This window comes from Peromyscus eremicus, chromosome 1 (assembly GCF_949786415.1).
Source record: "Peromyscus eremicus chromosome 1, PerEre_H2_v1, whole genome shotgun sequence".
NCBI classification, from domain to species: Eukaryota; Metazoa; Chordata; class Mammalia; order Rodentia; family Cricetidae; genus Peromyscus; species Peromyscus eremicus.
This window is the reverse complement of record NC_081416.1, coordinates 54,313,932-54,374,879: the sequence shown is the minus strand read 5'-3', so window position 1 is coordinate 54,374,879 and position 60,948 is coordinate 54,313,932. Positions and strand designations below refer to the sequence as shown.

Below are 60,948 nucleotides of genomic sequence, written 5' to 3'. Positions count from 1 at the left end.
AAGGCAAGTCATAACTTTATGGCATTACCTCTGAGGTAGACCTGAGGTGAGAGGTAGGGAGGGGTTGGAACTCGGAGGGGGTGGTGCAGCAGCTGAGGTCACCAAGCATGCACTCAGCTAGATGCCTCTCCCAGTCATCTTTACTCCCTGGGGGAGCAGTCTTCTGCTGGGCCACTTCCCAGCCCTACACAATCACTCCCTGTTGAGGCCATTGTGACCTCTCACAAATTGATAGATGACCTGTCAGCTCCAACCCCTTCTAGTGGGCTCCTCTCCAATTCTTCATTTCAACTCGACCTAGGAGGCATCTGGGCATGGCTGTCAAGCTGTTCCTCCCTGTACCTACTGGAATGTTCCCGGCTGCGGGAGCTAATTCCAGCTCCTCTTTTCTTGTCTTATCTCAGCAACATTTTCCCAGTGTCATCGCGCCTGGCCTCCAGGACCTCTTCTTCCTCACCTTCATCCCCACTGGGATTGCATACTACTCACATTTGGACTGGTATATTCCCACCAGAACACTCCCTGTTCTGTCCTGACGCCTGGCTCCTGCCAGACTCTCAGCAGATGCATATCGACTGAGGAAGCTGAGGGCCAGGGGAACTGCCTTAGGGTCCCCTAGCTGGTGGAGAGTCTCCCCAGGCTGGACACAGATTTGCACCCCCTGCATTCATATTGGGTTTGAGTCCTCTCTGATCCTTGACCAACGCACTTCAGTTCATCAGGTGAGTCTGAAATGGAGGGTAAGGGCTGCTGGCAGACCTCAGAGTGCCCACAAAAATGAGACGAACCGACCAGTCAAAGATAAAGAAAGCTACACGAACCTCTCCATCAAAACAAAATAAAACCCCAGTTCTGCTGTGAGTGTAACAAAAGAACAATAACATGAGCATGTCAAACAACTCAAAAAATGTTTAGGGGCTGGAGAGATGGCTCAGAGGTTAAGAGCAATGGCTGCTCTTCCAGAGGACCTGAATTTAATTCCCAGCAACCACATGGTGGCTCACAACCATCTGCAATAAGATCTGGTGCTCTCTTCTGGCATGCAGGCATACATGCAGGCAGAACATTGTATATATAATAAATAAATACATAAATCTTAAAAAAATGTTTATCTTGAGCCAGGCATGGTGGTTCACATCTATAAGGAACATAACTTAAAAACCATTTTGTGCAACTCAAAAGCCATTGTATGCCAGGCAGTGGTGGCGCACACCTTTAATCCTAGCACTCAGGAGGCAGAGGCAGGCAGATTTCTGAGTTCAGGCCAGCCTGGTCTACAGAGTGAATTCCCAGATAGCCAGAGCCGTTATGAAGCAGATCTGGTCAACATGGAGCCAGCAAGCTCGGAAAAGTCCCTGAACCTGAGTGTGCCACAAGGGTCTACGAGTTCCTAGTCATGGAACCGGGGAGGGAATCGTGTTTGTTGGTCTAGCTTGCTGACCCCTGGAGGTTTGTCATGCAGTCATGGGTCAGATTTCTTGAGATTGCTCAGGGCAGGACAGTCTCTTGAAGTCATATCCTCCATGTCTGGATGACTGCCATATTTTCAGAGATACAAAATCTTTAGAAATATAATAAAAATTTAAAATATAGCCAGGTGAAGTGGCACATACCTTTAATCTCAGCATTTGGGAAGCAGAGGCATGGCAGATCTCTGTGAGTCCAAGGTCAGCCTGATCTACATAGCAAATTTCAGGTCAAGGTTATGGGAGTATGTCCAAAGTCTGGACTGTATGCAGACCTGGGGTCAGAGAGAAGCTGTGAATGGCAGGGACATTCCCTGAGCCTTTTATGACTTTTGGGAAACTGGACCAGATCCCACTTCTGCTAAGTGTTATTGCTTGAAAGCAAACAATAGGCGAATGTCCGTGCATTCCTGACTCTGCCTCACTGTTTGCTCATCAGCTGTTCCACCAACTGCAAGGCCCACTGTAGGCATGAAGACACACACACACACACACACACACACACACACACACACACACACACCACCCCGGCCAGGAAAAACTAGCTTTTCTTCCATAATGTCATGCTTTGTAAAGGAGTGAGTTCTGGAAATTTTTGGGGGGTCAAGAAAACTGACTAGGGAAACCATAGAGTGCTGATGTCACTGTGACCCTGCAAAGACCCAGCATCACTGGTGGACCTGGAAAGTGGTGCTTTTATTGCAGCAGACAGCGTGCTTTCCTTTGGTCCCTGCAGGTTGCTTCTGCTTTCCACTTGGGCTTGGGTATGGCTCTGCAGGAAAGTCCGTGAAGTCCTCCGGCTCTGTGTGGAGTTCTGCACCAGGGTCCCCTGGGTGACTTGGGCACTCTCTCTCACTCCCTGCACAGACTCTTGGGAGCTCAAATGGTTTCTTTGAGGGCAGAAGCCCCCGGCTGCTGAAGAGAAATTTCTTCACTCTTATGTTCTGCGTCTCTTTTGGATTGGCCATCTTTGAATCTGCTCAAAGGCAAAGAGAAACTTCTGTCATCTTCCTGTTTTAGTCATTTCCTGACTTGCCCACTCTTAACAGGTTTTATTTTTGGAAAAAATCTCAATGTTCAAACCATTTTTTCAATTTTTGTTTTGCTTGTTTGAAACAGGGTCTCATTAGGTATCTGTGGTTGACTTGGAATTCACTATGTAGACCAGGCTGGCCTTGAACTCACAGAGGTCCATCTGTCTCTGCCTCCTGAATGCTGGAATTAATGGTGTGTGTTATCACACCTGGTTTGTGTGATCCTAGGGTTTCCTGTGTTCTAGGTAAGCACTCTACCACCGTGTTGCCTCCTGAGCCTCCGTTCCTATGTCTCCTGGTCTACCTCTATCCTTTCTCTGTTTCTTCATTGTTGGACCTGTTCTGGTTGAGAGGAAGCCATAGTAGAGGGAGGCAGAAGTGGGTTTTTATGCACAGCCATGGAAGATCCCTCTGACTTCCAGTTATCTCTGCTTAACTGTAACCATTTGGCCCCACAATCCACAGTGCCAAAGGACACTCACCTTCTCTCCATTGCAGCAATGGTTTCCACCAGGGGCACATTTCGGGTCTCAGTCAAGAAGCAGGCGACAGCCATTCCAGCCAAGACTGAAGTGGCACCAAAGGACACAGGCGGAAGGATGGGGCTGATCTCACCAAGTGTGGTGACCAGGGGTGCCGCCAAGCCTCCGAGGCGGGCATTGACAGAGGCAAAGCCCATTCCCATCTGCCTGTGGGAAGTGCAGATCTATCAGAGCTGGATCCGGGCCCTCAAAGAGTCAGACCCTGTGGGTGCCAGAGAGGGGAGTGGAGCCCTGCCTGGGCGTCCCTCCTCATACCCACCTGATCTCTGTGGGATAGAGTTCTCCGGTGAACAGGTACACGCAGATGAAGGAGCTGGCCAGGCATCCTTTGCCCAGGGCTGCCTGCACTGTCCGCAGGGTCTGAAGATCTAAAGAGGCAAAGAGGGAGGTGGAGCTGTGGGGAGCAGAGGCTGGAGGAAGGCTGTGATGGAAGGCTGGGGGACCTTGGGATTGGGAGGACCAGAGGGTAAAGCTTGGGGCAAAGGCGGAGGTATAAGCGAAAGCCGTGAGCACATGCCTTTAATGCCAGTCCCTGAGGCGGGCAGATCTCTGTTTGAGGTCAGCCTGGTCTACAAAGAGGTTCTAGGCCATCCAGGACCACATAGTAAGACCCTGTCTCAGAAAAAGAGACAGAGACAGAGGGAGGGGGGAGAGAGAGAGAGAGAGAGAGAGAGAGAGAGAGAGAGAGAGAGATGCAGGAAATTCACAGAACCAGAGAAGGGCGAAACCATCACTTCACTCCTGTGTGGGATTCTGAAGTCCCAATTTGCCCCTATCTGACATCTACTTCCTGACTTATTCGTCTGTCACCGTGGTCTGCTGTGGAGACAAGAAGGTTTGGAGTCCGGCTTTGGTTCAGACCTTAGCTTGGACACAGTAGGTGACTTAGCCACAGTGACCTCCCATCTCCGAGCCTCTCTGTCCTGCAGTAAGGGGAACACCAGGACACTTTGCACAGTTGTTCAAAGGTGTCACAAGGTGGGCATATGTCACTGGTGCAGAGCGTTTGGAGCTCACTGAGCATTTCCTACTGTGTCATTACCATGCTTGTCCTGCTGCTTTTATAAACTGCAAACCCTGACTCAAATATCCCATATTAGATATTCAAAGAAATTGTGGTAGATTGGTGTTAGCTGGAGTGCACCCTGAGATCGTATAGGGAGAGTCCTTGAATCATCCACACCCAAACCAGCTCTGCATCAATCATACCAATTCCTCTTTGGCATGGTGGCTTAAGTTTCCTTTTTATTTCTTTTGAGACAGGGTCACACTTTGTAGTCCAGGCTGGCTTAGAACTGATGGTCCTCCTGCCTCTGCCTTCCAAAGGCTAGAATAATAGATGTGCTGCTGGTCGGGCTCCAGGGGTGCTCCCATTGCTTCTGGAATCCACGTCTGTGTGGCTACCACAGGGCACCAAAGATACTCACCCTCAGGCACAAACATGTTGGCGATGACCATGAGTCCGGCTAAGATGAGGAAGGAGGCCACTGTGGCCCGTCGTCCCACGTAAATCATGGTGGTAGTGGCGACCAGCATGGCTGGGATGTCGATGATCCCAAATAGAGCCTGTACCAGGTAGATGCTGAGCCCGAACTTCTGTAGGTCCATGGCCAGGCCATAGTAAGCCACGGAGTTAGAGAACCTGGGGAAGGCAGCAGAGTGGCCCACTACTCTGGGGCTTGGGGCAAGGGATACAGGATGTGTGGCCTGGGGATCCTCCCCTTGGGGAGTTCAAATCCTCTGACCTCCAGCAGCATCTTCTGGTCCCCTAAGCCTCTGACTTTGGAGCACTTTCTCACTACATCTCTTTCTCACCACCCACTCCCCTGAGCTTAGGCTCTGAGCTCTGGGGCATGTTCGGTTTTCACTGTCAGGACAACTTCAGTGCTGGAATTAAAACTGTGCTAAAGAATAAAAATAAAAGAAGAGACATAAGTTAAAGAACATATGAACCATAGTTCATGCCAGTCCGTGCCTGTAGTCCCAACACTTGGAAGGCTGAGGAAGGAAGCTCACAAAACGAAGGTCAGCCTGGGCTACATAGTGAGACTGTCTCAGAAGCTTACGTTTATTTATTTTTGTGTGCAACTGTGTACGTGTGCATATGTATTCCTGCGTGTGGAATGTACACACAAGCATGTGGAGGCCAGATGTTGACAACAGGTGTCTTGCTCAATCACTCTGCATGTTATCTTCCTTCACTTTATTAATTAATTTTTGTTATAGTCCATGCACCTGTGCCCATGTGGAGGCCAGAGGATAGCTTTTGGGGAGTCGGTCCTCTCCTTCTACCTCGGGTTCCAGGGATGGAACTCAGGTTGTTGGGGGTTACGGGACAGTGCTTTTACCTGCTAAGCCATCATTTAGTACTGCCGCCTTATTTCCTGAGACAGGAGTCTGAACTCGATGGAGCCCTCTCCCCTTCCCATTCTCTCTCTGACAGGGTCTGACATCATAGCTCAAGCTGGTCTGGAACTCACTACATAGCCCAAGATGGCTTAAGTATCACAGCAGTCTTCCTGCCTGGGCCTCCCAAGTTTTGGGATTGCAGGCAAGAGCCTAGCACCTAGTTGTGTTCTGTTTCTGGATCAAGCATGAAAATCTGTCAAGCTGAGCTGTGTACACTTTTGTGTGTGCTTTCAATGTGAGGTAAGGGTGGCACACACCTGTGATGTTAGCACTGAAGAGGCCAGGACAGCAAAATCCAAAGCTCAATGCCAACCTGGGCTACAAAGTGAAACCCTGTCTTAACTAACCAAAACACCAAGAAAGACACAAACGGTGACTGGATGGGCATAAATCTGATGCGGCCCTCCTTATTCCTGGCCTGGGTTTACACACACCCTTTCCAAGTTATCCAAACACCAATATTAGGTGGTGTTGTGAAAGGATTTTGCATGTGTAATGAAGGTCTTATGTCAGTTGAGTTGAAGACAGATGGAGGGGGGTGAGGGAAGCTGATCCAATCACATTGGTCCTTTAAACCTAGGCCAATAGGTCAAAGACAGGGTGCTAGAGGTTCAGAGCCTAGGAGACTTTTTTTTTTTTTTTCAGTTTTATGAGATAGGGTTTCCCAGGCTGGACTTGAACTTGTTATTTTTCAGAGGCTAACTTTGAACCCCTGATTCTTCTGTTTCCACTTTCCCACATGCTGAGGCTGCAGGTGTGTGGCACTTCACCCAAACAATCTGATGTGACAGGTCTCCGGAGGTCTCTGGGAACTGAGATTGGCCAGTGGAGGTCCACCCTACAGCTGCAGAGAGCAGAGCCCGGCCAAATGAATCTTCCCCAAAGGCTCTGCCAAGGCGCTGAGCCAGACAGATTCCTTCGACTCAGCCTTGTTAGAGCCGTGCAGGGACCCCAGCTGCCTCAGGCGGACTTCAGCCTGCAGGGTGGAGACGCTTCAGAGGTGTTGCTTGAAGTAAGTAAAACCTGATCACAGTGGCCTTTGACAAAGCCGAAGAACAAACAGGAAAAAGCCATCATGTTCATAGCCCTGAGGGCATGTTGTTGGCTCAGCTAACAGGGAAAATAAGGGAAGGTTTGCTCTTTAAATTGTCTTCCCAGAGAGACTGGACCATGACTGACATGGAGCACCATCCAGGTGGGACTGGTATTGGCAATGTTCTGGAAAAACTTGGTGTTTGAGAATTGGCTACCAAGAACAGAAGAAGCCAAGGGACAGACTAGTCCAGGATTGGCAGGCTTCAGGTTACTATGGACTTGCAGATGGAAACGTGTCTTGGTGCCCAGGGGCAGGAGGAAGGATTTTTTTTATGCTAAGCTATGCCAAGATGGATCAGGGCCAATTGGGATGTACTTGGACGGTCTCTAAAAAACCACTTACATATCAAATGTCAGTTAAGAAGCAGGCCTTGGTTAGTGCTTGGCACTAAATACATGGCTGACTACCCAGTCAAGTTTGTTTACCCTACTAAATTTGGATACTTGCTGGAGGACAGGGAGGGTGGTCGCAAATATGGGTCACATTCAAGATGGCTGCAGTCATGTCAAGCTGGATCCCAGCAACACAGGGAGAACGGACTCGATAAATGTTTTCCACGATTCCTTCCTGTCTGACACCCCTATACCTGACAAAGCTCTCATATTCCTCCCTTCATTCACTCATTATTCTGCGGCTTATCAAATATTTACTTCAAATCGACCATATTTGCCATGGCTTTGCTTAATGATGAAAGGTATTTCAGATATGATTTTTAAAAAGTTACTTAAAAAAACAAGTAGCAGAACAGAGTATTAACCCATTTTTATAGGAACATGTGTGTGTGTGTGTGTGTGTGTGTGTGTGTGTGTGTGTGTGTGTTGTCCTTGGGGTCAATCTCCAGGGAAGAGCGAGAGTGAGGGCACTCTCTTTTTTTTTTTTTTTTTTTTAAGATAGGGTCTTACTATATAGCCCTGGCTTGCCTGGCACTCCCTATGTAGACCAGGCTAGACTTTTTTAAAGATAGGGTCTTACTATGTGACCCTGGCTTGCCTGGCACTCCCTGTGTAGACCAGGCTAGCCTTGAAATCGCAGCGATCCGCCTGCCTCTGATTGCAGCATTGGGATCAAAGGCGTGCACCCCACACGCGCAGCTGAGAACATTGACTTACGTAATTCACTCTTCTGATCTTCACAACAGCACTATTGAAGGGTGGTGTTCTAAAAGTCACGTGACTGATGGGGAGGCTGAGGAACCTGAGGTTAACATGTTCAGGCTCAGACAGTAAATGGTGGTGCTGAGATCAAAACTCCAGCCACCCGTTCCTCAGTCTTTGTTTTTTTTGTGCATTGAGTATGCATTGCTTTTGTAGTTTGTAAATTAGCCACAACAGGAAACAACAGGCTTGAAGACATTTGTGCAAGCTGACTAGTTCTCATCTCCCTTTTCATCTTCCCAGTCCTCCTGGGACCCCAGGAGTCCCCGCCTCCACCCTAGCTGAGCCTAGAGGGCCTCTCTCCACACTCCAGAAATACTAAAATTGGACCCAGATGCGGCCTGGTTAGGCTCCAGGCCTTCAGGAAAGCCTTAAAATGGCCAAGATTTTCTGTATAAACCGAAATTGCACAAGCCAGGAGCTTCAAGGGGGTCGAGATGGTTGGAGAATCCTGCAGCAAGACCCAAGGCCCCACCTCTGCCTGAGCCGTGGATTACAGCCTCTAAACAAAAATGGGTCATTGCCAATTCTTTCTAGAAGGATCCAAAAGAGGTCTTTCAACCTCTGAGTTAGGAGTTGGTGGTTTGTGTCTTTCCAGCAGGAAAAAGAAGGGAAAGAAATGGCTGGATCCTAGAAGGCAGGCTCAGCTGGTGGTAGAGGTTGTTACAGCACACCTCAGTGAGGTATTGGGGTCACCAAGGCTCTCTTGCTGCCCAGAGCCAGATCATCAAAGCTCTCTCCACCTCCAGAGTGGGAGACACCCCTGCATTCCCAGAGCCCAGGGGACACACCCCCAAATCAGGTAACAGAATGTCAGGGGTCACAAATCCTGAAAGCCCTTTGCATGTTTTGACTTTGAGACTCACAAGGACCATACTTCAACAGGAACATTCTGGGGAGGTTTTTTTGTTTTGTTTTGTTTTGTTTTGTTTTTTGTTTGTTTGTTTTGTTTTTTGACACAGGGTTTCTTTGTGCAACAGTCTTGGCTGTCCTGGAACTCCCTTTGTAGACCAGGCTGGCCTTGAACTCATCAGAAATCCACCTGCCTTTGCTTCCCAAGTGCTGAGATTAAAGGTGTGCATCACCACTGCCCAGTAAAAAAACTACATTTTTACGTATGAATGTTTTGCTGGCATGTATGCATGTACACTACATGTGTGTCTGACTGGCAGATCCCCTGGAATTGGATTTATAGATGGTTTTGAGTCACCATGTAGGTGCTGGCAATTGAACCAGGGTCCTCTGCAAGAGGAGCAAGTACTCTAAACTACTGGGCCATCTCTTCAGCCCTGGGGGTGAACTTTTTTATTACGAGGGTGTGTGTGTGTGTGTGTGTGTGTGTGTGTGTGTGTGTGTGTGTGTGTGTATGTATGTCCTTTGCTTATGTATGTCCATGCCAATGTGCTCAAATATAGCGACCAGGGGACATTGGGTGTCCTCCTCTATCTTTTGATGCCTTGTTCTCTTAAACCTGAACCTGAAGCTCAGTTTGGCTAGGCTGACCCGCTCACAAGTTCTCAGGATCTGCTTGTATTCAGTGTTCCAGGCACACGAGGCCATGCTCAGCTTTTCACACAGGTACTGGGGCTTTGAACTCAGGCCCTCATAGAGCAAGTACTCTTAGTCACCGAGCCATCTCCCCATCCCTAAGGCCCAGATGCTGAAAGGGGTGTGACATGAGATTGAATTCACACACTCACTAGCTCATTGTATTAAAACTGTTTCAGGACAAAGTTTGCCAATGGTGGCAGAAAGTGTGTCCCCATCTCAGGACAGTCTTGGGTATGAGCCCATCACCTACCAGACGACCATGAGACAGCATGTGACCTTTCTAATGGCCGGGGTTCGGAAGAGGTCCAAGATGGAGTTGGAGGTACGGACACTTGCAAACTCACTCTGGATGTAGGAGCTCACCACCTGCGTGAGGAATGTCTGGTCAGGGGCACTGAGTCTTCTGGCACCCCATTTCCCTGCTGGGGGCACCTTATCCTCCTCTTCACTGAGAAACTGGTGGTCCTTAGAGGCTGTATGATTTTGAGATGAGGAGGCTGCAATATACACCCCGACAATCCTGAGGTTCTGTGGCATTAGACATACACTCACTCAATTCCTGGTAACTTCATGGTAGTGTCAGACAGTGATTAAAAGCGGCTGGCTGGAGTTAGCTGTTAGAGCACTGAGTTAGATGCGCAAGGCCTAGCTCCAGTCTCCAGTACAACCTACCAAGTGCTCACAGGCAAATTACCGGGCCTATCCAAACCTCAGCGTCTGGTTCTTTCTCTTTGTTACAGTTTTTGTTGCATTTATTTATTTTGTGTGTGAGCACATAGGTGCTACAGCATGTGTGTGTGTGTGTGTGTGTGTGTGTGTGTGTGTGTGTGTGTGAGCACAGAGGTGCTGCAGCGTGTGTGTGTGTGGGGGGGGGTCAGAGGACAGCTTTTAGAGTCAGCTCTCTCCTTCCTGAGTGTGGGTCCTGAGGATTGGATTCAGATCATCAGGCACAGTGGCAAGGACTTAACCCACTGAACCATCTCAGTCGCCCAATCGGTTTCTCTTTGTCTTCTTCCTCTTTCTTTCTCTTCCTCATGTGTGTGTACGAGTGTGTTCATGAGTGTGTGCACTCATATGTGAGAGGAATGTGAAGACAAATGTTGACTATCACTTCTTGCATGTGTTTTGTGTGTGTATTTCTTTTCTTTTCCTTTTTTTCTACCTGAGACAGGGTTTCACTGTGTAACCCTGGCTGTCCTGGAGCTCACTTTGTAGGCCAGGGGAGCTTCGAACTCAAGGATCTGCCTGCCTCTGCCTCCCAAGTGCTGGGACTAAGGGTGAGTATCACCATGCCCAGCTATGTGTATATTTCTTAAAAATTTCTTTTTGAAGTTCCAAGTTGTCACTGAAGCTGCTAGGCTGACTGGCAAGTGAGTCCCTGGGGTCCACCTCTCTAATTCTTCAGTTTTGGGTATACCACCACACCTGGCTTTTTTTCTCCCTGATCATGCTGGGGATTCAACTGGGTTTCTCATGCTTGTACAACAAATACTTTATCCACTAAGTCACCTCTCCAGCCCCCATACTCAACACATCATACACTGTGTCCCTGAGTGTCTCTACCCTCCGCCCCAGGACGACAGGCAGGTAAGTCCTGGGCAGCTGACAAGTCCCAGTGTAACCAGAAGCTGTTACTACCACAAAAACTTACCCCAGCCTTCCACCCACACATCTGCTTACCTCTGTAGTCAGTCTTTCCCCTTCCTCCTTCCTGCCATTTATCATGGCCACCTTCCGAAGGTTCTTCACAGCTTGCTGGGACTTGCCGTGAAGGAGGAGCCATCGGGATGACTCTGGAAGCCACCTAACACAGAAAGATCATTCCCACCCACAGTCCTAACACACCTTCATTGCCTTCTACCAGACCCTTAAGGCAGGTGGCATGGTCCCCTGTGTCACGGCCAGGACATGCTATCAATAGCCCTTTGTTTTATTTTATTTTTGAGACAGGTTACCCTAGATAGACCAAGCTGGCCTCAAACTCTGGTCCTTCAGGCTCTGCCTCCAAAGTGTTGGAAAAACAGGTGTGCACCACCACACCCAATACAATACTCTCTTCCCCTCTTTTTTTTTTTTTTGTGGTCTTTTGAGACAGGGTTTCTCTGTGTAGTTTTGGTGCCTGTCCTGGATCTCGCTCTGTAGAGATCCACCTGGCTCTGCCTCCCGAATGCTGGGATTAAAGGCGTGCGCCACCGCTGCCAGGCTCTATTTTTTTTTAATTCCACTATGTGGGTGGGTTTCAGAAATTGAACTTGAAGTCAAGTGCCTTTACCTGCTGAGCTATCTTGCCCAACGATTTTCCTGTTTTATCTATCTATCTGTCTGTCTGTCTGTCTGTCTGTCTATCTATCTATCTTTTTTTTGTTTTGTTTTGAGACAGGGTTTCTCTGTGTAGCTTTGGAGTCTTTCCTGGAACTCACTCTGTAGTCCAGGCTGGCCTTGAACTCACAGAGATCCACCTGCCTCTGCCTCCCTAGTGCTGGGATTAAAAGCATGGGCCACCGCCACCTGGTTATTTATTTATTTAAGCATATTATACAGAGCATCACTGAAGAGTCCCTCAAAACTAAGTCACACTTGGTATTATTGACTCTGGTTCTTACTCTAGCTGTGTGGCCTTGAAAAAATCATAGTCCCTCTCTGGGCTGTACCTTAGTTCCCTTCTTACAAAACACCATGGGGTTGTTGTGAAGTATAGTGAAATTTATATAGGTAAAATCATTTTGTGTGTTCCAGAGCTCCATGCCAAGGGAAGAGGTTTGCCAAAGAGTCCCTAAAGCTATTCATGAGTACCTGGGCCCCTGTGGTCCTCATGACACCTTCTGTTCTGTGTCCAGCACATAGCAGGCCCCACACTCTGACCTATGTGACGGGGTTCAGTCACATAGATGCACGCCCCCACCCAAGCCCGCTCTGCTGGACATACCAAGAATAGAGGAAAAAGACCAGGAAAGGAGCAGAGACAGCAAACTGCAACCACCGCCAGGGGCGGATCAGGTAGGCCACGCCAGCCAGGATGAGCTGGCCCAGGGTGAAGGAGAAGCCCAGCAAGATGCCCGCCACTGTCCGGCCCCTGGTTGGCATCCACTCAACAACTGTGGAAGAAAGGCAGCCAGTTTAAGGGACTCATTCACCACATAGCTGTTTAGTTCATATGTCCTTCCTCACGACTATGGCAACTTAAAGCCCATGCCAAGATTTACCTAGACAATACTCTTATGTGGTCTACGGCAGGTCATTACAGGGACATCAGTCTCTACAATGGCTTCATGGTAAGGTCAACTGTACTGAGACAGAGTGTGGGGGCTCTGTTGGCATATCCTGTGTGTGTGTGTGTGTGTGTGTGTGTGTGTGTGTGTGTGTGTGTATTCAAGCGCACGTGCCCACGAGCACACAAACATTTGTGTGGTATAGAGGCTGTTCTAGTACAAGATGGACTGATGGACTTCAGGCACCTGCTCTAAGCCATGGCTGGACACCTGCCCTTCTAGAAGGTGAAGGGTGGGACTGGATTACTGAGGTCCCAATAAATGCTTAGCACCTTCCAGTATCCAAATGCTGGACAGAAAGAGACAGAGAAGGGATACTGAGCTGTACACCTGGTTCTCCAGGCCCAAGACCTCCCTCCCACCCTGAAGTCAAAGGCCCATCTGTCTCTGGATGGCTGCAGGTGGTGGCAGTTTCTGAGCCTGATGAGGCCTTCAGAAGCAAACGGTGGTTTAGGAGCAGCACACAGGTGGCAGATGTGTCCAGGGTGGGCTCTCTATTACTTCACAATACCTTCCACCAGAGCCACCTGCAGGCTCCGGTTCATCACTTGTCACTGAAGGGTGAGACTCCTATTTGTTTAGCATCCATGGAGCTAAGAAATGACCAGCCTTTGCAGCTTAGACAACCACCTTCCCTGAAGTCATACAGTCGGCGCTCTGTAGTCTCTGGGACCTCTCTCTCTCTCTCTCTCTCTCTCTCTCTCTCTCTCTCTCTCTCTCTGGTTTTTTGAGACAAGGTTTTTCTGTGTAGCCTTGGCTACCCTGGAACTCCCTCTGTAGACCAGGTTGGCCTTGAACTCACAGAGATTTGCTCGTCTCTGCCTTCCAAGTGCTGGGATTAAAAGCGTGTACCACCATTGCCCAGCTATTTCTTTATTTCTTTGTTATAGACATGGTCTCACCCTCTGTAGTTTTTGGTTAGCCTGGAACTCACTTTGTAGACCACGCTGGCCTCAAATGTGTGATCCTCTTGCCTCTACCTCCTGAGAGCTGGGATTATATTCATGGCACCCTGCCCTAAAGTTTTGGAGTTTGGATTTCAGATTAGAATCATTTGATTGTATGAGCTCCCCCCCCTTACTTATTTACAGACTCATGCAGCTTAGGCAAGCCTCAAATGTGCTATGTAACTGAGGATGACCTTGAACTTCTGATCTTCCTGCTTCCACTTCCTAAGTGCTGGGATTACAAGTGTGAACCACCATACCTGGCTCCCTTGGAGATCATCCTATCTCATGGCCCTGTGTCCCAGTCACCTATGTGACCCCACCTAAGCTTGGCACATTGTAGACAATCAGTGGCTATTGAGTAACTCTGAAATGAAATCAATCTGACCCTTGCAGCTTACAGATTAGTAAACTGAAACTCAGATCCAAGAAAGGCCACCAGGGTCCACTGCCACTGCTACCACGGTCACAATCTGTCACCCCAGGTCTTCCAAATCCAGACCCCTGGGTAGGAAGTTTTGAGTTGAGGTTTCTGGGTGAGAATTACCACAAGACAAAATTTAAAAAGACGTCCTATGATGGCTGCAATTCCCCTTTCTGATGACCCCAGCCCCTCTGGGTCCCACTTGGACTGGACTCACCCAGGGAGAGGGAGTTGAGGATGATGCCAGAGAAGGTCATGCCCATCAAGAACCGGAAGACACAGTAGGCGCTGAAGGAGCCAACATATGCTGTGGCAGCCCCCGAAACTGCCAGCTGCAGGTATGACCAGACCAGTGGGGCCTTGCGACCCAACCTGAACCCAAAGAGTAAGGGGTTAGGGAATCCCAAGGAGGCCAGATAACCTCAGGGGAGCAGAACCTGCGCCTGACCCTTCTGCCTTGGTGGAGACACCAAAGCAGTCAAGGGGAAGATGAGATGCCAGGAAAAGGCACTCCAGTACATAGCACATCCAACTGTCAGGACCCCAGGACTGGTGGCCAAGGCTGCCCAGGGATAGAGGGACATGTGTGGAAGAAAATCAGAGACTGAGTGATTTAGTCCAGGTTGGGAAAAGATAGAGATTTTGAAAAGACCCAGAGGCCCATGCCTGTAATCCTAGCATTGGGAAGTGGAGGCAGAAAGATCAGAAATTCAAAAAATTAAAAGAAAAACACTCACTGGGTGGTGGTAGTGCAGGCCTTTAATCCCAGCACTTAGGAGGCAGAAGCAGGAGGATCTCTATGAGTTCAAGGCCAGCTGGTCTACAGAGTGAGTTCCAGGGCTACACAGAGATACCCTGTCTTGAAAAAAAAGAAAAAAAGAAAAACACTCACAGATACATACACAAACGCATTATGTTATGCACATACAGACACATACACACCAAAAGAAAAAGGAAGAAAGGAAGAAGGGAAAGAAAAGGAACGTAGATAAACGATGCAAGGGTTTTCTCTGGGTGACTAGGATCTCCCCCAAAACACTCACCGGTCTGCTAGGCTACCAAACAAGGCAGCGCCTACCAGCACCCCAGACATGTAGATGGACTGAGCCAGGTCACGGAGGGTACGGGCCTCACACACCAGGTCCCACTGTGAGGGAGAGAGGAATGCTAAGCCTTGTCCTTAGGCAGCAGCCTCCCCCCAGTCCCCCAAACCACCCACCCACCTCTGACCTCCATCACGATGGTGGATGGGAAAATGCTTCGGTCATAGACCCAACCATCCTTACAGTCCTCGGTGGCCACTCCGTGGGAGGAGGTGTTAGATTTCAGAAGGGCCCACTGAGGCTCTGTGTAGCGCTGGCATGGCTCAGGGACTCCATGCTGGTTCAGGGGTATGGTGGCCCTCAGCCAGGCCCCTGAGTCATTGGTGGTAGCCTCTGTGTGGTTGGCAGGAGGCTGGCAGTAGTGGGGGGGTGCCGCCGCGGTGAAGTTCTGCAGGAAGGTGTGGCAGGCCAGCAGCCCACAGGGCAGCAGCAGCAAAGCGGTATAGACAAACTGGAAGCGACCCACACCCCCCAGAGCATCCAGCAGGTCTGTGAAGGCCATGGCCAAGGGCCCTACCCAAGGTCCTGTGTGCCGGGTCTTATGCAAAAAGGCAGGGGAGGGGACTGGGAGGTGGAGATCAGGCCAGGGGTTAGGACCACACAGGCCCTCTACCTGCAGCTCAGAGGGATCCAGTTACACCTCACAGGAGGCCTAAGCCAATCACCACAACAAATTAAAGCCACTCTAGCCAAGGCCAGAGGGCTGAGGAGTCCAGGATACCACCTGCCCCTCCTCCCTCCAGGACCTTCCTCACACAGCAGTCTGCTGCTGGAGAGGAGGCCAGTACAGACTGGGCCTGGGGGCTCCCGGTGAGTAGGCGAACTGCAAGCTGCAAGTTCAGGACACCGTCTCTTTCATTATCAGAAATGTCTCTGGGGCCGGAGAGATGGCTCAGAGGTTAAGAGCACTGGCTGTCTTCCAGGGTTCCTGCATTCAACTCCCTGCAACCACATGGTGGCTCACAACCATCTATAATGAGAACTGATGCCCTCTTCCGGCATGAAGGCATACATGCAGGCGGAATACTATGTACATAATAAATAAATCTTAAAAAAAAAAAAAAAAAATCGGCCGGGCATGGTGGCGCACGCCTTTGATCCCAGCACTCGGGAGGCAGAGGCAGGCGGATCTCTGTGAGTTCGAGGCCAGCCTGGTCTCCAAAGCGAGTTCCAGGAAAGGTGCAAAGCTACACAGAGAAACCCTGTCTCGAAAAACAAAACAAAACAAAACAAAAAATCTCAGTTCCATTTCTACCTGGCAGCCTTGTGGGCAGTCCTCACCTCCTGGTCCCTCAATTTTTCTTTTCTTTTCTTTCTTTCTTTTTTTTCTCTTCTCAAGATAGAGTCTCATATAGCCTAGGCTGACCTGGAACTCCCTATGTAGTTGAGGATGACCTTTGAACTTCTAATCCCCCTACTTCTATCTAGACAAGTCCTCTACCAACCAAACATACCCCACCTAGATCCCTCAGTCTCCACTGCCTGCACCTTTGTCCTGGTGGGTGACTCGTTTTCATCCTCCGGTCCCACAGAGGCAGAAGAGTTTATAGATGCTGTGGGTACTTGGTGTATGAAGTGTGGCCAGAGGAGGGTCTAAGGAGGCCTCTTTGAGTTCCAGTGTGGTCCAGGAGGGAGGTACATGCCTTTCCAAGCTTCCTGGTAGGTCAGATTTGTGCTAAGAAGAGGTTTTGTGTTTCCTTGCTGACATTGGCAAGGAGAGCATGTAAAACCAGAAAAGCCGCCAGGGCTGGACTGTCCATGGAGCCATCCGGTCTACATCTCTGTGCCTGGACCTCTCAACATCTCAGGGGCCGAGGTAGCCACAGCCAGTTGCCCAGTCTTCAGCAAAGGTGGGCATGAGGCTATGACTGTCTCTAGGCCAAGGCTTGCTGGTACAATCATGGTTTGGGAGAATAACACCCAGAGACAGAGTGCAGCTTTCTCTTTTATTTTTCCACTGCACTGAAACATGGGACCTCCCTACCCCACCCCAGTGTCTGGTCCTCCATAACCAGTGCACTAGTCCCTCAAGCATTCCCTTGAAAATTACCAATATAAAAAAAAGGGAGGAGGGGGAGGAAGGGAGGACCTGAGCACCCTCCAGGCCAGGAAGTTCCTGGTGGGCACACGGGGCAGGAGAGGAGTGGTTTGGTTTGCAGAGAGGACCTTGGCTGTCGCATAGGAAGGCACAGGTGATCCTGGCTGTGGGGCTCCGCTGTGGGGAGAGGCCTTCAGTACCCAGATGCAGACTGTGCGAGCTAGCTAGTGGTTATAAAGTCTGCAGGTCTAGGGACAGCAGGGGCTACAGCCTCTACAGGTTAGGGAAGACACACATCCGGACACTAGTAGAGGTGGGGGCAGGGGTGCCCGCTCCGGCCCCAGAGGAAGGGATAAGCAGGGAGCTGCCTTCCTGGTTTTAGCCATGAGCAGGGTCCAGGGTTGTCCATTCTGAGCCTTTGGCCACAGAAGGAGGGAGGGCCCCATGACTCTGCCCAGAGCAGGTGAGTAGAGGTAGTGGGGAAGAGAAAGGACAGGACAAGGGTGGCTTCCTGTTCCAAGGAAGGCACTTGCAGCTGATGTGCTCTGGTGTGGCATGGCAGGAAGGCGAGGCTTGGCACAGGAAGAAAGGAAGAGTCGGGCAGTGGGAGCTGAATCCCCACTTCAGGCAAACATAGTCAGCTGTAACCACTGCAGGGAGAGACGAACAGGTTATCGGGGCGGCAGATGGGCAGCAGATGAGCAGCAGATGGGCAGCATGGCGCCTCAGCCTCCTTCTTCACCCATCCCAAGGCACAGGCTCCAGGCCCAGGGCTCAGCCATCACCATCCACATCTCATCCCCTCTTTGGGGGACCCTCTGGTGATAGGGGTGCTTCCTTTTCTTCCTTCCTTTCTTCTTTCTTTCCTTCCTTCCTTCCCTCCTTTCTTTCTTTTCTTTTTCTTTTTTGTTGTTATTGTTGTTTTTTTAAGACAGGGTTTCTCTGTGTAGCCCTGGCTATCCTGGAATTTATTCTGTAAACCAGGCTGGCCTTGAACTCAGAGCTCTACCTGCCTCCGCCTCCCCGGTGCAGGGATTATAGGTGTGCACCCCATGCCCGGCAGGGAGTGCCTTCTTACTTCTCTGGTCCAGAAGACCAGACTGCTGATTCCCACAGCGTCTAGGGGCCTGGCCTCCCCCTGTTCATCCTTCCCCAGGCCCCAGAAGCCTCTGGCCAAAGCTTCCAGGACTAGGGTCCAGCTTTGAGGGCTGGTTCCAAGGCCATGGACTCCTGCCCTGGAAGGAACAGGGGAACATGGAGGGTCATCTCACCTTAAATAAATCAAAGGTCACAACACCATCCAGGTCTGTGTCCAGAACTTTGAAAAACCCTGTGTTCAAGAAAAGATGAGTTATGTCTGGGACACCAGCCAGTTAATATCCAGCAAGATTGTCTCTCACCCCCATGCACCCCGAGTCATTGTCCCTTAAAACCATGAAGCTTCCTGCCCTAAGAGGCCTCCTTAGACCCTCCTCTGCCCACACTTCATACACCAAGTACCTATGTGTAAGTCCTCTGTCCCCACCTCAACCTCACCCTATTCACCCTCTGTCTCTCCCACTGGCTCATAGGACACAGGATGGCACTGTGGGAAAGTAGTGTCAGTTAGGGACACTCACGGAACATTGTCTCTAGTCGCACGAGGCAACACACAAAGTTGTCGAAGTCCACGGCCAGGTCAGGCTCTGAGTAGCGGGTGATGATGAGTTCATGCAGCTTCTTGTTAAGCTTGAAGCCTGGGCAGAGGAAGAGCACGTGAGGGCCGGAGCAGGGGCAGCCAGATAGGGCGTGGAGGAGCTGGTCTAGGCAGGGTACTTAGGGTCATCCTCTTCTGAAAGAAGGTCTGAAAGATCTCTTATGTAGAGCTGAGAGGGGCTGGCAAAGTGAGGGACAGGCCCAAGGTGGGCATCACACCCAGATCCCCCCAGGGAATCAGGAGCTGGCTGCAGAGGACCTTGGCATCTGGTCACATTTGGGCAAAACACCCTGGCCTTATTTTCACACAGGCAAGTGTGGGAGAGTCCTGCACCTGTCTCACTCGAGCTTGGAGCTGGCACCTGCCCATCCTCTCTCTGCCTGCCCTGGTCATGTGTCCTGAACGCAGTCACACTCCCTCTGAGAATTACTTTCCTCTTCTTCACATCGAGGATAACCAAGAGCTCTATTCAATGGCTCCATGGATAAAACACTTGCCAAGAAGACTCCAGGTCCAGAGTTTGGATCCCAGAACCCATATAAAAACCGGGGGGTGTGGTAGTCTGCCAGTAATCCCAGCACTCACTTGGGAGGCAGATGGGATTCCCCAGGAAAGTTGGATAGCTAAACTAACTTAATCCGTGAGATCCAGGTTCAGTGAGAGACCTTGTCTCAGTAAGGGTAATGGAGGAAGCCAGATGATGTCAACCTCCAGCTTCTATGAATATCAACACACATATGAACATAAATACATACATGCATACCACACACACACATACACATGTACAAATTAATTAAAAGGTCCTTGTTCTTGGTAAGCTACAAGGAGAGGAAAGGGAGGAACAGATAGAGTACTTAGCTCAGTAACCACAGTCCCTATAGCATCACCACCAACATCCCCCAGGGACAAGGGCCAGCCAGGTGGGCCACTGTCCTGGGGAGCTGTTAGGGCCTTGGGCCTCACCTGCAGCCTCGATGGCCATCCTCATCTCGTAAGCGCTCATGCTGCCAGACTTGTCCAGGTCAAACTTCCGGAAAATGGTCTGGGTGGAGAAGAGAGGGTGAGGGACCGGGTGAGTCAGCAGGCTCTTCATGACTGCCGCCCGTCCCCGGGGGAGTGAAGGAACGGCCAGGAAGCGGGTCATTTGCTGAGACGTGTGGGCTTCAGTGGGAAAGGAGGTGCACACAGAAAGGACGTTCTGGAGGAAGGCCTGGCTGCACGGCTAGCCCGGCTCTGCCACCAGGCCTGGCCATGCCATGACTGAGGCCACGGAGGGACAGGAGAACCCAGCCAGGGACCACCTACAAGGTAATTTCGGATGCGGTTCCACAGGATGTTGAATTCCACCAGGCCCAGCTTCCCATTGCCATCACGCTTGACAGATGTTAAGAAGGAAACTGCACAGTTTAGAGCAGATGTGTAAGAGGGGGGCTGGGGAGAAGGGAGCCTGGCTGTGGAGGGGAGAGACAGAGCAGTCACCCACAGCCATGGCCAGAGTTCTGTGTTAGATACAGTGAAGTGGGGTGGGGAGAGGTGTAGAAACAGTACCAGCCTGGGCCAATTGGGGACCAAGGTCTTTCTCCGTTTTCCAGAAGACCCGTGCCTCAGTTTCCCTTCCTGGCCAACTGGAAGATATCCAGAAAGGTGTTTGAGCACGAGGCCACATGGCACCCACACCCTCCCAGCTCTGTCCAAGCTTCTCAGCTGCTCCTAGGACAGTTAGCCTCTTCCCCAACCTCAGACTCCACTAGCGACAAAAGCAGATGGAAGGATACGTCCATGAGGTTCACCATGCTGCGGCAGGACTCCAGGCTGAAGCCATCGGTCCGCAGGTCTTTGTCTGAAACAGACAGACAGTTCTAGGGTCTGAGAATGTCACTCAGTCGGTAGTGTGCTTGCCTGGCACACATGAAGCCCTGGGTTTGATCCCCATCACTGTATAAACCAAGCGTGGTGGTGCATGCCTGTAGCCATGGCAGTTGGAAGGAGGAGCAAGGAGGATCAGGAGTTTGAGGCCAGCCTCAGATATATAGACCCTGTCTAAAAAAAGAAACGAAGAGAAAAGAAGAAGATGGCGGGAAAGATGGCTCAGTAGTTAAGAGCATTGGCTGCTCTTGCAGAAGACCTGGGTTTGATTCCCAGCACCCACATGATGGCTCACCACCACTCATAACTCCAGACCAGGGCATGTGATTCATGCAATTCATGCATATGGTACATTTACATGTATTCAGGTAAAACATTTATACACATAAAATAAAAAATATAATAAAAAATTAAAAATCCACAGCCTCCATATAAAAAGGTATGAGTAGGTATCCCCCTGCCCCTGCACACACACAGTCTGTAAACCCAGAGCCGTTGGAGGACAGGGGGAGGAAGACTGCTGGAGCATGCTGACTGCCAGCCTGGTCCTAGGCTGTAAGAGATCCTGTCTCAGGGCAGATATGGAGAGGGATAGAGCAGGACACCTGATGTCCATATCTGCTGAGAAATGACAGAGATAGAGAAGGAACCAGTCCCAGGACTCAACTTAGAGGTCTTGCAGAACCAGCCATGCTGGGAGCCCTGAAGTGACCAGTGATAGGGAGGCTCCAGTCCTGGGTACCGAGCCCAGCAGAGCATGAGGTGGAACGCTGTTATCATGAGAAACAGCAGAGCATTTCCGAAGCCAGGTCCGAATCCAGCAGAAAGGAAGAAAGTACTGAACACAAGAAACTAGATAGAAGAGGAGCCCGCAAGTGTTGGCTGTGGGCTGGGGAGGGTAAACAAAGCTTTGCCAGCAGGGTAGGGCCAGGGAGATCTTGGGCAGAGGGGGATGAGTAAACAGAGGTCAGGCACAGCGAACCACAGACAACTAGAGCAGACTCATGCCCGCATGCGGCAGCGGAGGCCGGAAGGGAAGGGAAAGAGCTGCTCTTGTCCCCACACCTCAGGGCCTGGAATTCAGTCTTACTCTACTTTCCAAGACCTATGGGTGGCCTGGGGGTTGCAGCCTTGCCTTCATCGGCACTGAGCACCTGTGGCTGGCTCCGCTCTGGGCTCCCTAAGGTCACAGAGCTCCCGAGAGTGGAGGGGGTAGAGCAGGGCTAGTGAGGAGTCTGGGATAGGAACAGTGGTGAGCGAGGCCAGAGAATGGAGGGCTCGTCTGCTGCCTGGACCAAGGTGTGGGGTTCAGTTCCACAAAGAACAAGAACACGGCGATTGGAATGAGTTGGGAACAGGACGGGGTGGGGACAGCCATTCGGGGACCCTCACGTTTGCTAATGATCCTGTTCAGGATGGTCTGCAACTCCTTGACGCTGATCTCCATGTCCTAGGGGAAGAGGAAGTATGGCATCTACTGGGTTCCCCTACTTCACACAGGGCTTCCCCACCCCACCACCCGCTGCCGGGTCCTGGCATACCTCCCCTGCCAGCTTGCTGAACAAGGTTTTGAAGGTGTCATCGATCTCCTCTTCGGAGAGTACTTTCTGCACCCAGAATGGAGAGAATAGGTCAGGATGCTATGGCCTGGCCTTTGCCTGTAGGAACAGCCACTGGAGGTGGGGTGGGACACTCACATTTACAAGTCACTCCATCTCTCTGAGCCCCACTTTTCTAGCCTGTAAAATGGGATCTGCACTCTTGTAGCTTAAATGATGGACACAAGTCAGTTAGGTGTTGAAAAGTTTGGGTCAGGGTCCCTGCTGTGTGAACTTAGGCAAACTCATCAGCCTCTCTGAACTTGTGTTTCCCATTTAGAGGGTGATATCACGAAGGACCTAGGTGAAGTAGCTATGAGGAAGAAACAAGATACACAGACCTAGCATAGGAACTGCCTACCATCATTGCAGATCCTTCTCGAACTTTAAAGTGCTGGGCAACAGGGCACTAGAGTTGTTCTGAAGGGTTCCTATCAGGAGGGAGTCTGCCCTGCCAGCTGGAGCCCATATCCTATCACATACCTGGGGGACGTGAGGGGACCACATACCTCGGGGACGTGAGGGGACCACATACCTCATCAGGGAGGTTGGCCTGGATCTGGTCATCTAGCTCCCTGCAGAGAGGAAACCATCAGTCAGAGGGCCTGGGGAAGCCACAGTGGAGAGACAGGGTTGGTGGGAGGGCGCGGGAATCCACTACTCACTGGGTCCCAGCCTTCTTCTCTGAGAAGAAACGCAGGACAAAGTCGCCCTCCTTGTTGGGCTCGAAGGTGGAGGGCACTACCACGTACTCCCCTGGCGGCAGGCGGATGCGGTTGCTGACTTCTCGCAGGTTGATGAAGGTCTCCGAGCGTGCCCGAGAAGAGTTGGCCAGGAAGAAGTCACGCTTCAGGTGCACAGGCTGACCCACCATCTGGCAGGAGAGAGAAGCAAGCAGGGGGGCTGCAGAGCTCACTCAGTCTCCCCTCAGATACTCGTCCAGGCCCAGAGCCCAGACTGTGAGTCCTGGCTTACTAAGTCACAGTACACAGCCTGCGAGACCCCGATAAGTTACTTACCCTCTGTAAAACCTGAGTGCCTGGGCTGGACTGCGGCTCAGTGGTACAGGGCACATTACCTCCCCACCACCCTTACGTTTATTTATTGCAGCTGGGGAAGGGATGTCTGAATGCCAGCGTGTGAGTTTGCTCAGAGGAAAACTTGTGGGGGTCTGTCCTTTCCTCTCACCATGTGGATTCTGGGGATCAAGTTCAGCTCATCAGGATTGGGGACAAGTGCCTTTTACCTACTGAGACATTCCAGGCCCTGGTTTTGATCCCCAGGATTGCATTAAATCAGATATGTGCCTGCAATCCCAGCACTCAGGAAGTAGAGGCAAGAGGATCAGGAATTCAAGGTCACCCGCAGCTACACAGTGAGTTTAAGGCTGGCCTAGACTACATAAAAACCCTATCTCAAAAATAAACAAATAAGAAATTAAATGAGACAAAAGAAAATATGGGTGCCCAATCTGACTGCAGATAAGAGACTCTAAAACTATGACGCAGGGGTTGTCAAGACGGCACAACAGGTCAGCATACTTGCTGCACGAGCCTGGGGGCCTGAGTCCCATCTCCAGAAGCTAGGGAAAGGCGGAAAGAGAGAGCCAACTCCACAATGTGGTCCTCTTACCTCTACACTCATGATGTGGCACATGCACCTCTCTCTCTCTCTCTCTCTCTCTCTCTCTCTCTCTCATGCACACACAAATAATAAATAAAAATTTAAAAACTGTGATGCAGCTGGGGTGTGTAGCCCAGTGGTTCGGTGCTTCCCTAGCATGTATGAGGTCCTAGGATCAATATTCAGTACTGATAAATAAACCTATGAGACCATGTAAGTTTTGCCCCTATTATCAGTCATTAGCGCTTTCCCTGTGTTGTGCCTTGCATGAAACCTGACCAGTGGCACTTTTCTGACCATCTTAATGGCCCCAGAGGAAATGCTATCTACTTTTCCCCCACTAAAATAGGGCCTCATGTAGCCTAGGCTGGCCCTGACCTCTTTATCATCAAGGATGACCTTGAACTCTTTTTTTTTTTTTTTTTTTTTTGGTTTTTCGAGACAGGGTTTCTCTGTGTAGCTTTGCGCCTTTCCTGGAACTCACTTGGTAGCCCAGGCAGGCCTCGAACTCACAGAGATCCGTCTGCCTCTGCCTCCCAAGTGCTGGGATTAAAGGCGTGCACCACCACTGCCTGGCATGACCTTGAACTCTTGAACCTCCTGCCTTTACCTCCCAAGTGCTGGAATTACAGGCATGTGCCACCATGCACTGCTGGGAAGTGCCATGTCTCAATATGAACCCCAAGGCCCAGGACTTCAGCAACTGTTCAAGAATATAGACCGCTCAGCCCAGTGACACATGCTCCCAACCCCTCACCCCCAGGCCTGATTAGCACTTCCTCAGTGTGAACAGCAAGACACAGAGAACTTGGCCTGTGTGCATGCTGAGTGGGGAATGTGAGGATCAGGGTTCAAATCCAACCTTTGCTACCTGCTCTTGCCCTCAGGAGCTGTCCTACTTGAACAGGCACCAGAGGTGGGGAGCGTTTTGCACCGGGGGTGGGGAGCAGCATTTTGCAGGCCGTGACAAGGTGATATCTCCTGATGCCATATGTCAGGTAGGGCTGATTTCGGCCATGCTCCTCCTCTCCAGGCCCCATCAGGACAGTGAGTTCAGGGGCTGATGAACCAGAAAGAGAACCACACCTACCTCCCGTGGGACCTGCAAGAGAGACACAGAGAGAATAATGCACATTTGCCCAGGCAGCGAGGATAAACATACTGGGTAGAGGTCCTGGGTTCTTAGGGAGGGAGCTCAGGGGACAGGAAATGGGCCGGTGATGATCCAGACCTGTCCTCCCAGTGGAAGGACAGGGCGGAAGTCTGTTCCTTAAAACAGCTGCCAGGTGGCCAATCTCAGTGTGAGAAAGCCCAGGAACATCAAGACTTCATTTCATCTGCTGCCAGGAGTTCTGGGTGGAGGCTAAGGCTATGGCTGCCCTCTACCCTGGCAAGGGAGATCTGGAAATTTCCATCTCTATCTTGAGCTGCAGAATAAGAAGCAGGGGAAGGCTGGACGGTGGTTGTGTACATCTTTAATTCCAGCACTCGGGAGGCAGGGGCAGGCGGATCTCAGTGAGTTCAAGGCCAGCCTGGTCTACAAAGCCAGTTCCAAGACAGTCAGAGCTACACAGAAAAATCCTGCCCCCAAAGCAAAATTAAAACAATAACAACAAAAGGAAGCAGGGGAGGCACCAAGCAGGGCCTAGAACAGCCTCTGCCTGTGTAGCAGACCCTCCCCACCTGCTCCATAGGCCTCTGCTCACACCCTTGCTCCACAGAATGCCTCACTTCGTTCCAAAGCTGAGCCCACAGTCTGACCCCAGAAGCTGTGGCACACATAGCAATCAGCCCAGCTCCCTCTTCTCCAGAGCAGCATCCCACATTCTAGAAGGGTGAATTCCAGAGCCTTCCTTTCCTGGAACCAACCACCTCTTTTGCCCTCTCTGCAGCCTTGGGATTCAGCAGCTACATACAGGAGATCCTTCCAGCACCACAGCCTCTCAGGCCCTCAGGATGCACCAGGCATCCCCTAGTGGACGCTTGCTGCAGTGGGAGGAGGTGAGCCCACCCCTCGGGCTAACCTCATACACCGCGAAACCAATGGTCTCCATGTCCCGGCCAAAGCGACGCTCCCGGCGGCGGTTCTTCTGCATGAGGGCCAACAAGAAGCTGCAGCCCGACTCGCGACTCTCATAATCGTTTTCATCATCCGCCTCCTCCAACCGGATCTTGAACTGGGGGTTCACCCAGAAGGTAGCTGCAGGAGGAGAGGAGGATCAGAGGCAGGCGGGGCAGGTGGCTTCCCAAGCCTCTCCCCCACATCCCATGTCTGCTCATTCACAAACTCGTTCACTACTGCGGTTCCATATGCCCCGAGAGTCAGAAGACAAGAAAGCAGATGGGCAGGACAGTGTCTCTGTCTTTCAGGGCTTGTCTTCCAGAAGCTGAAGTGGGTGAGTTATAAGTATTAGTACAAAGAAAAGTAAGCTGGAGGAGCTGCAAGATTTATTCATTTTTTTTTTAATTTGTATTTATTTATTTTTCGGAGCTGAGGACCGAAACCAGGGCCTTGTGCTTGCTAGGCAAGCGCTCTACCACTGAGCTAAATCCCCAACCCCGCAAGATTTATTCTAACTCACTGAGCACAAGGCCCTAGGTGTTAAAAAGAGAAACAAGCTACCATCAGCCTGGGATAGTGATAGCAAGCTGAGCCGTAAAGGAGTAGACAGTGCCTGGTTTTCTCAGTGCCTTTGCAAGAAGCTTTGAGTCTGGTGCCTTAGACCAGTCAGCCATCCAGGCTGGGCATGGTGGTATACACACACACACACACACACACACACACACACACGCACGCACGCACGCAAATATGTATTTTGGTTGTTTTTAATTTTGTATGTATGTTTGTGTGGGTAGGTATGTTGTATGTATGTTTGTGCATGTGAGTGCAGTACCCACAGAGGGCAGAAGAGGGCATTAGATCCCCTGGAGTTGGAGGTACAGGCAGTTGTGAAGCACTGATGTAGATACTGGGAACTAAACTGGAATCTCCTGGAAGAGCAGTGTGCTTTCTTAACAAATGAGCCATCTCTGTAGCCCAACAACAACTCTTTAGAAAGACATTTTAAGTTGAGAATATGAGCTCAGATGACAGGTCTGAGAATGTGATAATCATCATTACAAATAATCCAAATTCATGTGATGATAACATTTAATTTACAGTAAGCAAAAACAATTTACATTTAAAGTAGCATCTCATAAGAAGAAGGGCAAGCCAAGGAAGATGCTCTAAAACTGCTGCATTGTTTAGAAGATCAACTAGCCACGGCATGCGTGGATTGGCCGGGGCTCAGTGGCAGAGCCCTTGTATCGCATATGTGAGGCCCTAGGATTGAGCCACAGCATTGTGAAAAACTAACAACTACAACAAATCAAAAAAGGAAAGCTAGGATTGGTGGCTTGTGCCTGTAATCCCAGTATTAGAGGTAGAGACTGGAAGATATGAAGTCCAAGGCCATCCTCAGCTACACAACCAGCTCAAGGTTGCCCTGGGTTACCGAGACCCTGTATCTTAATGAAACAAAACAAAATGCATTAAGCATGTTCTTCAGACATTCAAATCCACATCAGGAAAAACTTATAGACAGGGGGTCGCTGTGAATTTTGGGCTAACCTGGACTATACAGTAAGGCCCTGTCTAGCTAAGCAGTGGTGGCCCACACTTTTAATCCTAGCACTCAGGAGGCAGAGGCAGGCAGCTCTCTGTGAGTTCACAGCCAGCCTGGTCTACAGAGCTAGTTCTAGGACAGCCAGGGCTACACAAAGAAACCCTGTCTCAAAAACCAAAAACAAATGAAAAAAATAAATAAATAAAAAGAAAGGAGGGGAGAAAGAGAGAAAAGACAAAGTAAATGAACTGAAATACATATTACTATCTTAGGCTGGTGAGACAGGTCAGTGGTAAAGGTGGTTGCTGCCGAGCCTGATGGCCTGAGTGTGATCCCTAGGATTCACGTGGTGGAAGGAGAAAACTGACTCTCTCAAGGTTGTCCTCTGACCACGTGCTCACAGTGACACATCACTTCAAATAAAAATAAATACTTTTTTTTTTTTAAGAAAGAAAAAATTCGAGGGCTGGAGAGATGGCTCAACATTTAAGAGCACTCACTGCTCTTCCAAAGGACCTGGGTTCAATTCCCAGCACCCACATAGCAGTTCACGACTGTAACTCCAGTTCCAGGGGATCTGACACCCTCTTACGGACATACATACAGGCAAAACACCAATGTACATTAAATAAATAAATCTTTAAGAAAGAAAAAAATTGAAATTAGACTATTACAAAAATCACTGTAGGGCGGTGGTGGCACATGCCTTTAATCTCAGCACTGGGAGGCAGAGCCAGGCAGATCTTTGTGAGTTTGAGGCCAGCCTGGGCTACCAAGTGAGTTCCAGGAAAGGCGCAAAGCTACACAGAGAAACCCTGTCTCGAAAAAAAAAAAAAAATCACCTATGGGGCTGGAGAGATGGCTCATTGATTAAGAGCACTGACTGCTCTTCCAGAGGACCCAGGTTCATTTCCCAACATCCATATGAAATTCACAACTGTCTGTAACTCCAGTTCTAGGAGATCTGTTGCCTGATTCTGGCCTCCTGGGCACTAGGCATGCATGTGGTACACACAAATAAATGTAGGCAAAACACTCATACATATCAGATAGGTAGATAAATAGATAGACAGACAGACAGACAGACAGACAGACAGATAGATAGATAGATAGATAGATAGACAGATAGGTTGATTGATGGAAGAAGTGAAAATAAATACATAAACGAACGGGATGGGGACTGCTGGGGACATATCTCAGTGTAGAGCACTTCCTCTGTACCCATGAGGCCGAAGGTGCCATCCCTAGGACTGAAAACAAGAGAAGCTAATCTTCATCACAAGGAAAAAGCAGGTCAACAGCTGAACAAGCAAACCATCTCCCTTGTGCAAACTCTTCTGGAAAACACGAAGGAAGAGGATGTTCTAATAGAACAGTGCGAGCAGAGAACGAACAGGCAAAGCTCACTCACGAAAGTTCAAAGGGCAGGAGAGACGGCTCAGCAGCTAGGAGCACTGGCTGCTCTTCCAGACGACCTGGTTTGATTCTCAGCATCTACATGGTGGCTCACAACTGTCTGTAACTCAAGTTCCAGGGGATCTGTTGCCCAGTTTTGGCCTCTGTGGGCACCAGACATACACGTAGGACACAGATATATATGCAGGCAAAACACCCATGCACATACACATACAAAATATGAAACTAAAAACTTTTATCAGGGTGGGGATGTAGCTTAGCTGGTAGAGTGTTTGCCTCCTAGTAGACCCAGTCACAAAGCTCCGGGTCCCATCCCCAGTACCTTATAAACCATTCATGGCCGTGCACACCTATAATCTCAGCACTTGGGAGGCAGAGGTAGGACAACCATGAATTCCACACCACAGAAACCCTGTCTTTTTTTTTTTTAAAGGGGGGGGGGGAGGCAGGGATGTGGTTCTGTGACAGATCACTTGCTCAGCATGTGTAAGTCCCTGGATGCAGTCTCTAGGACCACAAAGCAACAACAGAACTTCACACAAGCCCTTCACCCCCCAACTCCCTCCCTCCCCAAAGTTTGCAATAATGAAACCAAAACAAATCTGTATTACTGGGGCTGGGGAGACACTCCACAGGTGCCCGCCACCAAGCATGACTATCTGAGTTCCACCCCAAGTCCCACAGGGTGGAAAGAGAACCAACTCCTCTAAGCTGTACTCTGACCTTGTGTGTGAACCCATCCCCGCCAAAGTAAATAAAATATTATGAAATTACAACAACCAAAGACAGGCTGAGTCAGGACCCCTTAGTGGGGCTCCTATTTGCTCTACTCTTCTAGACAGTGTAGTAGGCAAGAAAAAGTCACAAAAGTTGGAAGAATAGGACAAGACAAACCAAATGTGTTGTTATTTGTTGATTGCCAACTAGGAAGCTACAAAGAATCTAGCAAGGCTTGAGTCTGGATACAAAATACATTTAAAAGGGCAACTGTACATTATTGTATCCATAAGTATCATTTGAGAGGCAAGAATTGATTCAGGTATTTATTTTGGTTTTTTGAGACAGGGTTTCTCTTTGACCCTGGCTGTCCTGGAACTCAATCTGTAGACCAGCCTGGCCTCATACTCAGAGATCCACCTGCTTTTGCCTCCCTAGTGCTAGGATTAAAGGCATGTGCCACCATGCCCTGCTCAATAAATTATATATATATATATGTAGGTTTTTCTCAAGACAGGGTTTCTCTATGTAGTTTTGGTGCCTGTCCTGGATCTCAATCTGTAGACCAGGCTGGCCTCGAACTCAGAGATCTACCTGGCTTTGCCTCCCAAGTGCTGGGATTAAGGGAGTGTGCCACCACTGCCTGGCAATAAATGGTATTTTTTTTTCTATTGTCCATCTTCTTTATTCCTCTAGGATAAAATCTTATCTACACAGCTTCAGTTCTGTTCTCATGCCTAGCTCCTTTCTTGCCTGATTTCTCTCTACATTTATCTGCTGTCCCCTCTAAGTTCTACCTTAATTCTCTCATCTCAGTTCTGCCCCATCTTGGTCTTTCTTATCTCATTCGTCCCCATCTGGCTCTTCCTTATCTTCCATCTTATTCTCCTAGTTCTCCATCTAGTTCTCCAGTGGAAATCCTCTCTCAGTCTCTGAGGTTTACAGTTATATACCCATGCAATAGCCGTGTTCTAGCTAAAGCAAGGTCACCAGGCTTGAATTCTTACAGGGTCATAAAGGCAGATAAGAGTTTTCCTCAGGCAGTGACAGTCAGGCTTTCTTTTACAACCCAAAAGGGGAGTGGTTAAGGGAGGAGGTCAACTAAGAGCTAAAATCCATTAATATATCAGAAAAAGGGAATTTATGTGCTCAAACGACATTCCTAGAGGTGGTTAGGTAAATGTTAGGAGTCTATAATGTTAGTATAAATATGACTAAGGCTGTATAAGAAAGGAGGGTCCGAGCTTAATTTGCCTTAATTCAGGAGATTGTTTGGCCTTGGATGCTTGATGGGTATTTCGGATAAAATAGACTGTTAGGGGTTCTAGGAAGCATACATAGCATACAAGGAAATCATTGCAGGAATCAGCCAATATATATACAAAAGCTAAAATATCACCAAGACTTCTTAAGCTATGACTTGACCTTCAGAAAAGCTACCTTTCCAAGTAGTAGCTTTTGTGATAGTAGCTGAATTCCTTTACATTTTCCTGTGGCTTGCAGCAGAGACCCTATTTTTAAACAACATTGAAGGCAAAGACCAGCACCCAAGATTTTCCTCTGACCTCTACACACATGCTGTGGCATGTGTACACAAGTGTACACACAGAATAAGGCAAGAGTTAAAGTAGAAAGAGCATTACACTAGGTGACTGCTACAGCGGCCCACTTGAAAGCTGATGGCCAGGACCGGGCAATAGAAGTGGAGACAGAGAATTTGCAGGGAACCCCAGCAAGGGTGCTGCGGCACTGAGGGTGGAGAGTAAGAGAAAGGATGACTCAAAAGTGTGGAATATCATTTTAACTATGTAAAAATGTGTTACATTTGTTTATGCTGCAGAATATCACTTTAACTATGTAACGATGTATTACATTTGTTTAACAGTGTAAAGATGTGTGGTTTTGCCTGCCTAAGGCACCTGATTGGCAGAGGAGAGATTGGCGGGGCTGGCAGGCAGAGAGAATAAGTAGTAGGAGGAATCTAGGCTCCAGAGGGAGGAGAGGATGATGGAGAAAGAGAGGGAGACACCCAGGGCCAGCCAGCCAGGCAGCTGCCAGCCAGCCAAACACGGAGGAAGCAGAAAAATAGGACAAACAGAATGAAAGAAAAGTTTAAAAAAAAAAAAAAAAAAAGCCCTGAGGCAAAATGTAGATAAAGAGAAACAGGTTAAATTGAGTTACAAGAGTTAGTGGGACAAACATAAGATAAGGCTAAGTATTCATAATTAATAATAAGTTTCCATGTCATGATTTGGGGGCTGGTGGTCCAAGAAAGTCTGCTACACAAAAGTGTCCAATCTAAGAGAGCCATCTGTGAAAGGCCTGTGCGCGCGTGCACAAAAATGCTCCAGGAGCAGTTATACCATATCTTGGCTTTGGATTGCAAGAAATACTCCAAGTTCAAGTTGTCCAAGAGCCTCCTTATGTTTTAAATGGTATTTTTAAAAAAGACTTATTTATTTTATGAATATGAGTGCTCTATCTGCATGTACAACTTTATGCCAGAAGATGGCATCAGATTCCACTACAGATGATTGTGAGCCACCATGTGGTTGCTGGGAATTGAACTTAGAACCTTTGGACACGCGGCCAGTGCTCTTAACCACTGAGCCATCTCTCCAGCTCCCAATAAATGGTATTTTTAAAAGCTATTTTGGGGCTGGAGAACTGGTTCAGTGGTTAAAAATGATGGTTGTTCCTTCAGAAGATCTGGGTTCAATTCCCAGCACCCACATAGCGGCTCACAATTGTCAGTAACTCCAATCCCAGGGGAGCCAATGTCCTCTTCTGGTCTCCACAGACACCAGGCATGCATGTGGTACACAGACATGGATATAGGCAAAACACCCATATGCATAATATAAAAATAAAAACCCTACTATATACATATATGAATATGCTTTGGGATGTCTTTCTGTATGCTGTGAACATGTGTTGCTCCCATTGGCTAATAGATAAAGCTGTTTTGACCTATGGCAAGGCAGCTTAAAGGCAGGCGGAAAATCCAAGCAGAGATAGAGAGAGAAGGGAGGAGTGAGGGAGATTCCTAGGCACTGCCCAAGGAGCAGAAGGTGCCAGCAGACCAATAACACATGGCCACGTGGCAAAACATAGATGAATAGAAATGGGTTAATTTAAGATGAAAGAGCTAGCTAGCAAGAAGCCTGCCACAGGTCATACAGTTTGTAAATAATGTTAAGCCTCTGAGTGATTGTTTTATAAGTGACTGCAGGACCTCAGGACTGGGCGGGACCAGAGAAACATACCATTACACAAATATGTCAAAGTCCAATAATATATAAACTCTGAACCACTTCTGGGACACGTATTTTGGATAAGGCATACACAGTCCATTTGCGCTTATCGGAGGATGGTATACCAAGCACCAAATCTCAAAAGGTGTACAAACCCTCTAAAATATTATATTCTCCTATAAAAAGGCATTAAAGGCCAGAATAAAGGGCTGGAAGGACAGTCCAGTCTGAAACGTTCTTGCCCTGCAAGCACAGAACCTGAGTTCGATTCCCAGAACCCACGTTAAAAAACCCCAGGTGGCTAGGTGGTGATGGCAGCTGTGGTGGTGGCTGTAGCAGTGGCAGCGCACAACTTTAATCCCAGCACTCGAGAGGCAGAGGCAGGTGGATCTCTGAGTTCGAGGCCAGCCTGATCTACAGAGTGAGTTCCAGGACAGCCAGGGCTACACAGAAAAACTTTGTCTTAAAAAACAATAAACAACAACAAAAAAAAAAAATTAAAGAAGCCAAGAGAAGGTGGAGGCAGGAGAGTCAGAAGTTCAATATCATCCTTGGTTGCAAATTGAGTTCTAGTTGACCTTGAGTTCCAGGAGAACTTGGTCTATAGGACTCGGTCTCCCCTGGGGATGGAGGGCCTACGAGGGGCTAAGGAGATGCTTGGCAGTTGAGAGTGCATACTACTCTTGCAGAGGACTGGTGGTAGATTCCCAGCACCCACATGGCAGCTCACCAACTTCTGTAAGTCTAATTCTAGGCCTCTGATGCCCTCTTCTGACTCTTCTGCACATGGGCACCGGACATGCACATGGTGCACAGACATATGTGCGGGCAAAATACTCATAGACATAAAATAAAGCAAATACATCTAAAAGTAAACCTTCAAAGAAATTAGCAAAGAGACTCCTGAAGAAGGAATCCCATCTTGCCTAATAGCAGGACGTCTGATTAATCCATAACAATTACATCAATGAGCAATTGACAGAAGCTTGGAGCAGGACTAGGGCCAGAAATACCCACAAAACACCGGAACTGCACGGTGGTGATAGGGAGGCTGGCCGAGGGAAGCACAGGCCACTCAGCTGTGGCACAGGAAACCAGTGCTTAAAGGTTTGGAGAGAAATGAAGTGGGAGAAGAACGCTTCCAAACAGCACGGGTAACTTCTCGAGGTGACAGCCAGAGGATGCAGGGAGGAGCCCCCACAGGATGAATCTGGCCAAGTCTACAGGCCAGGGAGGAAATGGCAGCGTGGCAACCGGAGCAGAAGCGGGAGGAGGCGGGGGTTGGGAGGCCGGAGGTCAAGAGAGGGCAGCATGCTCTAAGGTGGGGTTTTTCCACAAGGACACAGGGATGAGAGGAGGATGAAGGAGCTTTTGACAGAGAGGGAGAATAGGATCTGGGAAACAGCAGGGTTCCCAGGAGCAGGGACACTCCAAGTGAACCAGCATGGACAAACAGGTGCACACAGGCGCATGGAAGGTAAAGAGGGGAGGCGGAGTGGGACCTGAGGTGACCTGTGTAATGAGGTCTCTTTCTCCTTTCCTCTCCCTCCCTTCACTCCTCTCTCTTTTCTTCTTCCTCTTTTTTTTTTAAAATTCTTTATTGCTTGTATTTTTCAAGACAGGGTTTCTCTTGTTAGCTGTCATGGAACTAGCTCTGTAGACAAGGCTAGCCTCTAACTCACAGAGATCCCCCTGCCTCTGCTTCCTGAGTCGAGCACCAGGATTAAAGGGCTGCACAACTGCCCAGTGCTCTCTTCCTCTCTTTTCTGACTGGGCCTCATGCAGCTCAGGCTGGCCTCAGCCTTGCTCTACAGCCAAAGCTGGTTTTGAACTCCTGATCCTCCTGCCTCTACCTCCCAAGCACTGGAATGGCAAGCATGAGTGGCCACAGGGGACCCAGTCCCTGAAATTCAAGGTCTCTAGAGACAGTAAAAGAGGAAGGAGGTGGAGGAGAAAGTTCCCAGTGAGCTGGTGGGGACCACACGAACGTGCTTATTAGAGGTTTGTGGCTGTAAATTTACAAGGAAAACAGCCTCCCTTGTGTTTTCTTCTCCAGCCACATCCAGTGGTTCTGAGTCAGGAGAAAGCTTGGTTCAGCTGGTTAGGATTGTGGTTATGCTGGTGACAGGAGCAGAGGGCAGGCCAGGCTGGGGACTAGATGTTTGCAAGGTCAAAATGAAAACAAGGGCTGGCAGGATGGCTCAGTGGGTAAATGCAGTTACCACCACGTCTGCCCACCTGACCAGATCTCGGGGACCCCGGTGACAGGAGGTGAGAACCAGCCCTGGAAACTGACCTCCATATGCACACACATCCTCCTTAAATTAAATAAATGTAATATTTTTAAATACATTAAAATGAGCTCCTTAAATTAAATAAATGTAATATTTTTAAATACATTAAAATAATGTATTTTTAAATACATTAAAAATTAAATACATTAAAATGGTTCTTTAGTCCCAGCACTCAGGAGGCAGAGACAAGTGAATCTCTGAATTCAAGGCCAGCCTGGTCTACAGAATTAGTTCCAGGACAGCCAGGGCCACACAGGGAAACCCTGTCTCAGAAAACAAACAAACAAACAAATAAACAAGCAAAACAAAGGGGACTGGACTGTATCTTAATTGGTAGAGGGCTTGTCTAGCATTCACAAAGCCCTGGGTTCCAGCCCTAGTACCACATAAGCCAGGTGGGCACCTATGGAAGCAGAAGGATCAGAAGTTCAAGGTCATCCTTGGCTACATAGCAAGGTCAAGGGTAGCTTGGGTTATATGAAATCCTGACTCAAAAAAATCTAAACAAACCAAAAATGAGAACAAGAAAGAGACAGACAGACCGTGTGTGCAAAATTAGAGATAGAGTAATTCAAATGGGAGTCAGTAACATCAGTCAAATCCAAGAGACTGAGGTCTGGGCACAGGCAGATGTGTTCCCAGATCGAGGTGGGTAGTGAATGGCAAGGCCCAGAATGCTCTGTGGTGGGGCAGGGTGGAACTAGTATAGAAGAAAAGGCTGATGTGGGAGTGGGGGTGGGGGAACAGGACAATGCTACAATAGTTATGACCGTCACTTTTATAAGAGGGAAGGGTTCTGAGAAGGAGGAGGAGAGACCAGCAGATGTTTGGATGACAACAAGGTTTTCTTACCCAGGCCCCAGGCAAGGTCCAACGTGGCCCTTTAGCACCTTAAGGACATTTAAGGATGGACTCCTCAAAGCTAATCGGAGGAACACCCGAACATGACTGTCTGTCTCCCAAGAGACAGAACAGGCTCAGCCAGAGGGCCCTGCCCACTCCTGCCCACCCCTGCCCGGCTCCCACTGGCCTCCAGACTCGGGTCACCTGGGTAGTTCCGGCAGCCTCCAGCCGTGCTCCCCCGGCGCCAGCTGCCCTCATAGAGCGTGGTATTCCAGTTCCGGAGGGTCCTGCTCTTCAGGGCATCAGGCGTGAGGTTGCAGATCTCCAGTCTGTCGAACTCATGTAAGAAGTCTCGGAATGACATCCTGAGGGTCCAAGGGCAGAGGTGAACCACAGTTCCCCATCATGAACTGGGCTTTAGGGGAGCAAGTAGAGAAAAAGTTTGCTTACCAGAACTCCCCATCCTCCATCTTGATCCTCAGCTGCTCTCGGTCATAGGGGTCCACTCTGTTCCACTCTGAGGAGCTGTGGGAGGCAGGCATGGCCAGGGCTGGACACCACTGATACATCTAACTTCTGCCCCTGGCTCCTGTTCAACCTGGCATGTTTTCCAGAGCCCAGATCAGGGGGCTTTCTCTGGGACCAGCCTTCTTGAGGTTCTTATAGGTCCCTCCTCAAGGGTCCCTCTTCTTTCTGAGGCAGGGTCTCACTACGTAACCACCATACTCCTCCCCCGTTAAAGACCATGTAGCCTAGGTTGAGCTGGAACTAACTCACTGTGCAGCCCAGGTTGGTCTCAAATTTGTAGTGATCTTCCTGCCTCAGCTTCCTGAACACTAGAAGTACAAGCATAAACCACCACATCCAGCCAGGGGGGTGCCTTATCAAGGTCAAACAGATACCCTGGGTGTATCCACAGGCTGCCCCAGTTCCCACAACCCGGGTAGGCTCTGCCAGAGCAATATCCTAAAGGAGTACACAAGATGGGATCCCTCTACTCAACCCTGAATCCGCCTCCAGCCAGCCGGGGTCCAGGCAGAAATGTCAGGGATTTCTCCAGACTTCCCCAAACCTCCCCAACCAGTGCCCACTGTCCTGCCCCTTACCTATCACTCCAGGGTCCTTTCCATTCCACTTCGCCCCAGGGGTTCCGCATTCGGATTAGGCTCACCTGCTGGCCCTGGTAATTCACCTGTTCCCCAGAGTGCACATCAGTGCTATGCCATTTGATACCCCTTCCTGGCCCACCTTCTTTACCACCTCACCCTGCTTAGTACCCAGCAGCAGCACACCAGAGCCACATAGTCAATATACCCTAAAGTCAGACCTCTAGGGATTTACAGCCCAGAGAGGCGGCCTTACACACGAACTAGAATCATCTGGGATAAACATCAATGCAAACCACAGGATGGTAATCCCAGGAGGCCAAGAAAGAAGAAATTGCCTCCCACAACCCAGGTCATATGCAGGGGAAGGCATGGGGGCGGGAACCACCCTGCAGGACAGGCCCCGCCCAGGAAATACCTGCTTGGCATCTGTCACAGAGTATGCGTGGCCCCTCACCAGGTTCTTAAAGGTAATAGCTTCCAAATCCCGGATATCGGTTATCTACAGAAGGAAACTGTGGTCAGAAGATGAGGACCCCTGCTAGGGGCATTCACGGGGCTCCTAAGTCCTCCACACACACACAGTCCACACAAAAGCTGCTGGGCACGACTGTCAGGCTCCTATCCCATCCATTCCATTGTTGCACACAAATGCTGTTCCTCCTGGGGAACAGGGCCAATCCCAGACACCTCACTAATGCTGTCACTATGCTGTCACTATGCTGTCACTGGCTAGGGCTGGCAAGATTGTAGATGTGCATATGCACACACTTATAATCAAGCACACCCCCAAGAAGGACTCAGTGCAGGGACAAGCAAGGGGGGAAGAAAAGGACAGATCCAAATGTGGCTAAACTTGCAAAGTCATAATAGCCCTTTAAAAAAGTTTATTTTATAATTAAATAAGTCTCGTGTGTGTGTCTATGGAATGGTATGTCATGTAAGTGAAGACACCCTCAGCAGCCTGAGGCATCGGAGCCCCTGGGATGACAAGGGAGTTGTGAGTTATCTGATGTGGGTACTGGGAACCGAACTTGGGTCTTCTCCAAGAGCAGTCCATTCTGTTAACCACGAAGCTATCTCTCCAGCTCCATACCCAACCTTTTTGACCTTGTAGCGTGGCTTTGTCGTTCACAAAGTTCACACTTGGCAATAGCTCGGTCAAGTCACAGATGTTCAAATCTCAATGTTTTCAGTAAGTTTCCGAGATTTTGTGTTGGGCCACAGAGCAGCATTTGGCCAAGTGTAGCCTGGAAGACTGCCTGATGCTAATGTAGAGTCATCAGTCAGGACTAGGGAGGTCTGGAAATGGCTGTGGGAAAGTGGGGCAGACAAGGGTAGGCAAGGAGAAGGGAGAAGGAGGAGCTAGGGGTGGGTGGAGTCTGGGAGTAGGAAAGAGAAAGCCGAGGCACTGGACTGAGATGGGCTCTGAACATGGGAAGGTGTGAGAATGAGAAAGGGGCCTTGCTAATCTCTGTATTGTTCCAGTGTGCTGCCTGGAGGGATGGCTCAAGGGTTCAGAGCATTGGCTGCTCTTCCAGAGGCCCCGGGTTTAATTCCTAGCAACCACCAGGAGGCTCACACCTGTCTGCAACTCTAATTCCAAGGAATCTAACTCCTCACACAGACACACATACAGGCAAAACACCAATGCAAATAAAATGCAAATAAACAATTCATAAAAAACCCGAGAGGGGAAGGGAGCAGGAGGAAGCAGGGAAGTAAGTCTGGGGCACAGCTGAGGCCAGGAAGATAGGAAGATGATGGGTAGGGTGGGTTTTGCATCTACATCCTACAAAGAGGTGAGGGGGATGTGTCTCAGGCTGAGCCTGGGCTGAGGATGAGGTTAGGGTTGGGCAGAGGAGCTTGCACATCACTCACATTAATGGAGCAGCCCAGCAAGGAGCCTCGCTCCAGGGCCTTCTGAATGATCTGGTAGAGGTCTCTGGGTGCCTTGGGCAGATCGAACCACTCGGTGACCCCACCAGTAAAGTCCTCAAAGGCCTCTGAGGTGCAGCCTCCTGAAAGGGCCTCGTAGCTGCCGTTCACCCTGTGAGCAGTTCCAGGTCAGCGCAGTAGGACCAGGAGAGAGGGCCAGCCCTCCCCCACCCTCACCACTGAAGATGCACCCTGGGGTTCCTACTCACTTGGCATAGGCCTTCTCAAGCAGGGCACTCCAGAATTCGTTGCACTGGGCAGAGTGCACGAACACCAACTTCCCGTCCTTGGTGGGCAGCAAGTCATCCACGACCACGTCTATCCACTCCCCAAACTGCCACAGCTGTGGGGGAGGGGCAAAGTGAGCACCTGCTCTGGGGTCCCCCAGGCCTCAGCTCCAGCTTCAGACCCATATGCCTGGTACATGTGCGACACACCCACATTTACAGAAGCATGCCTTTTGTCTACTAGAATATACAGTCAGCCAGCCCTCCTCAGCCCCAGGTACCGCAACTAGAGACACCTTTAATCTCAGCACTCAGGAGGTGAGCTCTGTGAGTTCAAGGATAACCTGATCTACACAGTAAGTTCCAGGACAGCCAGGGCTACATAGTAAGACTGTATATCTCAAAAACAAAACAACAAGTTCACAAAACCACATTTGGACCATGGAGATAGTTCTGGAAATAAAGGTACTTGCTACTAAGCCTGCGAATTTGAGTTCAATTCCAGGATTCACATGGTGGAATGAGAGAACTGACTTCTGCACATCCAACCTTTACACACCAGACACACACCCACACTGTTAATCCTCATCAACACACACACACAGCCACACGCACATGTGCATGCACACACACAGACACATGCAAATATAATAAATAAATGTAGTTAAAATTTTAAATGGCCGGGTGGTGGGGTGCATGCCTTTATTCCCAGCACTCGGAAGGCAGAGCCAACAGATCTCTGTGAGTTCGAGGCCAGCCTGGTCTAGAGAGTGAGATTCAGGACAGGCTCCAAAGCTACACAGAGAAACCCTGTCCCAAACCCCCTCCCCCTCAAAAAATTTAAATGAACAAGTACAGACTTGTTCCTTGATATTATTCCCTAGAAAAATAGTCTAACTATTGATGGGATGTTTACATCGCCTCGAGTCTGAGCCTCAGTTTTCCTACCCAGGAAGAGGAACAACAACCTCAGTTTCCCAACAGGAAACTAAGACAATGCGGGTGACACCTATAACTCAAGACTAAAGTGGAACAAGGCTCACCTTCAGATATGAGAGCGCGAGGGAAAGAAGGCCTCCAGTCCGCGCGTTCTTCCTCAAGGCAAGCCCTAGGTCCTGCCCCCTCCTACTTCCCTCCCTATTCTAAGCCTGAGTATGGGCATGAGAGAGGTATGGACTGAAAATGTTGTGCCCAGACCTTCCACCGCAAATGCGTGGGGCTGGTTCCCCAAATCACTGGATTTGCACAGGAGATGACAAAGGACCGGCTACCCGGGTAGAAGGGGTGAGGTGCAGGCCCAGGCTGCCTAGGACAGAAGCTTCCAAGAGTGCCAATAACTGTCACAGGGAGAAGCCCACTATAGTGAAGTAAGAAGCAGCCCCTTGAAGGATTTGGGACGTGTACTGAGTGGGCCAATCAGAAGCTGGAAAGGAGTCGATTGGAGAATTGAGGGAAGGAGGCGGGGAAAAGGATGGCGAAGCCCTGCAGATTGAGCCGGGTAGGTGTGGGGATCTGAGCATAGAGTATTACCGCCATTTCTTCGTGGCCAGGGCAGAGGGAGGTAGGGGCTCTGACTAAGCAGAAGGAAGGAACACAGAGACTCCAGGCATGGCAGGAGTCATGGCCGGAAGGCCTCAAGGAAGACTTTTGGGGTATGCCTCTCTCAACACCAGCTCCTGGAGAATTCGTTAATGTAACTTGAAAAGTGGATCATGTTGGAAACATCAGGAGAAGGTGGTTTAAATCCTGAGTCTGTCTTTTCTCCTAGACTCTGTCAGAGCTTGCCAAAGCCAAGAAGTTGGGAAAGGGAGTACTGACGCATGACTTTTCCCCAGCAGAATACTCCATCTTCAGCTGGGGAAACTGAGGCTTGGGTGAAGAAAGATTGCCTTGTGAGGCAAAGCACAGTCTTTCTCCTTCCACACACTTTCTCCTTACCTAGGAGAACTGCCAGCTGAAATACCTGCCCGACCGTTCACACATGACCGCCCAGAGATGGCACTGAGAGGTCAAATACCTTCCAGAGCAGGGGGGGGGGGGGAGCTGCCCCCACAGGGTGTGGCCCTGGCCACCCCAACTTCACAGTGCTGTGGGCCGTCCTTCCAGATCTCCCTAATGCCAGCTATGCCTCCACCCCAGGGGGGTGCAGGGCCCTTCACCTGGAAATGGAAGATGCCAGCATATCCATCCTGGAAGCTCTGGCCATAGGGAACCACTCGGTGCAGAATGGTCTCGTTGAGGGTGAGGGAGGCAATGGCAGCCAGGAGCCAGCAGTCCCCTGGGATAAGAAAGACCCTGATTAGGCTTGCCCTGTGGATCTGCTCAAGGGAGGGAGGTGCTGTGTGCGTGGGGTGCTGGGGACAACCTGGGATTCCCTGGGTGAGGTACCCTTCGTTTCCCTCCGCTTACAGAAAAGACCCAGGAATCTGGGCAAACCAGCCCCTGTGCTGATAGCCAAAGCCTGTCTGGGCCTGCAGGAGGGAGGAGCCGGGGCAGTGCCCAGTGGAACGGGAATGGGGAAAACACCCAGAACCCCACCTCTGGGGGCCTACCCAGTGCTCCCTGGCAGATATCCGTTCGGGTGGCTCCATCCACGATGAATTGGGGGTTTGACAGCAGCTCCTACAAGATCCACAATGCTGTTGCTGGGCCAGTCCCTTCTAGAAACTGGCACCCAGCCACCCCGCCACCACTAATAACGGGGCCCGGATCCCACTCCTCACCCATCATCACAGCCAAGTTCCACCCAGCGTGGCCTTCTTACCGTAGGACGCTTCCATTTGATGCCATAGGTTTTAGAGGAATTGGGACCGAGTTCTTTGAAGCCCAGGCTGTGAGCCACCGGAGGAAAGGCCTCATCTTGGAAGAGGACCCCACTCTGCAGGCATCTTGCCCGCAGCTTTTCATAATCCTGGCCCAGGTACTTGATGGCGTTTTCATGGCGGCCCAGGCCCAGGTCCTTGGCCCGTTGCTTTTGCACTTGGGCGGATACCCCGGTGCAGTACACAGGTGTGATGAATTCCTCTGCCATCCTGGGGGACACACGGGCCTGCTAGAACCCAGGCCTTCCCAGGAACAGAACACAACTCCTGCCTGACAGCGCTTTCCTGGACCTGTCCATTCCTCCCCAAACATGGTTCCTCTGCTTCACTGCCCCCTTTACAGAGCCTGGGACTCTCAGCCACCTTGTTAGGCTCCCTAAATCCAGAAAAGGGTGCCCAGTTTCTAGACACACTGGCCACCACCTCTCCCTTTCTCTATTCCCATTATCCAGGGTTGACAGTTCTGTGTCAGCCATCCAGGCAGGTGGTGTAGGGCAAAGGCCAGCCCACAGCAGTACTTCCAGGTAAGATCTCAGACCCTGTTTGCCTGCCTGTAAGCCCCCTCCACACAGTCGCCAAGCATCTAGCTCACTTGCCCCTTTCCGCGGTTTAGGGACTGAAAACTCCAGGCACGGACGCCCCTCCACAGGCTCCTGAGACAGGCTGAACATCAGAGCACTGGACACTGGCCCAGCTCCTGGCGACAGGGTGAGCGCCTGCGCTGAGCTGCTTCCTGACCCCTATCCCTCACACAGGCACGGAGAGGACCTAGAACAGGGGCCGATCAGCGACAGCACCCTAGTCTCAGAAGCAGTGGCCTGGGCCAGACAATCGCAGTCTGGGCACCCAACTCCTTACCTGGGGGAGGGGAGTTTGGGAGATGGCTGCGGTCCCTGCTGCTGGCTTCCTTGGTGGCAGCTCAGGGCAGGGCCCAACCAGGAAGAGCGCTCCTCCCCGCCCTCCTCCACCGCCCCTCGGCCCTGGTTCCTCCCTCTTTGGTCCTCCACCTACTCCTGGGGCTTTTACCCCGCTCCCTCTAGGCTCTCTCTTATCTCTCCCGCAACGTTTTTTACTATCTCTTACTCAGGGTGTCTCCCGGTCCCTCCCTTCCTCCGAAGGCTCTGAGCCAACTCTGCGAGAGGACAAATTGGTAAAAGGCAGAGTTGTCCCCCGGGAGGAGCCGGGCGCCTGTCCGGGTGAGGAGGGTTGGGTTGGGACAGAAGGGCACAGCAAGCCAGAGAGAGGGCAGGGCAAGGGGTATTTTTAAACTAGGGCCGCAGCTCGAGTTGCAGCGCTACCGGCCCCACCCCACGTCGCCCTCCGGGAAGGTACTGGGGACGATCCGGGCTGTGGCACAGTCCCCGCAGCCCCGATCTGCCTCCTGCGCCCCCGCGCGCCTCTTGGGTCGCAGCTGTCTGTCCTCAGCCCAGCCGGCGCTCCGCGCGAGGCAGAGATTACCTCCGGGCGCCGCAGCTGTTCTCTGGAGCCGCCCGCGCTGGGTGCGAGCGGACCTCTACAGGACGCAAGGCAAGCGGCAGCCCCACCCCAGGCCTGTCCCTAGGCCAGCTCCCCACCCCCGCACCTTAAGACGCAGGCCTGCAGAGCTAACACTCCGCCCTAGCGGTCTTTGCGCATTCCCTGCATGGCCTTAGGTAAATCCGTGCCTTGATTTCCCCAGCCGTGCAGCGGAAAAAGAGGGACAATGGCCGCAGCCAGTCTTTGTGTAGCGTTCTGAGGTTTCTTGAATCCAGAAGCTGCGAGACGTGGGCACTCTGTCCTCTCCCAAGCTCTTGATCTACCCACCTGGGAGCATGGCCTTTGTGTGAGTCGCCTGACCCGGGAGGGGACAGCACAGGCCCCGAGCACCAAGGCAGGCCCACCTGGTACCTGCAGATTCCACCTGGCACCATGCAAGAGGTTGGAGAGCCAAGGACGTGGAGGGACAGGGGCGGTCCCCAGGCTCAGGGCTCTTCCTAGGTATGGAGGTCACAGCATGGCCGGATGCAGGCTACATAAGATGAAAGGACAACCAGGCGGCATGACACTCCAAAAGTTAAGAGCTAACTCATCTGTCTTTCCCTAAATGGGCACTCAGTACCTGGGTATTGTGAAGACTCAGGGCCTCTGCCTTCACAGTTAATGCGGAGGAAGAGTTGGTCCATAACACTTTCCTGACTGTAGCCTGATCTAACACAGGTGTCAGCAGAGGCTCTGATCAGACATGGAGACAATGGCAGGGGTGGGGAGATGCTCACACTCACAGGGTGTGCAAAAAAAGCCTAGGCAGGTAGAGGAACTGAGGTGTACCAGGTGTTGCTTAAGCAGGGAAAAAAGAGGGGAGAGTGGCAGGGCTGGGCAGATCCAGGGGCTTAGATTTTTGTTGTTTTATTTATTGAAAATGTATTTTATTTATGTATGTGTGTGTGTGTGCACATGCATGCAAGTAGCCATAAGAGGACAAAAGAGGGATTCAGACCCTTCGGAGCTGGAGTTACAGGCACTCAAGAGCTGCCTGACATGGATGCTGGGAAATGAACCTAGCACGGCTAGAAGAGCAGCAATTGCTCTTAACTGCTGAGCCACCTCTACACACACACACACACACACACACACACCCCTGCACAAGGTCTCATGTAGCCTAGGCTGGCTTTGCATTCTATATGTAGCTGAGACTGGCCTTGAACTCCTAATCATCCTGCCTCCACCTCTCAATGGCTGTGATGACAGGATTTACCACCAAACTCTGTTAATTTAGATTTCATTCTACTGGAGGTGGCCCAGAGTTGTACAAGCAAAGGAGGCTGAGTAGGAGTGGTTGGAGGGGACAAGAGAAGAGGGACAACCAGATAAAAGGATGCTGCAGATATCCAGGGGCAGCAAAGGATGGTTCAAGCCAAAGAGCTGGTGGGTGTTCTTTCTGGAGGGAGAGAACTTAATTTTTTTATTTTTTATTTTTTTATTTTTTATTTTTTGGTTTTCCGAGACAGGGTTTCTCTGTGTAGCTTTGTGCCTTTCCTGGAACTCACTTGGTAGCCCAGGCTGGCCTCAAACTCACAGAGATCCGCCTGGCTCTGCCTCCCGAGTGCTGGGATTAAAGGTGTGCGCCACCACAGCCTGGCGGGAGAGAACTTTATTAATAATCCAAGTATGTGTAGTAGTATAAGAAGGAGATTTTCTGTGTGTTGGGTGGCTCAGGAGGGGCAGGGATTCTCCAGCAGATAGAGACCTCTCTTTGTTTCCTGAGACTGCTTGACCTGATGATGGTCCAGAGATTCTTAGTCTTTGGAAGTCACATGGACCACAAGTGCCATCACCTCGGTGTGGTGCCCACATTCATTGTCCTACCAGGAAATGAACTTGACAAGATGGTCCTTGAGCCAGGTGGCGGTGGCACACACCTTTAATCCCAGCACTCCGGAGGCAGAGCCAGGCAGATCTCTGTAAGTTCGAGGCCAGCCTGGTCTACAGAGTGAGATCCAGGACAGGCACCAAAACTACATGGAGAAACCCTGTCTCAAAAAAACCAAAAAAAAAAAAAAAAAAAAAAAAATCATTGAAGGTGAATACCAGCCTTAGAATGAAAGGTGGAATAAAGAGTATACTTTTAGCCGGGCGGTGGTGGCGCACGCCTTTAATCCCAGCACTCGGGAGGCAGAGCCAGGAGGATCTCTGTGAGTTTGAGGCCAGCCTGGGCTACCAAGTGAGTTCCAGGAAAAGGCACAAAGCTACACAGAGAAACCCTGTCTCAGGGAAAAAAAAAAAAAAAAAAAAAAAAAAAAAGAGGGCTGGAGAGATGGCTCAGAGGTTAAGAACACTGACTGTTCTTCCAGAGGTCCTGAGTTCAATTCCCAGCAACCACATGGTGGCTCACAACTGTCTGTAATGAGATCTGGCGCCCTCTTCTGGCATGCAGGGATACATGCAAACAGAACACTGTATACATAATAAATAAATCTTTAAAAAAAAAAAAAAAAAAGAGTATACTTTTAAGTTGCAGGAGACAAACTGGTACCCAGGGTAGCACAGAATGCCCTTCGGGGATCTCCAAAGACTGCTTCACCATCTTTTTTTTTTTTTTTTTTTTTTTGAGACAAAGTTTTACTCTACATAGCCCTGGCTGTCCTGGAACTCACTATGTATGCCAGGCTGGCTTCAAACTCAGAGACCCACCTGCTTCTCCTCAGTGCTGGGATTAAAAGCATGTGCCACCACACCCGGCCTTCACCACCTTCCTGATGTCACTGTACTCTATGACTTTTTCTTGACAGCAGGTAAGATCCTAGATATTGTGGTTGGGCTCAGGAAGGTCATTCCAGTGAGCTTCCAATTTATTCAGCTCAGGGCTAACCTTCACTATGACCTTGACTGTAACATGAATCTTAAAAGGTCTTATAATAAAAAATCCAGAGCCAGATATTGGGGTGAAAGCTGAAAGATCAGAGAAGTAGAAGTGCTAGACACTAGCTTACCTCTATGAAATCCTCAGCCTCAAGAAAGCGAGCTCCTGTTTCTTCACGTCTTGTATACCTTTCTGTGTCCTGCCATATTACTTCCCGGGATTAAAGACGTGTGTCACCACTGCCTGGTTTTGTTTCTCTCATGTAGCCCAGTGTGGCCTTGAACTCACAGAAATCCAGACAGATCTCTACCTCCTTAGTGACAGGATTAAAGGTATGTGCCACCACTGCCTGACCTCTATGTCTAATTTAGTGGCAGCTCTGTCCTCTGATCTCCAGGTAAGCTTTATTGGGGTGCACAATATATCACTACACTTGACAGTGTCAGCCAGTGCATGGTGATGTTCTGGCTATCCCCATGGTCATCAGATAACAGTTTCCTAGACATGCTGCCCATAGTCTTCTGGGTGGTAGCGCTGGCATAGACTGTGGTCATGAAGCCCTTCTCAGTGCCAAGTTGGATGACCTTTACAGGGCCGAGGTATTGGTGGTACTTGAGGCATTGCTGTCTGTCTTAAGGAAGCTCCAATTTCAAGATTCATGACTGTCACACACACGGGGAGTCAGGAACAGGAACAGAGATGGTGGCCTTTTGGCTCCACTGCCAGATTTCTTCAGTAGACGCATCAGTGGGCTCCTCGGTTTCGTTAAATTCAGTGATAGAAGGAAAGGAGCTCCAGGCCCGATGTCATCACTTGCCTATACTCCCAGTTAGGGGCCTGAGACTGGAGGATCACAAGTTCATGGGCTACAGAGGGAATTCAGGGCAACCTGAGTAACTTAGATAAGACCCTGCCTTAAAAAGCTCTGGCTGGGCATGGGCATGGTGACACATTCCTTAATTGCCAATACTCATGGGTAGAGGCAGAGTTCAAGACCAGCCTTGTCTACATATCAAGTTCCAGGCTAGCCAGGGCTATAAAGTGAGACTCTATCTAAAAAGAAACCAGGAAGAGTTGTAGCCAAGGCTAGGTCACTTTGCCTAGCATACATGAAGGATTCAATCCTTAGGACTGAAAAGAGAAAGAAAGAAGGGGGGGGAGAGAAAGGAAGAGAGAGAAAGAAAGGAAAAGAAAGACAGAAAGAAGTGAGCTACAAGGATGTTACTGAGTCTTAGATAAAGAAGCAAATGTGAAAGATCTTGTACAATATTAAAAGGACCAGCCTTAATATTATACTTCCCAGGGGCTCAGGAGAGAAAACTACGAATGGTGAGAATTATTTTCAGGAAATGAATCTAAGTACACCAAGCTCTTTGTCCATCTACTTTATTTCTCTGGGATAAAATCCTATCTATACAGCTTCAGTTCTGTTCTCGTGCCTAGCTCCTTTCTTGCCTGATTTCTCTCTATCTTTATCTACGGTTCCCTCTAAGTTCTATCTTAATTCTCCCATCTTAATTCTGCCTCATCTAGTTCCTTCTCATCTCGTTCTTTTTTTTTTTTTTTAAGATTTATTTATTATGTATACAGTGTTCTGCCTACATACATGCTTGCAGGCCAGAAAAGGGCACCAGATCTCATTACAGATGGTTGTGAGCCACCATGTGGTTGCTGGGAATTGAACTCAGGACCTCTGGAAGAACAGCCAGTACTCTTAACCTCTGAGCCATCTCTCCAGCCCCTCATCTCGTTCTTACCCAGCTAGTACTTCCCCATCTGGCTCTTCCTCATCTTCCATCTCATCCACACGTTCTCTATGGTCAAAATCCTCCTTTTCCCTCTCAGTTCTCCATCCTCAAGCTCTTCACTCCTCTCTTCCTCTCTGTCTCCTCATACCTCTAAGTTCCATCTTCTCTCTCTGAAAATAAAACTGCCTTTTTATCCCTTTGACCCTTATCTCTCCAAGCTCTCTCCGCTCCTGCTGGTTTCTGACGAGTGTGCTCTGATTAGGCAACTTCCATCACAGCTAGATGTACCTGTAAGTTGGAACTCTTTAGTTCTGAGTTAATTGTTAAGGGTGGATCTAAAGCTAGAGATAAGACTTTGGAAAAGGGGAAGTTAAGCTTAATTGGCACATCCACCAGGCCTTCTCAAACAGGTAGTCTGGATGCTTAAGTCTGTTCTTAGAGAGTGCAGAGGTATCTCTGATAAGGCACTTTTCTCCATCTGGGGATGGACCTGAGGTTCCGGCTGAGCATAGCTGTCAGCGCAGAAGGTTGTCTAAATATTCCTAGAAGTGGTTAGGTGAGAAGTTAGAGGTCTATAAAGTTAGTAAGGCTGTAATAAAAGGAGGGTCCGAGCTAAATTGTGCGAAGCTATTACTTAAGGTCCACCTGACCTAGTTGGTGCCTCCGGGTGGAATTTACCTTAATTTCAGTAGACTTATTATGTGGTGGTTTGGACTGTTTTTCCTGTTAGTCCTTGAATGTGACTAAGGGAGATATCTGATTCCAGTGCTAAAAGGAGAAGAAACGGATGGGCCTGAGGGAAGGAAGTCTTTCCTGAGGTTGTTCTCCAAATACCTGGAATGTGTATGTCCAAAGAGTGATCAGTCCACACTGTTAGCAATTCTTAGGGAAAAGTCAATTGGGAAAACTATGAAGGCACACGTGATTTTCATAACAGAAGACAGCTGATACGTAACAAGCCAAATAACACCAAAAGCTCCTTGGAATTTGGCTTCCTCTGAAGGAATTCCTTGATCCTTTCAGGCAGTGGCTTTGCCATAACCAGCAGAGTTCCTATAATATATTCCTGCAGCCCGTAGCAGAAGTAATTTTTTCTGTTGTGTGTATGTGTAAGCCACAGTGCTCGTGTTTAGGACAAGTTTGGGAGTCAGTTCTCTCTTCCACCATGTGGGTTCCGAGTCAAACTCAGGTTGTCAAGTTTGGCATTGAGCACCCTTACCCACTGAGCCATCTTGCAGACCACCTTTCGAAAATGGTACCTTGAATGATTCTGGATCTTAGATATCCTGGAAAAGAGGCAAAAAAAAAAAAAAAAAAAAAAAGACAAACTGAAGAAATCGGTGGTTAGCAGAAGGTGGGAATAGAGGGGTGACTGGGTGGATCGCAGGACATTTCAAGGCTGGGAAGTGACTCTGATAGTGTTATGGTGGGTGTATGACACTGTATCTGTAAACCCACAGACCAGCAACACTAAGGAAGACCCTGATAGTGAACTGTGGGTTTCAGTTAATAACATTGTGTCTATATTGCTTCAACAATTGTAACAGTAATGCAAACTGGTGGGTTTTGTTGGTTTTTAAGATACAGTCTTGTTGTTAGCTCAAATGCATCTTGAATTCATGGTCCTCCAGCAAGTGCTGCAAGACTGGTCCAGTTCCCGGTACCCACATGAATACTCGCAACCATCTGTAACTCCAGTTCCGGGGTTCCAAAACCCTCTTCTGGCCTCTGTGGGCACTGCCCCAAATGGTACACATGCATACACATATGCAAACAGTCAGACAGATAAAATGAAAACAAATCTTTAAATAAATGGGGCTGGGGTTGTAGCTCAACGAAGGTATAGCACTTGCCTAGCATACAGGAAGCCCTCCATTCAATGCCCGGAACTGTTTTAAACTGCTTAGTGATATACCTCTTTTGTTCCTACCCCTGGGAGGTGGAGGAAGGAGAATCAGGAATTTAAGTCATCTGCAGCTACATAGCAAGTTTGAAGCTTCAGAATCCCGTCTAAGAGAGAGAGAGAGAGAGAGAGAGAGAGAGAGAGAGAGAGAGAGAGAGAGAGAGAGAGAGAGAGAAATAGCCTACTATAGATGAGGCCTTGGGTTGGATCCCCAGCAGGAAAAGAGGGAGGGAAGACAAGGGACAGATGTCTTAGTTGCTTTTCTATTACATGCTAAGATACCATTGTAGTTCAAATCTTAGATGGTCTTTTAATAAAAAACCCAGAGCTAGATATCAGGGTGAAAACTGAAAGATCAGAGAAGCAGAACAAGCCACAGCCAACCTCACCTTGCCAACTCCTCAGCCTATCCTGTTTCCACGAATCCTCAGACTGAAAGCCTCTGAGTCCTCACAGGAAAGGGTCTCAGCTGAACTGCTTTAGTTCCTGTTTCCTCAGGCCTTATATACCTTTCTCCGCCCTGCCGTCACTTCCTGGGATTAAAGGCATGTGTGCTTCCCAGTACTGGGATAAAAGGTGTGTGCCACCACTGCCTGGCCTCTGTCTAATCCAGTGGCTGGCTCTGTCCTCTGATCCTCTGGCAAGCTTTATTAGGTACACAATATATCACCACATACCATGGCCAAGTCAACTTAGAGAAGTAGCAGTTTATGGGAGCTTATGATTTCAGAGGATGAGTCGATGACAATCAGGGTGGGGAGCGTGGCAGAGGTAGGGAGGCATGGCACAGGAGCAGTAGCTAAGAATGACATGAGCTTCTGAAACCTCAAAGCCCATCCCTAGTGACACACCTCCTCCAACAAGACCACACCCCCTAACCCTTCCCAAACAGTTCTACCAACTGGGGACCAACTATTCAAACATAAACCTATGGGGGCCATTCTCATTCAAACAACCATGAGGGAGCAGGGGGAAAGTCTAGAAAATTCACACTACTTTAGTGTTGCATGGTAAGGTGACTATTGGGTTAAAAGGATGAGAGGGAGACATTACCAAGGGCCTTGAGGAAACTTTTTTTTGGTGGGGGATGACATGTTCATTCTCCTAATTATGTATTCTAAGGTCTCATGGATAGATGACATGTTGAAATGAGTTACTCATTTAAATCTACGTGGTTTGTTATGTGTCAGTTGACCTACAGGAACTTACTGGCAGATGGGGCTCTTGGAACATGGGAGGTGTCAAATGCAACTCTAGACCTTGGGATGTGGCTTAAGCCTCTGAGTGGGCCAATGAGATGAAAGTGTGCTAAGCTGGGGGACACCAGGGATGTGGAGAAGAACGGGATGCTGAGATGAAGCCACCCACAAGCCAAGAAGAATGGACAGCTGAATTCCAAAAACACCAACAATTTCCAGAATTTAAAATCCTGACTCATGACAGGACACTAGTGGAATTCAGGTTTATCTGGTACGTGGACTACTCACTCTGAATGTGAGGTCAAACTGTAGGCCTTGTGTACATCCTACTTCACAAATGAATCTGTCAGATATGCTAAGCCTATAGGCTGAAGATGATGCCCCAACGTTTTGGAGAAACCTCAATTGACTGTCCAGGCAGCTGGCTGTTTCTGTCAACTCACATTTTTTTGGAATTCGCTGGTTTGTACTTCCTGTTTTATTAGGTAATATTTCCTTCTTCGGTGTCTGAGGGAATTTAAGATTAGTTATGGTCATAGTTATAGTTAGTTGAAAATTAGTAGTTATAGTTTTCCTTGTTAAGAATTTCAGAAAAGAAACTCACTAAAGAGGTTTAAGTATATAAATTTGAAAGACATTATAAGATAGTTCTCCGTTAGTAATGTAAGTTAGGATAAAAAGTGAATCAGGTACATTTTGGACTTACCAAAGTAGGATAGATAATGGAATATTTTCTCTGAGTTTGTCAAATGTCACTGTCAAATAGACTAGACATTGTTGAGGCATTTATTGCTTGTATATATTGTATATAGTTATTGTACTTATTGTATGTAGTTTTTCTTATATTAGTTATAGCTTTTTTCTTTTTTCTTTTTATTAGAATAAAAGGGGGAAATGTGGTAATATTTTATTTGTGATGAAATATGATATTTTATTTGTATGTTAATAAATAAAGTTGCCTGGAGATCAGAGGTTAAATAGTCATTAAGCATAAGTCTGGCGGTGGTAGCACATGCCCTTAATCCGATCACCTGGCAGGCAGAGTCTCTGTGTGGTCAAGTGTGGTGACACGAGCCTTTAATCCCAGTACCAACCATAGAGACCTGGAGGTCTGTACAGACAGGCAGTGATGAGGAAGTCATGTGGCTGGGCTTAGAGCCAATGAGAAAGCAGAACAGAAAGGCAATAAAAACACAAGTCAGGCAGGAAAACACTCTCTCTGGGGAAGCTACTGCTGGTGGTAAGCTAAAGCTAGTCGTGGCTATTGCTCTGATTTCTTTGGCTATTTCCTCTGTATTTGGCTCTGTGTTTCTTATTTACTAAGACTGTTTAGAATTTCATCTACACAGAGGTCATGTTTGAAGGATGCTATGGCAGCTGGCCATAGTGGTGCACACCTGTTACCTGAGCAACAGAGGTGGAGCCAGGAGGATCATGAGCTCAAAGTCATTCTGGCTATATAGGGAGTTCATAGCCAGCCTAGAATACGTGAGACCCTGTCTCAAAGGGAGGTGGTAGCAGTGAGATTACCTAAGTAGGTAAAGGTACCTGCCACCAAATCTGAGAACCTGAGTTCAATTCCTGGAATCCACATAGTAGAAGGAGAGAACTGACTCACACCTTTTCCTCTGACCTCCACCTAAGGGTAGGGGCCACATGTGTAAATGGAGGTGGAGCTTTCTGTCCTATATGCCCATTTATACCCAGTGGTCACTTCCCAAATTACCACACAGAGGTTTTATTAATTGTAAATGTTTGGTTGATGGCTCAGGCTTGTTACTAACTAGCTCTTACATTTAAATTAACCATATGCATTAATCTATACATTGTCACATGGCCTGTGGCTAACTGGTTCTCTGGCATCTTGTTTCACTGGACTGCAGCTGCCCAGACTCTGCCCTTCTTCATCTCCATCTTTGGTTTGATTGTACCACCTAACCTTATTCTGCCTCGCCATTGGTCAAACAACTTTTTTATCAACCAATGAAAGCAACACATATTCAGAGCATACAGAAGGACCATCTCACAGCACACGTGATAGGTTTTTACTGTTTTACAAGTTCTTTCTATGAAGTCCAGGCTGTCCTGGAACTTGCTCTGTAGTGCAGGCTGGCCTTGAACATGGATGTCTACCTGCCACTGCCTCCTGAATGCTGGATCTAAATAGTAAATAGTATGTGGTAATAGTAATAGTAAATGGTAAACAGTGTGTGCCACTATTACCCAGCTTTTTTCAGAGCCAGGCAGTGGTGGCCTTTAATCCTAACACTTGGGAGGCAGAGGCAGGTGGATCTCTAAATTGGAGGCTAGCCTGTTCTATAGGGTTAGTTTCAGGATAGCCAGGGCTACACAGAGAAACCCTGTCTCAAAAAAAAGTTAAAATAAAATATATTTTATTTTTTATGTGTTTAGGTGCTTTGCCTGCCTAGATGTCTGTGTATCACTTGCATGCCTGGTGCCTGAGGAGGTCAAAACAAAGGCATTGGATCCCCTCAAACTGTGGTTACAGATAGTTAGTGAGCTGCCATGTGGGTGTAGGATTCTAGCCAGGGTCCTCTGGAAGAGTAGCCGGTGAGTGCCCTTAACTGCGGAGTCATCTCTCCATCCTATGAGAGACAAAGTTTCAAGAAGCCCAGGCTGACCTTGAACTCCAGGTCCTCCTACCTCCAAGTGCTGGGATTACAGGCTTGTGCTACCACAACAGTGAGGTCTGGGCTTTATAAGACGAGGGTGTGGACCTGAGATGGCTCAGTGAGTAAGGACACCAGCTACCAACGCTAGCCACCTGATTTGATCCCTGGCACACCTAGTGGAAGAAGAGAACCGATCCCTACCAGTTGTCCTCTGACTTCCACATGCATATTGGTGGTACATGTGTGATGAACACACAATAAGTGGATGTAAAAACTGTTTTAGAGGTACCACTCTTTCACCATTAACTTCCAGAGTTAGTGTAAGCACACAGGTTAAAGGCCCCTTCACTAATAACTGTTCCCACCTCAGATGTCATCCACAACCAGGGTGCTCAAGGGACTCATGTCTGTCTGTTTGTGCTGGTTGTTTCTGTCAACTAGACACATCTGGAAAGAGAATATCTTAACTAAGAAAACGCTTCCATCAGCCAGGCAGTGGTGGCACACGCCCTTAATCCCAGGAGAGGCAGGCGGATCACCTTGATTTTGAGGCCAGCCTGGTCTACAGAGAGAGAGAGTTCCAGGATAGCCAGAGCTGTTACACAGAGAAACCCTGTCTTAAGAAAACAAAAAGAGAAGGAGGAGGAGCAGGAGGAGCAGGAGCAGGAGGAGCAGGAGGACGAGGAGAAGCAGCCTCCATAAGACTGTCTTGTGGGCAAGTCTGTGGGATAGTCTTGATTAAGGACTGATGTGTGAGGGCTCAGCTCACTGTTGGCAGTGCCACCCCTGGAGCACTGGCAGGTGGTGATGGGGTGTAAACCCTTTCCTCCCCTAGTTACTTTTGGTCATAGTGTTTATCACAGCAGTAGAAACCCTAACTGAGACACTGGATTACTACAAATTAAGGGATTCTTGCAACCCTTCTCTAGATTAGAGAATGTGGCAATACCAACTCATTAAGAAAGAAACTGCAGCCGGGCGGTGGTGGCACACCCTTTAATCCCAGCACTCGGGAGGCAGAGCCAGGCGGATCTCTGTGAGTTTGAGGCCAGCCTGGTCTACAGAGCAAGATCCAGGACAGGCACCAAAGCTACACAGAGAAACCCTGTCTGGAAAAACCAAAACAGACAAAAACCAAAACACAAAAACAAACAAACAAAAAAAACCCAAAAAACAAAACAAAACAAAACAAAAACAAAAACAAAAAAAAAAAAAAAAAAAAAAAAAAAAAAAAGAAGAAGGAAAGTGCTCAGTGACAGCCAAACAGCAGAGCCATGCAGGGCAGGGTAAGGTGTGGTGAGGGACAGCACGGTTGGTCTCTCCCCTCCCAGTGTGGTCAGTCATGTGTTTAGTGTTAAGTTTAAAATTATATTTAGCCGGGCGGTGGTGGCGCACGCCTTTAATCCCAGCACTCGGGAGGCAGAGCCAGGCGGATCTCTGTGAGTTCGAGGCCAGCCTGGGCTACCAAGTGAGTTCCAGGAAAGGCGCAAAGCTACACAGAGAAACCCTGTCTCGAAAAACCAAAAAAAAAAAAAAAAAAAAAATTATATTTATTATTCTTCTGTGTATCTGTGTGTGGTGTATGTGTGGATGACAATGTGTGTCTTATGGAGCTTGTATGGAGGTCAGAGAACAATTTCCAGGAGTTGGTCTCCCTTCCAGCATTGGTTCCAGATCTCAAACTCATTGTAAACCTAGTGTAGCAAGTGCTTTTCCCAATAGACCACCTTGCTGTCCTCTCATGAAAGTCTCTTACGACTTGTAGAAAAAAACCCTAAATATATATAATCATATATAATCATATATATACATACATGTATGTCAGATACACACACACCTATCTGTCTATCTATCTATCTATCCCTACTTTCATACCCCTGAGTGCCTACTCTCTAGATGGATCTTTCTTTTCACATTCGCATTCATGTGTGCTGTGCATGTTTGCAAGCATATAGGTATGTGTTAGTGTGTGTGTATGTAGAGGTGTGTGCATGTGTGCACACGGAGACCAGAGGTTGATATAAAGAATCCTTCTCAATCTTTTCCATCTTACCCATTGAGGCAGTGTCTCTATCAAACCCAGGACTCACCAGATGGTTGGATAGTCTTGCTAGGCAACTTGCTTTGGGGATTCCACCCCTTCTTCCAAAGCTGGAATTACAGGCAAGCCACCATGCCCACTCACCATTTATGTGGGTTTTGAGAATTTAAACCCTGGTCCTCACAATTTCTGAGCAAGAGCATTTGAACTGCTGAGTAATGTCTCTGGTCCCAGATGGATCTTTCTAATAATGAGCAGCCCTGGCCCTGTTACCTCATTAGCATGAATTCCACTTGCTTTCCTCATGAATAATTCAAGGACTTCTGGGAAGGACAAATTCTATGACATAGAAAATGATGTGGGTTTTAGGAGTTGTGTTGGGAATAGAGTCAGAAGCCAATATATGTACACCATACACATACATATATGTATATCTGACACTCACATACACATGCACACATATCACACACACACACACACACACACACATATATATATATATATATATATATATATTTTTTTTTTTCCCTAGAGGAGGCCATAAGGAACTCATGAGGGGCCATTGAGATGGCCCATTGTGTAAAAGCACTTGCTATAAAAAGCTTATAATGTCTGTGAGTTCTGGAACCAATGGTACAAGAGAACCAACTCCTGAAAGTCGTCCTCTGACCTCCACATGAGCTCTGTAACACACACACACACACACACACACACACACACACACACACACACTGTCATCCACCCACACAATAATAATAGATAACAATTTTAAACTTAAAACTGCCACTTATCCCAGCACTTGGGAGGCAGAGCCAGGCAGATCTCTGTGAGTTCCAGGCCAACCTGGTCTACAGAGCGAGATCCAGGACAGGCACCAAAACTACACAGAGAAACCTTGTCTCAAAAACAAACAAACAAAACAAGAAGTCAAAAACCAAAAAACTGTCACTGTTTCTAAGTTAACAAAATGGCTGAGGGCTGAAGTAGGAGGACCTTTCAAAATGTGCTAGTGGGGTGAGTGTGTAAATCAGCAGTAAGAGGGCATGCTAGCATGCACAAGGTCCTGGGTTCAGCCCCTAGTAATACACATACATATACACACACCCACGTGATCACACAAGCCTGTAATCCCAGCACTTGGCAGGCTGCAGCAGGAGGATTGATGTAAATTAAGGCCAGCCTGGGCTATACAATGAGTTTTAGGCAAGTGCGGGCATAGCAAGATTCTTGTCTCAAAACAAAAACAAGAAGATGAAAGGGGGGGAGGCAGAAGGAGAGAGGAAGGGGGGAGGAGGGAGGGAAGAAGGGAAGGGGGAGGAGGAGGGAGAGGCAAGCAGAAACACTTTGTGGTCCTCATCTTCGCTTCTGGTGTCCCAGCCTCCAAGCTGTCCTGCCTCTGCTCCTGCCTTGGAAGCCACCCCTAGCACAGCCTTGTCACCACACCTGGCATGGGACCGTCTTTCCATGAGTGTTTAAATGTCGCCTCCTCTAGGAAGCCTTTCCCTCTCCATTTAACAATAAATCTACTTTGGGTTAGTTTCGGAGGTTCTGAGGGTTGAACCTGTAATGCAGTATGGGCTCTACCATTGAGCTTAGACCTCCAGCATGGACATTCACTCTTTTGGGTTCTCAATTATGTCTTTTGGGGTGGGGGCTGTATTATAATAATTAATACAGGACATTTGACTGCAGTCCCAAGAAGGAACCATGTCTCCTTTCTTTGTTTGGGTCTCTTATAAGCCAGGCTGTTCTCAGGCTCATTATGTACCAGAGGATGACTGTGAACTCTTGATCCTCCTGCCTCTGCCTCCTGAGCACTAGAATTACAGGTGCGTACCACTTTGTCTGGCCACCATGTCTCCCTCCATTTCCTGCTTCCTTCTGCAGTGCTGAGGATCAAGCTCCAAGCTCTTATGTATTCACAGCAAGCGCTGTACCAACTGAGCTATGCTCCCAGCCCACAATATCTCATTAATAAACAGTCCTAACCCTAAAACTATTTCTAGACAGGCTCTAGAGCTGTTTTCCACATGAGCTCTTCCAATAGGTTTTGACAGGACACCTCTGCTCCTTCAGTTCCCTCTACATTCATAGCGGAGGGATGTCACAGAAGGGGGTCTAAGCTCAGGACGACAGCAACTGGCCCCTGGCTGGAAGGGCAGAGCTGGCCCTGTCTGTGCTTTTACTGCCTGACGCCTGCTGGACCCACACACACCTGGGGCTAAGAAACCAAGCCAGGACCGGAGCAGCGGGTGTTCATCAGACACAGCTTGTTCTCGGGGCTGAGGCTGGAGAGGGATGGGTTTCGTGTGAAGAGGAGGGTCAGGGGTAGGGTCAGCACCGCCAGCCTGCGGCCCACAGGCAGCAGTTCAGACACAGCAGGTGACAGAAGGTGGCTTAACCGGAAAGCACGAGGCAGCTCTCGGCCCTGTCCGCGGCTAGGGGAAGTGAGGGGTGGGGGAGATGGGACAAGGGACACGATGGAACTGGAACGGCACTGGGAAACCTGCCAAGCCCAAAAAGCTAGGAAGAGGCAGAGCGAGACCCAGCCCACATGCCTTTCCCTCCCATCTAGTACTAACCTGAACCCACTCCCTGCAGCTTCTGTTCCCTAACTCAGAGGGTGTTGGTGACTGGCTCCGGTCCCATCTGAGGGTACAAGACCATCACCCCAGAGGTTTCTGACCACTGAGAAACCATTTTGGTAGTGAGAACGGTGGCCCCCAGAAGGCAGGGAGAGGCCAGCGGCTGGACCCAGAGGGGAGGGGGTTCCTGACTTGAGAGCAGTTCCTGGTGCCGCATGGTTGCAGGCCCAACGGCTGTCTCCTCAGCCATGACCCGAGAAGAGCAAGCCGACTGACTGTGAACAGGCTGTGGAGGCTCAGCCTTCCTTCCACCCCCTGGGCAGTCAGCCCAACCTCACCGCCTCACCGCCTCACCGCCTCACCGCCTCATAGCTCATTGCAGCTCAGAAGCCTACCCGAGCCTGCAGAGAATCCTTATGGCCAAGGACTCTCCCACTAGAGAACACCAAGCTTCTCCCAGGGCCCATGGGAAGATCCCACATTTAGGCTCCACCACATCCTCTCGCATGTCATTGGAAAGGAATGGGATCAAGGGCTAGAGGCTGTGTGTGGCCTTGCCCCGCCCATCCTCCCGCCACTCACAGCACCGGATAGAGACTGCTGTGTGTGTGTACAGTGCTGAACTTCAGGTTAGCACTTGGCAAGTAGACCAGAGGTTCTGCAGGGGAAGGGGATCAGAATGAGCCGCTGGGGAGGAAGCGCTAGCAGCTAGGTTCATTCACAAGACTTTTTGATGCAGGGAAGAAAAGATAAGGTAGAAGTCAATCACAGCGATGCAGGCGCATGAGCGCAGCATTTCAGAGGTGGTGGCAGGAGGATCAGCAATTCAAGGTTACCGGGGAAGGGGGGGGGGGAAGCAAGTAAACATAGGAATTAATACGAAAAACTCAGTACTCAGGAAGGTGAGGCAAGAAGATTGGCTGGATTTGAGGCCAGCCTGGGCTACATAGTGAGATCCGGTTCCAAATAAATAACTAAATGTGTAAGTAGCCAAGTGTGGTGTTGCATGTTTATAATCCGACTGCTGGGGAGGTGGAGGCAGAGGGATCAGAAACTCAAGGCCACTCTAGCCTATGTATGGAGTTGGAGGCCAGCCTGGTGGTATTCAAGACATGAGATCTTGTCTGTTTGTGAGGCTCCTAGCAGTGGGATCAGGACCTGGCCTTTGAGCTGGCTTTTGGGAACCAGCCTTGATGCAGGGGGAGGAGCTTGGTTCTGCCATGCTTTGTTGATGCCAATGGGAGTCCTGCCCCTTTCTGAACGGAGATGGAGGAGGAGTGGATGGGGGTGTGTGTCTGTAGAGGCGAGGGGGGGGGAGTGGGATGGGGGGAGGAGGAATGGGAGGAGAGGAGGGAGGGGAAACTGCGATCGGATGTAAAATAAATGAAATTTTTAAATTAATAAACACACACACACACAAAACAAACAAACAAATGGGCTAGAGAGATGGCTCAGCGTTTAAGAGCACTTGCTGCTCTTCCGGAGGAACTGGGTTCAATTCCCAGCACCCACGTGGTGGCTCACTATTGTTCCAGGAGACTAGACAACTTTTTCTGGCCTCCACCAGCACTAGGCATGTGTGTGGTGCACAGACATTCACGCAGCCAAAATACCCATACACATAAAATAAATAATTTTTAAAACACACACACAGCCAGGAGGTAGTAGTGCACGCCTTTAATCCCAACACTTGGGAGGCAGAGGCAGAAAGATCTCTGTGAGTTTGAGGCCAGCCTGGGCTACAGAGTGAGTTCCAGGACAGCCAGGACTGTTTCACAGAGAAACCCTGTCTTGAAAAACCAACCAACAAACAAAAACTACCACTGAAAGAAAAGTGAGTTTTTAATGTTTTCTTTATTCATTCACAATTTCATACATATATATTGCACCTTAATCACATGCCCCCATGACCCCCATCCTCTGCCCTATTCCACAGACCCCCTTGTTCACAGCAACCCCTGCTCCTACTTTGGTAGCTTCTGTGTATGCCCCCCTTCCCTTACTTAGGGTTGCCTGCATGAGGGTGGATGAGGGGTTATTTACTTGACTACAGGCAACTTACCATTGCCACACCACTGAGGACTGTGGCTCCCTGTTCCCCAGCAATCCTTTCCTATCTGTAGCTTCATGGAGGAGTGGGGCCTCATGAACCTCTCCCCATCCACGAGGAAACTAAAATCAATTTTTCGCAGCTTTACTTCTTTTGTGTGTGTGTGTGTGTGTGTGAGTGTTTTGTGCATGTGTGGGTGCCACGTGTTTGCCTGGTGCCTACAGAGGTCAGGAGGGAGAGTTTGTCCCGTGGAACTGGAGCTATGGATAGTTGTGAGCCCCGTGTGGGTGCTGAGAATTGAATCTGGATCTTCTGAAAGAGCAACAAGTGCTCTGAACTGCTGAGCCATCTCTCCAGGCCCCATGATGAAATAGGAACGGGTCTAGTCTTGTGCAAGCAACCACCACTG

The 60,948-nt window shown here is 49.2% G+C and overlaps 2 protein-coding genes across 2 annotated transcripts; both read right to left on the bottom strand.

Moving 5' to 3' along the window:
• Positions 1 to 2,212: 2,212 nt before the first annotated feature.
• Positions 2,213 to 15,497, bottom strand: LOC131897790 (solute carrier family 22 member 20). Its single transcript, XM_059248740.1, has 10 exons — positions 15,123 to 15,497; positions 14,936 to 15,039; positions 14,110 to 14,264; positions 12,179 to 12,347; positions 10,933 to 11,056; positions 9,503 to 9,618; positions 4,470 to 4,684; positions 3,302 to 3,410; positions 2,983 to 3,189; positions 2,213 to 2,442 (listed from the first exon to the last, which is right to left on the bottom strand). Exons 1-10 carry the CDS (start codon positions 15,495 to 15,497, stop codon positions 2,346 to 2,348), a joined length of 1,671 nt encoding a protein of 556 aa, XP_059104723.1. The 3' UTR covers positions 2,213 to 2,345.
• A 1,466-nt stretch (positions 15,498 to 16,963) lies between these two features.
• Positions 16,964 to 43,069, bottom strand: Capn1 (calpain 1). Its single transcript, XM_059262509.1, has 22 exons — positions 42,900 to 43,069; positions 41,984 to 42,251; positions 41,772 to 41,841; positions 41,379 to 41,497; positions 39,202 to 39,335; positions 38,936 to 39,104; positions 37,473 to 37,556; positions 37,055 to 37,140; positions 36,399 to 36,473; positions 36,153 to 36,313; positions 25,841 to 26,016; positions 24,907 to 24,918; positions 22,859 to 23,067; positions 22,729 to 22,768; positions 22,137 to 22,202; positions 21,988 to 22,045; positions 20,505 to 20,569; positions 20,035 to 20,103; positions 19,693 to 19,771; positions 18,653 to 18,769; positions 18,305 to 18,363; positions 16,964 to 17,683 (listed from the first exon to the last, which is right to left on the bottom strand). Exons 2-22 carry the CDS (start codon positions 42,248 to 42,250, stop codon positions 17,657 to 17,659), a joined length of 2,142 nt encoding a protein of 713 aa, XP_059118492.1. The 5' UTR covers position 42,251; positions 42,900 to 43,069; the 3' UTR covers positions 16,964 to 17,656.
• Positions 43,070 to 60,948: the final 17,879 nt, after the last annotated feature.

Bases quoted from the DNA above. Each gene is read 5' to 3' on its own strand.
- LOC131897790 (XM_059248740.1), bottom strand. From the start codon at position 15,497: ATGGCCTTCACAGACCTGCTGGATGCTCTGGGGGGTGTGGGTCGCTTC. The intron at 3,411-4,469 runs GTGAGTATCTTT...TTGCCTCTTTAG, and splicing joins CAACATGTTTGTGCCTGAGG to ATCTTCAGACCCTGCGGACA. The intron at 2,443-2,982 runs GTGAGTGTCCTT...GCCTTTGAGCAG, and splicing joins ATTGCTGCAATGGAGAGAAG to ATTCAAAGATGGCCAATCCA.
- Capn1 (XM_059262509.1), bottom strand. From the start codon at position 42,250: ATGGCAGAGGAATTCATCACACCTGTGTACTGCACCGGGGTATCCGCC. The intron at 37,557-38,935 runs GTGAGTGATGTG...TTCCTTCTGTAG, and splicing joins TGCTGGGCTGCTCCATTAAT to ATAACCGATATCCGGGATTT. The intron at 18,364-18,652 runs GTGAGTGTCCCT...TCTTGAACACAG, and splicing joins GCGACTAGAGACAATGTTCC to GGTTTTTCAAAGTTCTGGAC.